General features: G+C 37.4%; 2 protein-coding genes and 1 pseudogene across 2 annotated transcripts; 2 read left to right on the top strand and 1 right to left on the bottom strand.

Moving 5' to 3' along the window:
* Positions 1-10,921: 10,921 nt before the first annotated feature.
* LOC131539617 (uncharacterized) lies at positions 10,922-19,850 on the top strand. The gene is made up of 11 exons (XM_058774256.1): positions 10,922-12,412; positions 13,026-13,158; positions 13,285-13,507; positions 13,731-14,007; positions 14,082-14,259; positions 14,419-14,495; positions 14,601-14,781; positions 15,098-15,346; positions 15,493-15,664; positions 15,752-15,900; positions 16,059-19,850. Exons 1-11 carry the CDS (start codon positions 12,119-12,121, stop codon positions 16,235-16,237), a joined length of 2,112 nt encoding a protein of 703 aa, XP_058630239.1. The 5' UTR covers positions 10,922-12,118; the 3' UTR covers positions 16,238-19,850.
* Positions 19,851-29,204: 9,354 nt separating this feature from the next.
* LOC131538445 (gastrula zinc finger protein XlCGF9.1-like) lies at positions 29,205-31,164 on the top strand. The gene is made up of 2 exons (XM_058772323.1): positions 29,205-29,776; positions 31,125-31,164. Exons 1-2 carry the CDS (start codon positions 29,205-29,207, stop codon positions 31,162-31,164), a joined length of 612 nt encoding a protein of 203 aa, XP_058628306.1.
* Positions 31,165-38,810: 7,646 nt separating this feature from the next.
* On the bottom strand, positions 38,811-58,796 carry LOC131538446 (meprin A subunit beta-like; annotated as a pseudogene).
* Between the last annotated feature and the right edge of the window lie 13,293 nt (positions 58,797-72,089).

Genomic DNA, 72,089 nt, shown 5'->3' on the forward strand with positions numbered 1-72,089 from the left:
CTTGTTCTGGGCCAGTTGGATCCAAAACAGTTTTGATAAAATGAATGTAACCAACTAGAATATAATTCTAGAGTGTAGTGCACTGCAAAAAAATGCTTTTCTTACTTAGATGTTTAGTCTGGTTTCCAGCCAAAATATCTGAAAATTCTTCAATCAAGAAGGATTTTCTAGACAAATAAAAATTAAGTGTTTTTTCTTGAAACAAGCAAAATAATCTGCCAATGGGGTAAGAAAAATAGTCCTGTTTTCTGTTTGAAATAAGATTATTTTTCTTACCCCATTGGCAGATTATTTTGCTTGTTTCAAGTAAAAACTCACTTAATTTTGACATGTTTTTTCTGAAAACAAGACAATAATTTTTACTTGTCTAGAAAATCCTTCTTGATTTAAGAATTTTCAGATATTTTGGCTGGAAACAAGACTAAACATCTAAGTAAGAAAAGCATTTTTTGCAGTGTGGGTTATGTTGTTTCATTTAGTGTTGTTTCGTTTCTTTTCGTCTCTCATGCAAAGCTGAAATTTTAATATGTGTGCTTAGGTGTCTTTAAGAATGCCGTTATCTTATTGTTGTGAAAAACACGCTATTGCTTTACAAGTTAGACTTAAATGCACATAATACTCTTTGGGGAGGTAGGTACACAAATCGTAATGGACAAGTTATGGAGACTCTGTTAGAGCAAAGGGAGCTGGTTTGTTTGAATGATGGGAGGGAAACAAGGATAGATGTTCATACAGGAATGGAATCTGTGTTTGATTTGACACTAGAGAATGGTAGCAATTGATTCAGGTCAAGAAAATTACAACTTAAATGAGTTTGTGTGACTTGAGGCAGCGTTAGAATCAATACCAAAAAGCAAAGGAAAAATGGCAAGGAAAGTTATTTCATGGTGGACAGAAGAGTGTAGTAAAGCTGTGAGACAGAAATAAGGCTATTAATCTTCTTAAGAGAACACATAATTATACCCATTTAATATCATATAAGAAAGCTTAAGCGCTGGTGAGGAGAACTATAAGACGAGTGAAAGCTGGCAAAAGCATTTGTACAGATACATGGGTCAGGGAACCTAAGCGAGGAAGGAAGGAGTAGAGAAATAACAAAGACAACATTTAGAAAAGCTTGAAAGGAGTGGGGTATGGAAGACCAGCCAATTACCTTTCCATTTACACAAGATGAGTTGAAAAGAGCTATTTGTAATTCAAACAATACTCATTCATCTCCAGGAAAGGATCAGACAGGATACATAATGCTGAGACATCTTAAAGATGGAACTGTGAGTGTCAGTCAGTTGTTGGAGTGCCCAGCTTAGCCACCAGAGGGCACTCTCTTTGAGTCATTGTTTGAGTGTTCTGGACTGCGTTTCCCATCATCCTTTGCACTCATTATTGGTTCATTACTGCCAGCTGTTTATCATCGACTCACCTTATATATATACCTTGTTCATTTTGTCTTTAGTTGCGTCAGTATTAGATTCTGTTCCTGTATTGGTGCCTTTGTTTCCTGCTTTGGCTCCTGTGGATTATGCTTTTGGGACTCTAAAAATAAAACTGCAAATGGATCTTTTTGTGTGAGCATCCCTGACAGAATACTGACACCAGTTCAAGATTCAGCAGTTTTTGTTTTTTCCTAGTGATGGCGAAGTGAAGCGTTCGAACCAATGAAGCTTTCAACCCAATTGTATCGGAAAAAGGTTCATTACTCGAAGCTTTTTAAAACTGTTCATGCTGTGGCCATCTTGTGGTCATAAAAATGAATAACACTGTCCAAAGTGCTGTGATTCATTACAGCTGTTGGTTTCACATCTGGTTCTACTACTGATTCCTTGTTTTAATTTATTGTATAAACATAATGGCCATTGTCAAAGTCATTCATTTGTGTCGGTGTACTGCCACTAAAATAATTCAAATAAATCAAACATAAACTCATGAATTAAATCTGTGATCTGTCAATGTTAACTCTGCCTCAGTCCTTAGACTGTTATTTCATGGGCAAAGTTCATTTGACCTTAATATATAAATTAGGATAAAAAGAAAACAATGCTAATGTAATATAATGTAAAGGAAACGGCGATGAGGTTCGCTTCGTTTGAAGCAGATACTGAAGCAGTCACGTGGTTTTCAGGCGAATGACGCTTCGGACGTCATAGATCACGTGCTTTTGGCAAAACGAATCAAGCTCTGAAAGAGCGCTTCAATGTGCGATGTTTCGTTTTTATGATACAAGCTTCGAAGCCTCGGTGTCGAACGTTACATCACTATTTTTTCCTTTTCCTTGTGGCACTATGGATTACCCCGCCTGCCACAAGGAAGGAGAGAATGGGGCACTAAAGGATTTATTTAATTTATCCCTGGATGATCCCCTGTCTGTTTGGGAGATGAAGGGACTTGAAAACCTGGACTTTTGGGATTTCATCAGGTATCTTGTTCGGCGAGGTCAGGGGGTTAAACCAGGTCAACAAGAACCCTTTCACAGGGAATTTACCACTAGAGCCCTGCATTTCGGCCTGGGCCCGACGGGCCCCGACTTTTTTACATCCCTAGGGCCGGGCTTCGGGGCAATTTTCACGTTATAGTTCAGACGCGGGCCGGGCCTCGGGCCTGTTTTAGTTTTCTACTTATTTTTATATTTTAGACATCCATCAATTAGTGATGAAAAAATATTGCCGCGCTGGTGGAAACAACACGAGACTGTGCCATGACTGTGAAGAGCGGCTCGATGGTGTTTAGAGTCCCGCAGCAGCAGCTGAAGAGTTCTGCTTCAAATACACGCAATACGCTGAAGCTTGCTGCAAAGCCCCAGCAAAAGTAATTACCATGAATGTGTCCGGGGGAAATAGTAAGGAGATATTTGAATTATTTACTAATAAGCTAGTGTTTTCTGTGTCAGTGTTGCAAAGATGAAGATGATCCTGACTCACCGTCTCCTCATTAGACGCGCCTTTAGAGAAAATTGCATCTGCACGGATTATGATTATAATGAATGAGTTTTTGATTTTGATTTGATTTATTTTGTTTGTTACGATCGTCTAGGGTCAGCCATAACATAAATGAAATGTGCACTCACTCCCTTGATAGCGTCAAACAAAAAGTGCATTTATTAACAAATTTATAAGAAATACAAAACCAATAATAAAGGGGACAAATTCAGGAGTGGACAAGGCCAAAATAACAAACCCAACAACTAGTTTAAATAAACCCTAAATTCCCTAACCAAAATAAAACACAAAAGAAAAATATACAACACAACTTCCCTAACTCCCTTAACTCAAAACATAGAACAAACAATATATATATATATATATATAAAAGAAATGGCGTCACACTCCCTACTTCCCTTAAACTAAATATTAACAAACATAATTAAAAGGTAACTAGAACAAAAGCAAATTTCTCAAAGCGCCCACATAACATCTGAAAGGAACCCAACCCAAATCAAAGCAAAACAAATAGCCCACATTCGGCCTCCTAGAATGCTTGAGGAGGTCCTTTTCACTGGAACTAGACCAATTAGAAGGCAGCCAATCAGGATCTCCCATATCTCGTGATCTCCAATCAGGACGAATGCAGAGCACACCTTCTCCTGCACAGACACACTCAGAAATATATACACATTTACCGGCAACCCGGAGATGTAACAATTAGTAGTAATTTAAAGCTTTCTATAGATATATTTATCATGTCTGTGAGGCATGTATTCGCTGACTTTCGGTTCATTTTTGTGAAGCGCTCCTGTTCAAGACGAGACGGCAGAAAGCGCATCATTTTTTTCTTTATTTTATAAAAAGAATGTTTTGTTGATATTGTGAGTGCACACAAATAAAAGTAGACCCTTTACAGTTCCGAATGATGTATTACGAATGATGTACCTTTATGAGAAAAAATTACGGCGTAGGCCTATTTTAAGTTGTTTCCATTGCAAAAAAAATGCAATTGATTGGAGATGGGTATAAACGGAGGTCGGAGCCAGCTGCAAATGGGTGGGCCAGCCGCAAGTGGGCTGTACAAACCAACAGAAGATTTTGATTGGTTTGTTTCATGTCATGTGGGTTGTAGTATCGGTTCACGCTCCTGGTGGCGGTAGTGGGCGAATTTTTTGCAATCCGTCAAAAAAAATAAATAAAACAAGACGACAACTTTCAGCGGCGGCACGATGGATGAGTGGAAGAGGTAAGTGTGATATACAATTTTTAGTTTGGTTTGTTTTGTAAAAAGGATTACAAGCTGTGAAAAGTGCATTTTCTTGGTGGCTTTGTACAACGTTTTCTTAGTACCACAGCTTACAATCTGTAATGTGTCTGACAATATCTTTTTTTTCTACAAACAACTAATTTGCTCTCCAGGTTATGGATACAGAAGACCATAAGCAGGTAATGTAATTGCATGGCATTGAAATGTTGTAACACTTTCTATGAAGCCCATATTTATAATACATTATAAGGGTATTTTAAGGCATTATAATGAATGCATAATGCATTATAAAAAACCTTATAATATGTTATATCATCTTATGAATATTCATGAGAACAGTTTTAATGTATTATAATATTTACTTATTAGTGGTTATAGCTTTTAAGAGTATGATGATTTATAACACACAGTGAACACGTTGCATCCACTTAAGTTACAATGGATTATATTTCTCATAGTTATAATGTATTATAATATCTTGCCACCTTTCTTATGCTACTTTACTTAAAGCCATCAATGACCACTTATAAGTATAATAATAATAATAGTAATAATTTTTTCTCTCTCAAACTGCAATAAGATCAGATATCAGATCAGATTGCTTTGAACTATTTTTTATTTTAATATCAGTTTGATTATTTTGATGGTACCCTTTAGACAGCTGTTGTTAAGTAACTCTGCAACTGCATGTCAACTAGCAGTCATTGAAGTATTAGTAGTATGTCTGCTAAATATATGCTAACACTTTATTTTGATGGTTCCCCAACAGACAAACTGACATTAATTTTTTTTTCAACTTAATTTAATAACAAAAACATAATTTGCCTCCTCTGGTGAAGTGACCACTTTGGCCAAATGTTCACCTCACCTACGCCTCCGACATATATAGTGAAGCAGGCCATCTGATATGAAATAGACAAAGGCTAAGGTAATTATTTACTCTACTTGTGCCATTAAAATGGCAATTTTAAGGCTTACCTTTCACTATATACTGAATTTACCCTGTTTGGAACATCCAGGAGGATATGTTCCATGGAGAAGAAAATTCTCCAGCTCTCTGACTTTTACAGGATCCATCTCACAATCAGTTCTTGTCACTCCCTTCACCACTATTCCTGTTCTCACCATCTCTCACTAACTCACAACTATCCACGTTCACTGACTAAACCACCACAACTCGCTACACAAAGTTGTGTGAAAAGGTGAAATATATAGGCTTGTCAATTTACTGATAAATGTTTTGGTAATATGGAGCATCTGTATGGAATTATGTGGACAGGATGAAACTGGTAGCTTAACGGTTTTAATGAGGACACATTTCCGTAATGATTTCCACTTAAACTACTGTGATTATAGAGAGCCGATTTGAACACAAGCAACTTTTCAAGGTTTGCTAGGCCTTTTTGAGTAAACTACCATTTTATTAGGACTGTAACATGTCATTAAAGTTGAATAAAGTAGTTACATTCTCTGTACATCCTGACAGAGGATTTCAACAAATGTGGAAACGCTTCATAATATCCGACCCATATTCGACCAAAAACAAAGTTGGTGTTTTGTACGGCAGCACTGCTGTCACTATTCAGCTCAGCTTCACCCACGTCCCGCCCTTTTGCCTATTTTCGATCATCGAAAATTGTGACGCACAGTGACGCGCTGCCAAGATGGCGGCGGTCAGCTCCGCCCACTTCACCACGCCAGTGAAGTGACGCAACAAACCCCGTGCCCCGTGTGAATGGGGCATAACATCGGCTACGGCAACATGTAACACAGACGATTACACAATAAAACAGTAGACAAAGTTCATGTGTGATTTAAACTTTGCACTCGAGTCACGACTTGACTTCAGACCCAACTGAAATGAAATGGCATCCATCCGGACCGCGAGCCGTAATAGCAGCACCATTTTAAGTGAGCAGCACGTCAAAACAGCGGAGCGGCCCACATAACAATCACTCAAGGTTATGGTAAATATCTTTCAGCACTATACTCTCCAGTATTTTTATCTAAAGCCAAACGCGCTTTATTCAAGGCCTTTCAGCTCCTCTTGCGCTTTCTCTCTCTCTCCGGACGCATGCCGGTGTTATGGATCAACTGGGGATCGTGTTAACTGGGGACATGTGCGCGTACACGCAGATAGTTTTACCTGGATTACAGTGAATTTTCCACAGAGCAACTTTAAAAGCTTTACACATGTCACATTTGGGCTCTGTTGTTTCCACATTCGCTGCTCCATGTACGTTCCAGACGCGATTTAAGGGAAGTTCAGTGCGGTTCAGACCACAACCCCGGTTATTTTGTTACATTCATTTCAATAGAATTCGTATCTTATGACAATTGTAATAAATAATTTACTTTGTGTCTTTGCAATGCGTGTGTATTTGCAGATTATATTTATGTTGCCTAATTTGTGGCTTAATTTGAGCAGCGATTTATTGCTGTAGTTAAAGGGACGCGTCAAGCATTTATTTATTTTATAATTTTTTTTTTGTTAATTTTGCAGAGTAATGAGTTAAACTAAAGGACACTCAACATAAAGGACACTCCATAAATGTTCTTAAAGAGTTGTCAAAAGTGATTAAGCCATAGCTATACAAATAACTTCAGAACTAGTGACATACAGGCAAGATCTAGTGAATTACCCAAAGCATTTATTTAGGGGGTAATGTTCAACAAACATATACTGTACATCAGTTGACAGGTATTGAAGAAATATTACACTTAAACATTTAAATGTTTAAATATAAAAAAAAAATTTGGAATGTGAGGCTCGGGCTCCACATATTTTGCTAAATGATTGGTATTGAATTTCAGTTTTTTCCCTTTTGTTGAAACCACATCAACATTTTTGTCTTCAATTCTAACAATAGTAAATGCACCAAGCATGTCCATTTTTCCACCCTTTCTGTTTTCCTGTCTCACATTCCTCACCAACACTTTATCCCCAACCATGAAGTTGTCCTCTACTCTTTGAGATGTTCTTCTTTACTGCTTCCAAGGTCTTCCTCCTATCTCTCAACCCCTCAGAGACCCGTTCACTTGCAACCAAGGCTTCCACCGTTCCATGACAGATCTAAGTAAGACATTCACAATAATTATTCACATCTTTCAAGATCAATTGTCATTACAAAAACAAAAAGTACACAAATCACTAACCTTAAAATCCTTTGGTGCCTCTCTCCCAAACATTAAATAGTATGGGGAGAATTGTGTTGTTAGTTGTTTTTTTTTGTTCTTAGTGAGAACATTGTTGCATTTAGATGCAGGTGCCATGTAGCAGGGGTTTCCCCAACCATTTTTGTCAGGCTTCTACCAGAATTAAAAAATAAAATCATGAAATGTTCAAAAACTACTGAACATGTGTCTGTTCATATGTAAATGACCTTTGAATTGTGCCATTCATTCGCTCAGCGAGGCCATTTGTCTGGGGATGATAGGGTGAACACAGACTCCTGGTAATGCCCAGTCTCTCACACAGCCCAAAATTGACCTGAAATGCATTTTCATATGGTCTCATCCATTTATTTTGACTTGATTTGTGTTGCACCAACCTTGTTTACAAACTCCCTTCCCTGATCTGTTAAAAGGCGCTTTGGTGCTCCAAATTTGTAAAAAAAAAAAAAAAACACATCTAGGATGCACCCAGTGACCTCATCTGCATTTTTTGATTTGAGAGCATAGGCTTCAGACCACTTCGTAAAATAGTCTACCATGACGCATATACTGTATATCGGTGGCCATTTTCAATTGGAGTTAACCTGTCTATCAAATCCATTCCAATTAGTTCCAGTGGTTCTGTGACCTGAAATGAGAATCAATGTTTTAAACGCTCAGGACTAAGGCTATTACTCCTTAAACGTATTTTACATTTGTCTTTTTATACATACAACTATAGTATTGTATGCCTTCTTCTCCTAGCCTGACACTGAGGACACTGAGCTATCTGAAAGAGAGGTGGGCCATGGTCATTTTAATTGACTTAGTGCAGTGTTAAACGTTCATGAAATATTTACCTTCAGGACCCTATAAGCATAGCTGCTTAGTATCGGGGAAGAAGATACAGCGGTGTCAGAGCTGGTCGTAAAAGCAATCGGAGATAATAAATAAAATCAGCAGAGTAAAATTAACCAAAATATCTCAATGTTATTAATATATCAATTAATAAAATTATATGCAGATCAATAAATACAGCTTGTTGGGGAGAAAAAAACTTAAAAGGACTTTGCGATTCATGTTTGCTTTTGGTAGCCCACTGCTAATTGAAATTAATTTTAATCTAGATCTGCTGTCATATGTGATTAGAACACATGACAGTGCACTAAAGACACAATATGATACACTAATGTTGAGAAGAAAAATCTTACATGTCTTCTTCATTGTGCCAAACAAGTCTGATCAACCACGAAACCGAATGTTAACACATGCGTGGTTTGTGAGCGTCACACTAAAATATGTTAAACTTCTTTGAAATATCGTCAAAAATACAGGAACATACACTGCAAAAACAAAGTGCTTTATTACGCATACCAGTGTATCGTGTAATTATAATTGGGAAAATTGTTGTTAGATGGCTAGGATAGAACTTAAACTTTGAAACGGCTAGTTATCTTTCTGTTTTGATTAGCTATACATTGTTTTTAGTAGATAATGCTTTTAAGTAGAATATTAAAATAGTATAGATTTCAGGAGGAAAACCCTGAACAGAAACAGTATTTTTTTTCTGTCACATGGCCTCGCGTGTATACAATGCATGTAAAAAATGTTTGTTTTTTTGTCCGGACCTCTGCTTGGAAGAAAATATAGAGGCCGCGCCTCTTGGAACTTTAATTGAATACCCCTGACTTATATCATAAAGAAATACTTTATTTGTATGGTTTTGTAATATCTGTGTCACATATGTGTCATGGTAGATATAACTCTTATTATAGAATTTGATTCCAGAAAAACTGTTTTGAACGTGGTAATGGATTAAAACAGCCTATAAATAACAGGCTGGATGTACCTTACATCGTAACACCTCTTTTTTTTAACAAAGCAGAACATAGATCATATATTTTTTCTATATTTTTTATAAAACAGCTTCGTAAATAGGAAGATTTCAATACATGATGATTCTGAATGGGATTTGAGACTCGACTCGGACTCGTGACCAAAGACTCGAGACTTGACTCAGACTCCAAGTTAAAGACTTGTGAACATCTCTGGTGTCCTCACATGTGGTATGCTGGTGTGGTATGGAAGTAGCTCTGCAGCTGACAAAAAGGCCTTGCAGAGAGTTATCGAAACCCCACAGAACATCATCACAAAACAACAACTGCCTGCACTGGACGACATATTTACATCATGCCATTCATATGCAGTTACCAGCACTTTATTTCACTCAGCACAGTGTAATTTTTTTTTCTCTTATGTGCAACATGGTTTTTATAAGAACCCATGGGGTGTCACAAACACTTGTGACTATCTGGAAAGGTCTTTTTAAAGCATTATCCCTCAGGAAGTCCCTAAGTGACATATAATGAACACCCAGGTTCAGTCAAGTGACAATGTGTGAATTTTTTGTTGCCATGGCAACATTTCCAAAATGGTGTCCTGTCTGGTTAGCACATGTTGCAGTGTCAGTAATTTTTAAAAGGCTTGTTTTTGTTACTAAAGGTATGTTTCAACCCATGCGACAATTCTAATGTTTTAATAACATATCCTAGATTACTAGCCTGATTTTAATACATTTATTGAGCAAATTGATATAAAACAAGTTACAAAGGTATTGTGGTGACACGTCACATTGGGCTCTTAACCTTATAAAAGTAGGTGGAATTTTGATGTGACGTATTTGTCACATTAATAAAAATGGTAACAATGGTAATGAGCTGCTCAATTAATTTAGCTGATTCAATTATTTTAGTGTTATATATATATTCTGCTGCTCATTTCAAAGCATATTTTAACAAATCTACATGCATGTTTAACATTTTGACCTCCAGTGTGAGGTAGTTATTTATTTTTATTCAGTTTGCACATTTTCAAACTGTGAAAAAAAAAAAAAAAAAATCTAAAAATTAATTTCTGGTTAAACCATATACCTGAAAAGGTAGAATTTTGATATTTTACAAAAGAGTTGTTGTAAAATGTAATGGTCACAGTTATGTGGTTTTGAAGTATGTTGTGGCAAAGCAAATAAAATGCAAAAACTGTATTACTTCTGGAAAAAAAATTTAATCTTCCCAGAAAAGTAATCATTTTGATATATGTTGTGGAAAAGCAAATAAACATTAAAAAAAAACAAAAAAACAACAACATGTAATTTAGCAAAAAAAGATAACACTTTTTTTTTTTTTCAATTGAGGAATAAACGCCCAATGTGTATAACATTACAGATCTTTCACAAGGAGGGGTTGTATTTTAAAAACAACTGCAGAAACATGTTATAAGTGGTCCATTTGGTGTTTTATATTCCCCATAATTTTCCTATAAGTAGAAATTGGTCCGGGTTCTTATGGGTTAATTTAACTATTTAATTATTCTTCAGCTGGATAAATTGGCAAGTCCATAATTTCGTTGCATGTATGTACAATGACAGTAAAGAAATCTGAAATCATGTCACATTTTTAAGAGCATTATGAATTGTGAACTGTTTACTTGCGGAAATTGCATTGATTGAATTGTGATACATAAAGTATGTACACATTGTGTTATGTTTGCTTCCTTTTCAGACTCTGAATTATTTATTGTTGTAAGTTCATTGATCGCTTTATTGCCTTATGCAGCGTTTACGTGCAAACTAACAAATGTATATTGATTTACATGGAGAGAAAAAAAAAGGACTCTTATTTTGATATTCTGACTGGCGCGTCGCGGCGAACTGACTGCGCATGCGTCCTCAGATCATCAGAGGAGCTGTGAAAGAACGGACGCGACTCTCCGGTTCTTCTCATACTATCCTGCTTTTAAAGAGATTAAAAACAGCGGTTGCATTATTACAGTGTATGGTGAATGTAAAGTGTTAATTGTGATGCAGTTTGAGAACTTATTGTTTGTTATATTCACACTAAAGTGAAGAAAAGTAATTTATATATGCTGCAGTGATCATTATATCTGACAAATTACGTGTTTTCAGGTCACAAAATGTTAATGAGTTAATTGATAGCGTTAAGTGTCTCTGGGAAGCGTTTGATAGTCACGTGACCAGTCAGAAAGCTGCTGGACCTGTAGTGATCCATTATAAATTTATTCCATTTATTCACGGTTTAAAGAAGCAAGAGTAGCTTGAAATACACAATTTTATAATTAATGTGTAATTTTGTTGGATATTTTTAGAGGTACTTTATAGTGACCTTTTAATTTGTAGGAAGAGAAACTGGGGGAGTGACTTTTTTTGCATCAGACATGTCACTTTGCTCACATCTGATTGGTCCAGCTTCAGTTTGAGATCTCTTACCCAGAACACAACCTGCCCCTGAGCAGGTTAGCTGTGGAGTGTAAGTTACTATGGCAACGAACGCAGCTGAAAGCCAAGCCACTTTCATGGTACCTAAAACCCAAAATTATGGTACAGGCCCCAGGTACAGGATTGAATTGGTGCTAATGGTACTGTAAAAAGTCCACTGTTTTTGATCAAATAAATATTGCAGCTACCGACGACTTTAAAGGTCCCATGGCATGAAAATTTCACTTCATGAGGTTTTTTAACATTAATATGAGTTCCCCTAGCCTGCCTATGGTCCTCCAGTGGCTAGAAATGGCGATAGGTGTAAACCGAGCCCTGGGTATCCTGCTTCGTCTTTGAGAAAACGAAAGCTCAGATGCCCAATCTGGAATCTTCCCTTTATGTCGTCATACGGGGAAAGGTTACCTCCCCTTTCTCTGCTTTGCCCGCCCATGAGAAAATGAACTACTTGGCGGGCGCAATTTTTTTTTTTCCTCGAGAGACATCATGGCTTGCAAACGAGCGAAGCATGGCAGTTGCTCAGTGTTTGGATGTACAAATGAACACAGAAGTATTTTTTTAGTTCCTTCATCCGAGCTTAGGAAGAAACAGTGGGTTAATTGTATTTACTCTGGTAATGCGCCGACACAACTTCCCAAAGTTTTGTATGTCTGCGCCAAACATTTCACAGACGACCGTTTCCTCAACTTGGGCCAATACAGAGCTGGCCTTGCTGAACGTCTGAAAATAAAGTCAGGATCAGTACCAACTCTTCTTGGCTCAGCTACAAACCTTGGACAAGTAAGTCAACTAATACTATACAATTTTGTTGCTGTACTGTCATGTATATGGTTACCTAGCTTGTTATCCTTAGAATGTGGCTGTGGCATTAGCTCTACAACTAACAGCTAACAGGCCAGTTACTGTCGCTAATGTAATTAGCATCAAGTATGTGTGTGAATAGAAACACTGTAACCCGAGTGTTGTACATTTTCCTTGTTGTTTGGATAAACACGCCATATCCACATTTCCAGATGGCAGAGCTTGATGTAATTGTAATAATAAAGGTTGTAAAAAATTTGAAGATATGAAATATGTAAACAAATAAATGATCAGAATCAGCTTTATTCGCCAGGTGTGCGCAAACACACGAGGAATTTGTTGTGGTTTTAAGGTGCTCCTGGTACATACATACATACATACATACATACATAAATACACATCTGACATGAGAACAGAAAAAACATTTAAATAGTAAGACTTAACAATGGATGATAATCATAATAATGATGTTATAAGTTTAAGTATTAATGTTATTCAGTAAACATGCTTATCTTCTATGTTATTGCAACTTGCACCTGGAATATATACAAAGTAATAAATTGAGTACTAATTTGACCTTGTCTCTACACAGGCCAGCACTTCAAGTGCTTGCATTCAGCTGCCTCTCTCAAGGGATGTTGCCTGTCAGACAGACCACCTGGAAACACATACTGTAGGCACGCAGCTATCCTTAAAGACTCTGCGGCGCCACTTTATAAGTGAAGGTATGTGCCTGCCACCTTCAGTACATTTACTTTTGATGTATTTAGTAAGTATTCTGGCATTTCTCTTTGCTTTCATTATGTGTTGTTTCATGAGACTTTCCTTAGTAAAGTTAATTTTGGCCACAGGTGTCCAGGCAAAGGTCTCCTGCAAAGATTTTGGTGTTGGGACATCCAATGCAGACCCTTTGTGCCTGTCATCGACACCTTTAAAGAGACCACCCAAAAGACCTCGTCTAGACCTTGATGAACAGCTGGAGGACAGCTCTTTAGTGGAAGCTTCAAAGGGACAGGATTCCACTTATGATCCTGCTTACTCCATCACAGCATCGTTAGACTCTACACTTCAGTCGTAAGTTACTGAGTGTGAAGATATATGTGTGGCTCGCATTCTAACATAAAGGATAAATCTCATCGAGACTGTTGTTGTTTATAGCATTACTTTTAGGATTGTTTATGTGCATAAATATTATTAAACCAGCTGCAAACAGGGTGATGGTTTAAATTATAGTCCAGATGAAAGCTCAATCTGTTTAACTCAAAATAAATTTTCCTTTCTTTGTGGTTTGATATAGAGAACATTCATCCACTCCCACCCACAACAGCAAAAAGTACATAGTGTACGAGAACTGCATCATGGAGTTGTTTAATGTATGTCCAGTCTGCACGCGGGCATGTGATGTGAGGACCCAAAGGCTGGGGACATTCCTGTCTGTGAAGCAGCGGTGCCTACATTGCACATTTAGAAGACACTGGAATAGCCAGCCTATCCTTGGGAGCGTGCCATCTGGAAATCTGCACCTTTCTGCCGCCGTGTACCTGAGTGGTGCATCTTTCATACAAATCGAAAAGGTAAATGATGTGCAACTGTGGTTACTTCGACTTAGATCAAATTACATGTATTTTTTATCCCCCCACAACAACAGGTCTTCAAGGCAATGAAGCTACAGTTGTTTAGGTATGAAACATTTCGACGCCATGCCAGAGCTTTCATTGAACCGGCAGTTCTTCACCACTGGAAAGTCACACAGAATGTGAATCTGCAGTGGCTACGTCAGGCGGAAAAAGTGATAGTTGGTGGTGACATGAGAGCTGACTCTCCAGGTATTGATACTTTACTAAAATAGTGTAGTTTATACAGGGGTTAGATATGTATGTTTTATTAGATGTTTGAAGTTAAAAGGAGTGACTTAAATAAAATGCTAGACATAATACCAAAGTATTGAATATTGATTACTAATGTAACTATTTGAACAAAAACAGGCTACTCTGCAAAGTATGGCAGTTATACAATGATGGATCTCCATACTAACACCGTTGTGGACATTCAGTTGGTTCAGGTGAGTTGTCAAAATTGATTTTGTAAAGGGGTTATTGGTTATAAATTTTAAAAGCAAAGTCTATAATGCATTTTCTGTTAATATATTACTTTTCTGTGTTAACAGAGCAATGAGGTTGGTGGTAGCTGCCACATGGAAAAGGAGGGCCTGGCAAGGAGTCTAGCATTACTGGAGTCGCGTGGCGTCAACCTTGATTGCATTGTCACTGATCGTCATCCACAAGTACAGAAGTTCCTCAGGGAGAGAAACATAACCCATTACTACGATGTCTGGCACATGGCAAAAGGTAGCCAATATGGTTGTATAAAGGTTGTCAGTGCCAATATGCAGCTGATTGACGTCCATAGTCCATTATACCATACAAAATCTATCAGTTTTGCTCCAGCCTTTTCCTTTGAGTTGTTAGTGATATCCTTTTGGTGAGAAGGACCTGATGTTAGATTTTTTTTAAGCTTGCATAAATATCCCATTTTGTGTAAAGACTTGACCTTAACTATGAGTAAATGGTAACAAATGTTTTAAAATTGAAATGCTACAATAGACTAATCACTCAGTTTATAAGTATCTTAACTAAGTGGAATGTATTTTGCTTTTATTGTAAGGAATTTCAAAGAAACTGGAAGCAATCAGTAAGCAGAAAGACTGTGAGAAACTCCAGAAGTGGATGAAAAGCATCAACAACCACATATACTGGACTGCAGCTGGCTCAACCTCCGAGCCAGAGAGAGTTGCAAAGTGGACCGCAATCCTGAACCATGTTCGAGATGTCCATACACATGAGGATCCTCTTTACCCCAAGTGCGAGCATGCGATCCGCAAGACAACTGACAAGAGTAAATGGCTCCAAGCAGGTATTTAATCATTATACAGGCTAAATGTCAAAACCGTAAACGGACAACAACACAGTTATTTAGACACTTTCAGAAATTGACCAGAGATCGTTGTAATATTCTGTACTGTATTGTTTTCTAATATGATATTTTCTTATTGTCTGCAGATACTCTAGCTTTCAACAAGTTGGAGAAGTTGCTGACAAACAAAAGAACGCTGAAGGATGTTGCAAAACTGAGCCCCCACCACCAAACTTCATCATGGGAGGCTTTCCATGCCATCATCCTTCGTTTTGCCCCAAAGAATGTTGTCTTTCCCTTTATTGGAATGCTGTGCAGGTAAAAGAAAGTTTGTTTGTCGATACTTTCGGGAATTGTAGCCTAAAATATCTGTCAATATTAACATGTTTTGTCTTGTACTTACAGACTCTACCTGGCTGCTATGCATTATAATGAAAATGCGAACCGACCACAGGCCGAAACGGAGGAAGGTGTACCTCTCTTCAAAATCTCATTTCCAAAGGCTAGGAAGGGAGAGTGCAGTGTTAAACCTCAAAAGACACAGCCGACCTTTGGTAAGGGTTCAAATCAATTCAAACAACACATATTTTGGAATTCAAAAATGTATTTATCTTGATTAACAATCAATTAAATACAAAAGCACAGTAAAAACAAAACCCAACCAATTAAAAAGAAAAAGAAAAAATGTTTGTGCTTGTGTTTTATGATACAGGTTATGTTGCTGACATGATGGACCTAATTTTTGAGAAAGTCTTTGTCAACCCTACGCCATACACCGATGCGCTGTTGGCCATCCCTGTACCAGAGGACCTATCAGCACAGTATGAGAAGCCAGACAAGGAGGAGGTCATTGCCAGCTTTGTGTCAAGGTTCAAACGGGAGGCAGTTTAAACCCTACGTAGTGGCCTTCCTCATCAGGAAACTCTGAGCGGATGCGCAGGACCACACAAGCTGGAATAATGACCCGGATTCTGCGTCCCAGGAGGCCCCAGCACCAGCTCACAAATGAACGATAGGAGAGATGCCTGTAGCGACTGAACAATTGATTGTAATATTTAGTCTTGCAGAGATTTAACATTGGTTTGTGTTATTGTTATCTAAACAAATAATCCTATGCTCCTATGGATCATCTTCAATGCTTGTTTTGTAACATTTTAAAAAAAAAATTTCTGATGTAAATCAATCTTAAAGGTCCCATGGCATGAAAATGTCACTTTATGAGGTTTTTTTAACATTAATATGAGTTCCCCTAGCCTGCCTATGGTCCTCCAGTGGCTAGAAATGGTGATAGGTGTAAACCGAGCCCTGGGTATCCTGCTTGGCTTTGAGAAAATGAAAGCTCAGATGCCCAATCTGGAATCTTCCCTTTATGTCGTCATACAGGGAAAGGTTACCTCCCCTTTCTCTGCTTCGCCCGCCCATGAGAAGATGAGCTACTATCGTGCGAGGTGAGCGCAATATTTTTTTTTTTTTCCTCGAGAGACATCATGGCTTGCAAACAAGCGAAGCATGACAGTTGCTCAGTGTTTGGATGTACAAATGAACACCGAAGTATTTTTTTAGTTCCTTCATCCGAGCCTATGGCTAGCATTAGCTACATGATAACTGTAACAGCATACATAAACAAACCAACTAAAGTACCGTATCCAGACACAATATTTTAAACTAACCATTCGGAGACGTCCTGCTGTAGCCGCTGAGTTGCAACTTCTTCATCCGGTGCTTCTCCATCCGGATCAGATTCTGGGTCAAACTGAAAAGCTTGAACGACTGCGTGTCTACGAGCCATTGCGATACATCCACTGTCAACATTAAGGCATGGTACCGTGGCCACACACCCACTCTCCACCTTGCCCCGCCTCTCTCCTCCTCATTAGCATTTAAAGCTACAGACACAGAAATGGCACGTCCTAAGGAAAGCTCATTGTGGGACTGGCTCATAGTGGCTGAAATTCTGCACCAAGGCTGAATTTCAGGAAAGAGACTTCAGATACAGTACTAGGGACCACTTAGGCCTATATAAAAGCATCCAAAAATCAGCATGCCATGGGACCTTTAAGGACAATTAATCCAAAACTTGATCCAAAATACTTCAAAAATATACTATAAACCAGTCATGGAGACTGAGTTTCCCCAGTTCAATCTGCTGCTTTGGATCGATTCACAGACAACAACAAATAAAATCGCAGCATTTCTTGGACAAGCCCTCTTTGGTCCAGGTGTTACTGTTGATCTTGCGCAGGTCTTGTCTTTTTTGAAAAGCCCCACACAGTATTACAAACGAGAGGATCGCGAGTGACCACACTGCTGCTGGTTTCCCGTGGTACTTTCCAGTCGAGAAATATTCGGGAAGGCAGTACTCTCTTGTGCCTGGAGGAAAGAGATTTTAAAACAGCATTTTAACTAGATATTCATTATCATGCAAGAAAATATTTGATGCCATTTGATTCAGAACAGTGGGTCCCATTCCACGATGCTTCATGAGAGCTTGAATCGCTCAGAGTCCTGTGTGAACGGCCCTCAACCCATGTTGGTGAGGATTTCACCACAGCCATGTGTCCAGGTTAATCAGACGGTTTTTCAACTTAATATCCCGGTGTAACACTCCATGTAGGCAGCACGTTTGAGCTGTGAACATTCCCTGGTACACTATAACTTGTGCCACGTCATTTTCAATGGTGCCTTTGTAGCACTTTAAATATTCATACAAGGACTGCCAGGGCATGGGCCGCTCTAGGACCAAAATGTAGCAGTCAGGTTCCACCTGCCAGTCCAGAAGCTGGATGATTTCCTGAACCCTGGGCCTTTATTTGCAAGAATTTGCAAAGTGACCTCCAGTGGAAGAGATTCGGAATAACTGTCCTAGAAGAAACACGGTTGTCATGAGGGTTAGATAGAAAAATATAATAATTGAGATACCATCACGACTCCTCACAGGTGGTAGATCTCTCTGGTCCGCATTTTCTTCTTGACATAAGTGTGTGTTGTTGACTTTTTTTCCTCTTTGAATTAAATTACTCAATTACTCCCAGCAACCTAAAGAGTACCATTTGAAATAGTAACTAGTGTTGGCTGGAAGAAATGCAAAGTGAGAAAAACACTAGAATGCAACTAGCAATAAACCAACTAGCGTTGACTGCAAGATGTGTTAAGTGAAAACGATGCAACAAACTGCAAGTGAGCTATCAGATTTATCAAAGCCAGCCTTTTTATACCTGCATGTGACTGTGATGTCATTCCAAAGCTGGTCGCAGAGGGCCGCTGGTGATTGGCCTGTTTTCTGCTGTGGGCTTGGCTTCTTCTTTCTTCTTCCTTGACTGTACTTCAGGAGCAGAATAAAACATTTATTTAGGATATCATCATACCATGCTGTCTGTTTAGTGTTATCAATGCTTTCTTATTAATCTGTGCCAATTTAAGTCGTTTACAAGCAGTGATGGGAATAACGGCGTTATAAATAAATGGCGTTACTAACGGCGTTATTTTTTTCAGTAACAAGTAATCAAACGAATTACTGTTTCCCCCGTTACAACGCCGTTAACGTTACTGACAATAAAATGTGGCGTTACTATATTATATTATTAGAATTTCAGTTCACCTGAATGGATGCGCAGTGTAGCTGTATTTGACGTACTATAAACTCTAGTGTGAAGCCCACACTCGCCGTCGCTTTCTCTCACATACACGCACGCAAAGAAAGATACAAAGCAAGTGAGTCTTTCATAACATGCAGAATTGACGCGCTACATGTAAACGATATTCTTTGTTGTATTTTCCTGTCAAAGTAATGGAGTTCCTTTGGAATTCTTCAGCTTTTAAGAACTGCTGGTTTCTCTGGTAGTGGGCGGAGCTAATGCGCAAACCACAATCTCATTGGCTGGCGCTCACCTACTATCATCCCTGTTTTCATTTCAGCAAATCAATTCGAGCGAATGCAGACAACGTGATTAATATTCATGAACCCAGCAGCTCATTAATCCTTAGTGCGTTTTATATTGATGACAAATATGCATTCATACTTGGTTATTCTAATTACTAAAGTTCTATCATCATATAATATTAAATTATCATAATATTAGATTATAATGCTTGACTGACTGATACTAAGTGTCAGTAGATAAATAGTGTAGATTAATGTACAATGTTTTATAATAATAATTTATTCTTTTTAGTGTCCATTTCATTAATTTAACATATTTAATATTGGGGGCATCCAAAGTTATTTGACATTTGAATTTTTTTTAAAAAGTAACGCAATAGTTACTTTCCCTGGTAATTAGTTACTTTTATAAGGATGTAACTCGGTTACTATTTGTGAAAAGTAACTAGTAACTATAACTAATTACTTTTTTAAAGTAACGTGCCCAACACTGTTTACAAGTAAGAATGGTCTAATATTGGCATACATTTTGCATTGTAAATGATGTATGTGATGTACATTTAAGTTGTTTGGATTCAAGCAGCAATTAAAACAAGCAGTGTGGTGATCGCAAGCTCTTTTAATTGTCATTAAAACACAAGATGTGACCAGTCATTCTTTAAGTTTATTTAGGGCACCCTTTTAATGGTTATTTATATTAAAAGTCTAAATGAACACTATACTATACGGCTGTTGCCAATCAAATGAAATCAAGTATCAACAAAATCCATCTTAGCTTGTATCAGTTTACATTATTACAATTGCATAAATAATGTTATGAAAATTAAATGATTCTCTTATATGTGAAACTAAAACCGCTAGTAGGTGGCGATATGTCTTAAGTGCATTTAGGGCATGTCCGAATCCACTTTTGCTAGTTTAACAATTGGAAAAACGGTCCGCGCGCATGGTCTGAAAGGGTTGTCCCTATTCTCTTAATGAGTAACGGGCGTGTTTTGGGCGTAACATGCAATAAACCAAGCAGAGTCTCATCTCCCATACCCTTTAAAACCAGTTTGCTCGTGCCATGGAGGATTCACTAATTACATGGAAAATTTCTCAGACAAAGTTCACAAGCAAATTTTCTGAAAAATAATGTATTTTACTCATTAATTCATATAAAAAAGCAAATATGATCACTTGTTATCAAGACAAACACAAAATGAGTTTACAGTTTTTTTTAATTTATCCATTTCAATTCCTTTTGACCATTGGGCCATTTGTAATCAGCTAAATTAAATAATTCCATGTAGCTTTTCATTTAAATAATTTGTGAAATTGTAAAAAGGCAGAATTACCTGTATATTAGATTCAATTTGTCTCTGGTCTGAGGTTCACGTTAATTTACAGATGTTTTAAACTTCATTACCCCAAAACTTACCTTTATTTCATCATCTGTTAGTACATCTGCTACTAATCCCCGTCTGATTACTCTTCTGGTTCTACAAATAAATATAAATAAAAAGACAGATGAACATTTCAGCATATTTATTCTGTAAATGCTATTTTTTTCGTGTGGTAACTAACCTCACAAATGGATAGGGAAATTGTATTTTGCACCCACAGTAGAAGCGACAATCGGAGCCAACATTATCAACACCTGCACAGTCAGTATGTAGCCAACCAGCACATGTACTGCACTGAATCCATGCTACATTTTTTAAATGTCCATTTATTTTTCTGTGAAAAGAACATATTTTACAGTGTATTTATACAGTGTATTTGGCTTTTGACAGATGTTAAATACACACTTTATTTTGACTAACCCCTCCCACACTCACATAAATTATTACACATTATTATATGTAAAAGAAGAAGAAAAACAAGAACATCAACAACAACAATAATAATAATAATACTTATTTCTGGTCCTTTGGTAGCAACAAGTATTAATGTCCTGTGCCATGCAGTGTTGTTCTGGTTTGGCATTTGCATGTGTGAAACTGATATATGATGATAGAAAACATTATACAGTACTATCAATTAATAATATGTTTAAAATCTTTGACTAAATAGCTGCCGAATACCCTAACCTTTGTGGTCATGTCCTCAATTTCCTCTTCAGATACACAAATACACTTATTTCTTTTTGATTAAAGTAATGGAAGCGGTTACAGTGCTTACATTTTTTTTTTTTTACAGACAAATTAGTAAACCATATGTATGTAACATCTGGAATAAAACCATTCAGGTGGAGGTGGAATGACTCCAAGGAGGTAGAGCCACGGGGACACCTGCACACCACCTTTCTTCAGTGTCCCCGTCTTCATGTAGAGTGGAAAGTTCTCTGGGTCTTGGATACACTGTACGTGCTTCCGCTGCTCTTTCTATATCTGCTGCATCCACCTGTGGTCCAGCAGAGGAACTCCCAGTACTTCCCATCCGCACTGTTAAACAGATCAATCAGTGATCCAATCAATCCAGTGCAGTGCCAACTCCCTCCAGGGAACGCAAGCACTGACCACCTTTTCTGAGATGTATCCAGTCTTCTTTGCTGTCAACTCACCCTCCTTTGCACAGCAAAGAGAAGCAACATCCTCTGGATCCCACTGAAATATGCATGCGGACAGATGTGCCATGAAGATCCCGTAGAGCGGATGAACCCCTGTCGAGACACCTGCAGCAAATCTAGGGCCTGGACAAGTATTAATAATTATCACGATTATATATAGGAATAACAGTAAAGAAAATGGTACTAGTGTTAAGAAGCAAAGAACACTTTATTGACGTAAGGAATGTGGAATCAATACAGCTCTTTGAGAATGAAAATCAGATAAATGGAGTGATGAGGCGTGATGAATTCAGTATAAGTAATGATGCCCACAGACATGAAGCATGCACACAGATACAGTAAGGAAAAACTTTTCCTCTAATCATTAACAATGAATCTCCACCATCCTGTCTCCTTAGGAGGAGCTAAAGAGTGAGTGACAAGAGCAAGCAATGTGAAAAAGTTATCTATTCGGAAATGCAAATAAATACACTAGCTATGTTTCCTTCCAAAGATGCGAATTTAACTTATGCGCCAAACTGGAATATTGCGTAAAACATTTGCGAATAAAGCACCGTTTCCATCCAACGAGTCAAAGAGAACAAAATCGTCACTTCCTGATAAACTGGCACGAAATACAGTCATTGCTTTCGGAGGTGGATGCTGCTGTTTGGGAACACAGTCATGCAAGACAGTAATTATACAGAAAAAATTTGATGACAGACTTTACTCGGGCATTTCAGAATGACCAAAACAACATATAGATGCTGTGAACGAGATCAGTTCGCTGGTTAGTCAAGTTATCCCGTTTCATAGCGCAAAGTCACGACTTTTTCGATGCACGTGGTGGAATCTATTCGGTAAGATTGTGCTTACTTATCAGTAGCAAAAAGCTGCCTTCTGCTGCTGGAGGAGGTAAAGTTTACTGCAGTTATGGATCTGTATCAGCCATAATGATAAATGAATACATGCAGAACTGCTGTAGGGGAAATTCAATATCCGCACTCCTACTCACAGGGTTTAACAGGTGACATGAGTTTTCTCGCCAGCTGTGAAGGAGACAAATGTTTGCCAACAGCACTTTCACAGTGGCAGTCTGCTGTACACCAGTTTGGATGGCTGCAGGTGGAGGTGCAGAAGCCCGTCTTTTCAGGACATACGTTGGTGTTGGGCCTGGCATCTGCCTTAACCAGGTACCTGATGAGGGCTTGGGCCTCATAAACATCCTTCATGGACCGGCCCTGGAAGAAACCAAACTCCACCATCAAGCAGCCCTGTTCTCCAGTTGCCCGGGCTTCTGCTTGCATTTCCTGATTCCTCTTATACTTCTCCACTTCTTCTGCCATCTCTCTAATATGAGAAGTGTACTGTAGGAACAGTTGTTTATTTTCTGACAGTAGGGTTGTCTGTGCTTTCTCATTGGAAATGCTGAGCACCAAATACACTGCGTACCCCAGACAGTTTTCCAGGAGCCACCTAAATCTATGGTCCTATTACTTCCCAAACCAAAGTTTGCCGTGAAACTGGTCACTGGGGTCTCCACCGTTAGTGCTGAAAAAAGTACTGGTCTCTGCCAGCACCTCCTCCTTAGGTTTGGCCCTTCCAGACTCCACATTTGATGTTGCTGATTGGCAGCGAAAAACACCCTGGACATGAAAATCAGAAAGAGACTTTTACCTTTAGCCATCTGAAAGATACCTGTGTGTAACTATAATTTAACAAGCTACATGTAAACCATATTACTGTGTTAATAAACATGTCCATGACCATAAACTGGCCTGATGATGAGTTTTCTACAGAGGACAGGAATCCCTGATATATCAAATATGTAACATCAAATATAAAGCTTGAAATTTCCTTCTATTTCCAATAGGACTGGTAATGATTCTAGGGGCCCAGAGGAGGTCACTAGTATTATTGCAGCATACGGAACGTTTATGTTATGCGCCTGGTGTAGCCTACCTGTTAAACCATGACTTTGCACACAATACACACATTGTTGACAGCAATATAGCTTAATTAGCAGACGGCCGATGATTTTAACTCACCTGATCAGAAGCGACATATTCTGTATTTATCATGGGAAAAGTTACAAGTTCACAGGTACTGAAGAAAACGTGTGCTATATACATGCAAGCTAGCTACAGCGGGTAAAATAAGGGTAACACTTTATTTTGATAGTCCACTTTAGATTTTAACAGGCCAAATGTTGACTCTGGTCTTTTTGTCTTCTACAAATATAATGTAGCTCACCATCTGAATTAATCAGTGTATTAGTAAATGAGTGTCAGAGTTTCTACAGAAGAGAATGAAGACGCACTCACTTACCCCTTAGAGTAACATTTTCAGCCCTTCTCTTTATATGATACTGTTCCTTGCTTGAGCAGCCTTCAGGATAGAGGTTATGCTGTAGAACATTTACCAATTCCCTTACTTTACCAAATCAGCCAGCAAAAAATATTCACACGATGGATTCTGTTAATGTATAAAAGTCATCAGTTTTATTTATATTTATATATATATAAATAAATAAAAAGGATGCGTTGCGCACGCTCCTGCATCAGTGCTTAAAAAAGGTAAAGAGTGCGCGTGCGTTTGTGTGTGCGTGTTTTAACATTCAGTGTTTCAATCAATTCAAGCCGATAAATGTATTTTTACAAGCGATGCAGAACGAACTATTTGTTACTGAATGTAGCATTGTACATTATTATTCTTGTATTAACGTTTCACATGAGTAAAGCGCATCCACACATGAGAATCAGAAAAGCTGCGTATATCGTGAATCAGTTTATCATGAGCACGAGTTCAGTCACTGGCATGATGGAGAAACAGAGCTTTTCCAAACCGAATCAGTTAACTCGCAAAATGATTCACTTCTTGTGTTCAGAATGGCACACTTGCTTACTGTCCAGTACACAATATATGCTGCCTACTATTTTTTAAGAACAGTGTGTGAAACAGTATACAATAAGATACATGTTTCAGAGTAGGATGTTTTCTTTTTTTATTAAGTCTTCAAATAACAAACAAGCATTGTCATCTTTCCATTGTTAAACACATTAACAATAAATCCAAGCAGCATGTAATAAACACAATAATAATAAAAATAGAATAAAACGAAGATGAAATTATATCAAAAGCAAAATAAATTACCTTTGCATAAAGACACCAAATTTAACAATGTGATAGTCAACGGCAGGCATTACATTTTTTGTCTTCAACCACTCAAACAATGTGTCCCAAAAGGATTTAGCAATAGTACTGTAAAAAAGATTTCCCTGAGATTTAATGTCTTTCAGGCAGAAAGTACATACATTACTAAGAAATTCATTACATGGATAAATGTCATTGATTGTTTTGAAGTGTACTTCTTTCATTTTAGGTAGCAAAGGAAAACAACAGGTAACTTTGATTGTGTCAGCTTTTGAAAACCTTTCATTTTAAGAGGAAGAGGAAAATATTATTTTGTAATTAATGATCCCAAAACCTTGTTATTTCACTTGACATTGAAGAAATTATAATTATCGATAAACAAATCAACCAATGTACGCATTATAGAAGAATATTGTAATATACCGTTAATTAAATTCCTCAAAGCTACAGGAATATCTTTGACAACTGAAGAAAACTGTCTATATGAACATTTCAAATGAAAATGATCATAACTTGATATATTACCATCTTCATCCATTAAATGCATTACAATCCAAACTCCTTTGTCAAACCAGTCTTAATAAAATAAAGATGTCCTCTTATGTAAAGTGCACCTGTTGTTCCAAATGATAACATTAGAGTAAAATCAAACATTTTCCAATATAGTAACACCTGCACATGAAAATTAAATCACTTAAAAAAAGGCAGTTTTAATAGGTCAAAGTCACATCTTAAGAGAAAAGAAATACCTCCAACTTTTTTCCCAGACATTTCTGTTTTGTTTGGGTTTAGGAAATGGAAAATGTGGTGATTTGAAGCAATTTGCGCATTTCAAGAGAGACAGAGCATGCAGTGATTCACTCACGCCGTTTGTGAAATTACGTTTCACATAAATATTTCAAATGATTTTGTAAGCTATTTCATAAATATGAATTGTCCCTCACCTTATGCATACAGCGCTGGAATCCCCTAACATGGAGCGCATTGCATTGTGGGAAACAGTATCCCATGCAGTGTTTTCAGATGCACACATCAGATTTCAGCAAATGTATGCATACAGAAACTTCACAACCTATTCACAGTATACATATTGCATACTGCAGTATAGAAGGAGCTGTATAGTATGCCATTCCAAACACAGCCTCTGCACTGATAAACCATATTTTAAGAAATTTGAAAATGGATAAAAAATAAACATGCTTATACTTTAAATGACAAAGTATTTTTCACAAATAAATATTTAAAAAGGAAGTAAACACTGTCTGTAACCAGCAGGGCACAATCAGTGTTCTGGGAAGTTTGTGTGCATTGGGAATCATATTTTTTTCAAATGAAGCCAATGTAACACTCATTTTACATACAGCACACAGTGAAAATGACTTGAATATGACAGTGGGCAGCATAATTTGAAATCATGAGTTTAAAGTTTGTGGATCACACGTCTCCAGTGAAGCTGAACTCTCCTCCTGCCCGCATTCAATTCACACGGACCGACCGTCGCACAGAGCTAGGGATGGCTCGAAACCACAATTTTGATTTCGGTACAATACTAGGAACTAATACCTCGGTATTGATACTAAATCGATACCACAGGTGACAAATAACCAGCCTCAAAATATAAGTGAATTGAAAACTATTTTATTAAACACACTGCTTGAAACTCTGCATAAACAATTGTGCAAAGAACATGTATAAAATTAAAAAAATAAAATAAAAAAACCTACATGAAACATAGGTCAAATTTTGATTTTGGAAGAAAAAAGAGATGAAATTAAAATAGCATCATCTTTTCAGTCTTTATCAAATGGTGCAAAGAAAATGTCTCAGAATGTACCAAAAAACAAACAAACAAACAAAAAAAACTACAGATTAGAGGGTACAGGTTAAATTTTGATTTTGGGGGGAAAAAAGAAAACTGAATAAAGTGGGTTCACATCTTTTCAGTTTTTATTAGCTCCTTTGTTAGCTGCAGATTTTTGGACAAATGATAGTCTGGACCTTAGTGGGCTATACAGATCAGGCCAGAGGTACTGAAAACTCTCTCAGAGGCTGAGCTTGATGCTGGAATGCAATGGTAATATTTGGTAAATGTTGAAAGAATGGGGAGGTTTGATTCATGCATTTTCCACCAAGAAAGTGGGTTTTCTGTGGCACTGGTCTCTTCCATGGTCTTGTATGTGTGGAGTTCTTTTTTCAGTCTGTCAGCTGGCATCTGTAGATGTTCTCTCCCAGCTTCACATTCATCTCCCTTTCCCACCTCTTTCTTTTTCCCTCAGAAACAATTGTTGACAGGAGGCTACGCAAGTCTTGTTTTTTGGCACCTGTTTGTTCTTCCTGCTCTGCCTGAGTTTACTGAGATCAACTGTGGCAGCCTTTTGCACAAGTACTTCAATCACTTCCTTCTCCTTAGTTACAAATGTGTTCTTAAATCTAGGATCAAAGAAGGTTGCTTCTGTGACGAGTCAGAAGCTTGATGATCCATCTGCAGTTTATTAAACAACAGTAGACAATACAAAACACAAGTCAAATGGCGGGCAGAAGGTCGAAGCTGGCAGCAGGAATCGTAATCAACATAAACAGTCTGAGTAGACCGCAGGCAGCATAAACAGAGGGAAAACGTTCAGTAGAGATCGCCGTGGTAAATCAAGACTTCGCACTGAGGTGCCAGAAACGCAGTCCTTTATGTGAGTGAGTGCGTGTGTGATTGATGACAGGTGCAGGTGATCAGTCCCAGGGATGTGGGCTAAACTATTTTTAGTGTTTGGGTTCATATTAGTTTAATGCACAATGTTAACCTGGCAAACATGTATTAGTGTATTTTTAAAGAATTATTGATTGATCTAAAACTCACATATGCAGCTTTATTGTAAAGTGTTATTCTAACGTGCCCATTAGTAAAATACTTCTCTCTCTCTCTCACACTCACACTCAGCTGCTTCCCTTTAGAGGTCGTCACAGCAGTAATATGCCCTTCATCACTATTACTAATACTAAAAATTATATTACTGATCTCTTTAAAATAAGTCTAAATTAAATCAGCTGAAAGAGACACTCACCTGTCGACCTTTTAACTCCTCGAACAAATCAGGATGAGCAAGTGACAGATGTTTGCTAAGGTTTGATGTGTTGCCTCCCATGGCAGCACATGACTTAATAGCAGCGCTTGCTGACTGGTGCATTAAGGTTGGTTGGTAATGCCATATTTCACTTCTACCACTTTCTTTATTTATTAATTTTGGACGTGTAGAGTGAGTTTCATCTGTTTGATCCATTGTCGTTTCTCAGTTGTCACGCTTGCCGGTTTCGCGACAGTTTGGGTAACACTGCCACATAGTGGTGAACTTCGGAACAGCAGCGAATGAAATACCGAACTGAGCAAAATTATGATATTGTACCGTTTTAAATATAATATATACCGGTATTTTTCCAGTACCGGTATACCGCGCATCCCTACACAGAGCACACGAGATCATCCAGGATGCACATACACACTTAATAAGATCTCAACTAGATTCGACTAAGTTTGCAAGGTTTGTGAAATTAAATATTCATTAGTCATTCAAAGATTTGTTTAAATGACATAAATGCGTATTTGTTGAATGCTGACGGCAAACAAGAAAGTATTATAATGTTTGCCTTTCTATTACGAACAATATAAAAGTAACCGTTATAATACTTTTTTGTACATTTTAATTACTTTGTTTAACAGTTCTATCTATTAGACAGACTTCTGTCCGTATTATACAGAATTGTTAACGACGACGGCGAACTAGAGGGAGAATGTGAGCACCGTGTGCTCACTCAGGCACTGCCGGATGCCTTTCTCAGCGCTGTCAAAATAAAAGTCCCACTACGAACGCATCGGCCAAACAGAAAAACTTATCGACCGATGCCGATATTTGAAAAATGCCAAATATCGGCCGATATATTGGTCAACCACTAAATTCATCCTCTCTTCCTCTTCCGGTGAACTGGGAGAAGAGCAGAGTGAACCTTATAGTTACCTACACTATTTGTATATAATATCTATAAAACATGTCGTCAGATAATATTTGTAAAGATCATTATTTGCCGCTTCCATAGACACCGGTGTATATTTAAATGTCTGGAACCTAAAATAAACATTATATGGTTGAAAAGGCTGAATAGTTGTGTTAAAATGACAAGCGCTCAGCGTGTCCGTCTCTGGGTCAGTGCCAGGAAAGGCGCGAAAGCAGATCTGAATTCAGCAGTTGATCATATGACGCACTACACCAGTGTGATAGAAGAAGCCTCATATCTGCCCACACTGTGGAATGGACTTTGTGTGTAAAGCAACCCTTTACATCCACCTGAGAGTTCACACTGGAGAGAAGCCCTTTGAATGTGGTGAGTGTGGGAAGCGTTTCCCACATAAAGCAACCTTTGATATTCACATGAGAATTCACACTGGAGAGAAACCTTACACCTGCCAACTGTGTGGAAAAACTGTGAATCGGAGAGGAAGTCTTGTAGTTCACATGAGAGTTCACACCAGAGAGAAGCCGTACACCTGTAATCAGTGTGAAAAAGGCTTTTCACGTAAAGAATTCCTTAGTAAGCACATGGAGATTCACTCAAGAGAGAACTGCTTTATATGCCGTCAGTGTGGAAGGAAATTCACAGACAGGGAACAGTTAAAGAAGCACGTAATAACTCATATCGGACAGGAGCCTTTTATGTGTCATCACTGTGGAAAGAGTTGCTCAAAAAAAGCAAACCTCAGGACTCACATGAGAATTCACTCTGGAGAGAAACCCTTTACATGCGAACAGTGTGGAAAGAGTTTCAGACAGAAAACAACTCTTCAGAATCACATGACAGTTCACACCACAGAGAGGCCTTTTCAGTGCGAGTTTCACATATCAAATAGATCTGAAGAGTTATTTGTGACCCTGGACCACAAAACCAGTCATGAGGGTCAATTGTTAGGATCGGACAATGTTTGGTCGAGATTTTAACTATTTGAAAATCTGGAATCTGAGGGTGCAAAACAATCTAAATATTGAGAAAATCGCCTTTTAAAGTTGTCTAAATGAAGTTCTTAGCAATGCATGTTACTAATCAAAAATAAAATTTTGATATATTTACAGTAGGAAATTTACAAAATATCTTCATGGAACATGATCTTTACTTAATATCCTAATGATTTTTGGCATAAAAAAAAAATCTATCATTTATTGCTACAAATATACCCCAGCGACTTAAGACTGGTTTTGTGGTCCAGGGTCACATTTGCAAACTCATTCTGGCAAGAAATTGGCGTGTTCCAATGTTTCCAAGTGTGGTAAGAGGTTTAGAATAAGGAGCGATTTTAAAATTCACCTGTGCACTCAGTCTGGAGAAAGTGTGGGTCTTTGAAAAGCCTGTAATAGCATTAAATTTAGTTTCAACAACTTTTAAGTTCATAAAAAGTCCTGATTGTTTTAAATGGTGGGGGAAAGTCTTAAAAACCTTTGAAATTTTGGAAGCACAAACATAGGAGATGCTTGAAAAGGCAAACCTGTTTTTGATTGGCTGGAGATTTTTATTTATCATTTATCATTTTAAATGCAATAAATATGCAATTAACTCTCTACTTCCCATCAGAATAAAATGTGTGAAAGCACAGTTACCGAACTGAAGTCCACGAACAGGATCCTCACATAAGTCCCTGATCTTGCCAGATATAATGTAAGATATAATGTGGCGTTATAACAAAGAAACATGCATTTTCTGTAAAGCTGCTTTGAAACAACATGTAACTGTGAAAAGCATTATATAAATAAATGTGAACTATACTGAGTTGAATTAAAAGAGCCATTGCATTGTTGGTTACTGTACCATTTTGAAGTCATTGACAGACTGACAGTACAGCAACAGGAGAAACTGCATCATTTGCTGTATTGGAGGCGCTATATCTCAGCTGCCTTTGAGGGCGTTTTAACAGTTCCACTGGGGCCTTATTCTCAATGCATTTGACAGTCACCATACAAATTGTCAGACATTCCTACTGAAGCATTTTTTTAGTTATGCACCCATAACTTTGACAGATGTGACAATACAGTAACAGGAGAAATTGCATTATTGACCCACTTTGAGGTGCTATATCTCAGCTGCCTTTGAGGGTGCGTTAAAAGTTCTTCTGGGGCCTTATTCCAGGGCATTGCACTGTTACCATGCAAATTTTCAGACAGTTTTACTTCTGCATTTTTAAGATATGGACCCATGACTTTGAAGTATATTACAGTAGACTAAAGGGTTTTCTGTCGCTGTCCGTGGTGCTGAATAATATTCGGTTCTGTAGAACTGAAAATAGGATTTACCAAAATAATTCATTTATCTTCAAGGTTTATGAAGCGTTGATTTGATGAACTGAAAGTTACATTTGTTGTCCGGCATGAACCAAAGTAATTAATTTATTTGGAGGCGCTATATCTCAGCTGCCTTAAAAATTCTGCCGCTGTCCATGGTGCTGAAAAATCTACAATTAGTTGATCTGAAGAACTGAAAATACTTTAGTCCAGCATGAACCAGAGTAATTCATTTATTTATTATATGCCAGTTATTTTTTGAATGCATGGAATAATAAGCTCTGATGATCAAGCAATTAGTAAATCAGAAGGTGTACCATTATTAAACTGAAGGGGTGGTCCTAAGATCCACCCTTCATATTTTATTACACTTTTTGGCACGATCATAAATTGATCAAAAATCTACAATTGCTCATTTTATGTCTTTAAGCATTAACTGATGTAACAAGCAATGTGCGTCTTTAATAGAAAGGTAACAGTTATGGCTATACCATAAATGCATTATCAGTGCTAATTTGGCTATTGAAGATATCTTATATTTCTCAATATCAATCAATTCAATCTGTATAAACAACATTCACTTTGTTGTAAAACCCCATGTTATTTTAAAGGGTACATAAACAGTGTATTATCTTGTCATGATGATGGCTGTATGCTCCATTGTGTTTGTAATTCCCATGTTTGTGGGAACAGAAGAAAATTCCAGTCTCTGCTGTTTATTTTTAATCTTCACCTTATGAAGCTATTAATGTAATTAGTGTTACTTTTACGCTTATGTGATGTATATAAAAGTTTTATTTATATTATGCTCAAATGTACTGTACACTGGCTGTGTATTAGTGTACAAGTTGTAATGACATTCTCATAATGATTCACTGTAATAGACAGGAAAACAAATGGCAAGTGATTAGTAATGGCAAAAGCTATCCCTTTAAAACAAATTTTGGTTGTTAGAAGCCAGTACCCAATACATTATGAAAATGGTGTAAACATGCCCTACCAGTCATGAAAATATTATGTATTAGATTTACTTAAAGTAGTCATACCTTTAAAACACATGACTTAAAGAAGCCTTTTCCGCTTGTTATTGGTTAAATCCCTCCAGTTTTCTCAGGATGCACAGGGTTACCTTTAGAATATAAAGGACATAGCATTGACAAAATGCAATAAGATAAGTAAAAAGAGAGAAAAAAAATTCCTCAGGTGTCATCACATCTAAATTAAATGAAAGTTCTTCATATACAGAACAAAAATTATGGTTACGTTTCTCAAAAAAAAAATCTTTTTGGATCCCACTTTATATTAAGTGGCCTTAACTACTATGTTCTTACCTCAAAAAATAAGTACAATGTATTTATTGTATTACAAAACACTTCTGCTGCTATTGAGGTGGGATACGGGTGAGGTTAGGGATAGGTTTGGTGGTCTGGGTAGGTTTAAGAGTGGGTCAACAGTGTAATTATAAATGTAATTAAAGAAATTAGTTACAGATGTATTTACAAGCAGGTATTTTTTTAAAAATATAAGTACAATGTAAAAAAAAAAACAAGTATGTACGCAATAAGTGCATTGTATCAAATAATTAATTTAAATGTTAGTACATAGTAGGCCACCTAAGATAAATATAATATAATATAAATAAATATAATATAAGGCCACCTAATATAAACTTAGACCTTCTTTTGTTATCACTATACTTTAAATTATAATGCATTAATAATAATTATTATTATTATTATTAAATATCAAATTGTATCTGTTTTGTTGAAGATACTGATAATGGCTTCTCTGTTCTGTATAAATTTGAAATTGAAATTGGGGTGACACTTAAGATACATTCGATTTGATCGCAACACCCCACTTCACATTAAAGGGGTGCCCATTTTCCACAGTTTGATATGATTCTTAATGAAATGTCTATAACAGTGATGAGCAAACTTGGCTCTTCCAGGCCACTTTCCTGCAGAGATTTGATCCAACCCTGATAAAACTCACCTGCCTGTAGCCTTCTAGTAGTCTTGAAGACAATGATTAGCTGGTTCAGGTGTGTTTGATTAGGGTTGGAGCTAAACTCTGAAGGAAAGTGGCCTGAAAGGGCCGAGTTTGCCCACCCCTGGTCTATAACATACTTTTGTTAAGATTTCTCACTGGTAGTGTAAAACAACACCCTTTTACCCGGTCAAAAAGAAGCTCTGTTCACAGCAAGCCACTTTGTTGCATGTTCCTTTAAATGCAAATGAATGCAGATGAAAATCTCTGCTCATGTGGGCGGGGCCTGTGCAGAACTAGTCATTCTGCCAAAAAAAAAATCCAGACGCTTTTTACAGGTCCAAGACGAATGTACACGAGACAGTCAAATTATGTATAATATATAGTTTAAATATTACATAAATACTCACCCTAAATGTCACTTTTTGCTAAGGATCAAGTCACAGTACCAAACAACAAGCATTGTTCATATCTGCCATTTAAAATGTTTCCCTCAGAAATTAAGAAAACTTTCAAAATTGTATATTTATAATTAATATTAATTTGTTATAACAGTCATTTAAAATATTTCTAATTAAAAAATAAATATTTACATTTTAAAGTTTCCAAAAAATTAAGGATACAACTGATAGATTCATAAGTTTTTTTTAATGCTATTTGAGCAAAAGAAACAACATTTATGAGACAGCTGTTAGGTTTCATTGGTGATTTCAAATATGAAATTTAATCTTAAGCTTGGCAAACAGTTTTGGAGAATTCATTCAAAGAGATAGGAGCTGCACTTGCATGCCCGAGCTGCATTTCAGAGATGGTCGCTGAGTGACATGATTTGCCTTAAAAAAAAAAAAAAAAAACTTTGGCATGGCCTAAATGGGCTTCGAAGGACATAGCCTCTGAATTGATGGCACTTATGGAACAGTTTCCCCAGATACCCTATAAACAAAGCAGGCTGTGCTAGCGACTGCTTCTGAACAATACTTAAATGTTTCAAACAGTTATTCAGTTTTTTTTGTGTTTGATCACAGCACCAAATACTTTAATGCTTAAAGACTTAAAATAATTGTTTTGAAATTGAAACATTTTTTAATTGTAATATTGACTAAAACATGCAGCAGATATTGAAAATATTCTGATTCTTTATTGTTTGTGAACACTTTACAATAATGTTACTCTAGTAAACAGTTAATTCATTAGCTGTAATGAACTAAAAAAAAACAATAGGACACATGTGTCACAGTCTTGTCTCCAGGTCATGTCTGTATAGAAACATATTATGCACATTTTCAGAGGAAAAACTTCCCTTAAATTTGTGACTTTGGTTTGTGAGCCCAGGTGCCTTACAAAAAAGGAACTGCAAGAATCATTTTTATCGCAATAATGCTATTGATCACTTACTTTTCAATTTCTGACAATGAAGCAGATGAGTCTTTGTCTTCAGTGAGGTCCACTACTGTGCTGCTAGCCCTAAATCAATAATTAAACTTGTGTTTAGCGCATTCTGTTTCTTCATTTTACATTAACACGTACCCTGAACAACTGTTGACATGTCCTTCCAATTTGTGGACAGCTACATGTTTGAGGCACAACCTGCATTTTTCAACAGCTACCTCCTCTTTCAAAATAGGACAAATAACTTTTGCAATTTTAACATTTTTACATCATGAAATGATGTAACATACCTTTGCTTCTGGCTCTATGTAAAGAGCTTGCTGCAGTGGCACAATACAAGCCAAAGCTCTGTTGAGACTACTCTCACAGTGAAGAGATTTCACGCTATAACCAGAATTTGGCACTGGTGGTTGTGTCAGTGCCCGGCTCCTTCCACATCTCATTATTTTAAAGCCTGCATCTCTCAGCAAAGGATAAGCAGTACACAAGTGTTCACAAAAAAAAAAAAAAGTCTCGAGAGATTAGCCTGCACAAAATCAGATCTGGAGGTTGATGGCTGCGGGAAATTAACAGAATTGGGTAACTGATGAGATTCACTCCTTCTCAGCGCTAGCTGGGAGGAAAAAGAGGCCGTTTGGCCCGTGTGCCCGTCACTTGCACGATGCTCAGCTGTTGCTGCAGAGTCAGCAGGGTCGGAGTGTTTAGGTGTTTGGTCATTCAGTAATAGCTGAACAGCTTCTTGGATAAGTCCGGCGGCTTTCAAATTTGTGTCATGTACTTGGGGGAAAAAAAACAAAAAAGATGTGACATTACTTTTATAAATTAGACTGACGGTAAAAATCTTTATATCTTATTCAGGGTAAAGAATATAACAATATGTGAGCCAATAGAATGCAGTTACATGCCCCTAAAATAATGGAGCATAAATGCCCCTGAACAAATTTTAGTATCATCATATTATATGTATATCATATATGAGCAACATCACATCAGAAACAAGTATAATATCACATGAGTAGTGTGCAAATGTGATATTTATTCTATACAAACAGTTCAGTAAATAGTTAATATTGCATTATATTTTAGATACATTATTGTCTGTTTCTACCAATTCATCTTTAAAACAACAGTAGAACACTGAACCAATTATTCAATGATCCATTTATAATAAGAGCTATTTACTTAATTACTGAACGAATCATATATTTAAACAAATCAAATGAATAAATGACTTAAATTATTTAATTTACCACCAAATATTGGCAGTTTTAGTTTCTTATTTAAAGATATTATTTCATTACAACTTCATATTTCAATAATAATAATACATGAAAGGGATAGTTCACTCAAAAAAATAAAATTGTCATCATTTACACACCCAAATGTTGTTTCAGACACACTTTCTTGTACTAAACATAAAAAAAGGTAAACAAACTGTTTTGATCCAAAATGCATTGACAGAGTGCAACTGATAAGTAATTGGAAAAAAGCAACAATACCTAGTTCAACCGCTAGGTGTCAATCCTACATACAGCACCTTTAAGCATATTAGTTATGTCTGTACAAATTAAAATATGCTTGTTTTTAAAAAAGGATTATTGACTCAGTATTGAATCAGTATGTTATTAACATGGCAAATCACAGATGCAGTTTGCCTGATCTTTTTTTTTTTTTTTACAAGAACTGTTTTTTGTGTATTAAGACACCACTGATTAACTTTCTGCATGATGTAGCATCAATAAATCTAAATAAAAATACAGAGAAGGTGTCTAACAGGTACATAGGCTTATGTAGGGCTATGAAATCTGTTATTACAATATAATAATTATATACTAAAATAATGATTATATATTATTATTTTTGTTTAAATTCTATTTAAATTTTTCTGGATTCCATATTAATAGTTCAATTAAATTTTAATAATCAAAAACATGTCTATAACTGAATTCATATAAAACAACTTATTTTATTTTAAGGGAAATAAAAATGATTTTTTTTTCCTGGAATACATTTGAATAGCCTTTTAATGGTTTAATTTAATTGCATTTTTCCTCAGAAATTCAGTTTGCATACTTAAATTTATAAATGAAGGCATAAAACATGAATTTATCGTTTTAAACCTCATACATCCTTCCCGTACCTGCAACAAAAGTGTCCCTCGTGGGTCAAAATGACCAGAAGGGTAAAAAGTACACTTTTTTTTTTCGTATAGAAAGCTTATATTGATCCATTTTTATTTATTTTTTGTGATTTTTATTTTATTTACTTTATATTCTGGATATTTTTAAGAAAATATGAGCACATAAGCAATTGTTTTACAGTATTTTACCAAACAAACAACAACGACACAATTTCGGTACTTTTCTATCAAAAACCTACAAGTGCACTTTGAATTGGGTCAATGACGGGTATTACAAGGAGAAGGTGACTTTTCAGGACATTACTCCATGTCCCCACTTTTCAAAACGCTTATAAATCACACAGAATGGAGTGTATTGAAAATCTGAAATAGCAGAAAGTCTCCTGTAAGGGGCAGGTTTAGGTGTAGGGTTGGTGTAGGACAATAGCACATACAGTAAGTACAGTATAAAAACCATTACGCCTATGGAGAGTCCCCACTTTTCACAAAAACAAACGTGTGTGTGTGTGTGTGTGTGTGTGTGTGTATTCCCAGTATTCAAATGTGACAACAGTAACAAATTCTTGTTACCATAACGATCAACACACAATTTTGAAAAGGTTTAATCACATTAACGTGAGGAGAGCGAGTCGCCAGCTGAGGAGAGTCAGTGGTCCGCTGCGTGAGGAGATGCACCGCTGGCCTATCAGTGGGAAACCCAGTAAGTCATTAGCCCTATTTTTGGACCTTCCGGCCCGCCATACGTGCAGGGCTCTACCGGGAACGCGATCGCGATTTCGAACACAACACCCAATCACACGTTTACATACTAATCTACAGTGAGCCTTAATATACTCCGTACTCAAGCACACTCATTGAGTTTGCCACACAGCACAGGCAGAAGTAGCCTGATAATTATAAAAAAGGCGAAATTGTAATTATTTATTAATAAACAGTTTTTTTTGTCCTCGGCTGCAAGATGAAATTCTCGGTGCTGATTCTCATCTCCACAGTATTGGACGCGCCTTTAGAGAGAAATGCAAACTTCACACAGATTACACAATCAGGGAGTATTTGCTTTCGTTTTGAATTGGTTCGTTTTAAAGTAGACATTTTAAGCTTTCTGTATATATTTCTCATGTATGTGAGGCACCCCAATTTTAAGCTTTAACTTGTGTTTAAAGCGCCACTCAGCACGGTGGCAAAAAGCACATTTTGGTTGTCCACCTACTGTAGCGGAGAGCGGGGTATGTTGTCACACTTTTTGCACTGTCTAACATTTACTGAGCACCATACATCACAATGGTATAAATGTCATACCAAATGAAAGAAGGAAGTCTTGGGCACATGTTGTATTCATTACATTTTCATATCTTATCTCATTACGGAGTTGTAGACTATTGAATAGAGAATGTGCACTTGTGACAATTTGCCCCATCGGCGGGTAAGTTGTCACACTAGATTATTTAAAAATAAGAACACAACTACTTAATTGTGAATATTGATTTTAATTTTTAAATTCGAACCTGAAATATAAACAATCATGCCTAGAGAATTTAGAAAAACAATTATTTCAATCCAAACAATACACATTTCAATCAAAACGCATTAAGTGGCAAGACCACTTTACTTTGAAACGTTCTCTGGCTTATAAGAGCTGCAGATAACTTAACATGTTTAACCTCTGAACAAAACAGATGCCCTGTACCTGACTAATCAGACTCATCTTCAGAGTCATAAATTGCCTGGCCTGAGGTGCAAGCATCATGGGCCCATTTGTCGCATTTTACCCAGGTCTCTTTTGGACAACTGTTTGAGGCAGAAGCACTCTTCATCATCTGACATGACTCTTGTATGATTTTTCTTCTTTTAGCTGCCTTGTTTTTTGTAGGTCCAGATATGGATTACTGAATTTTTTATTATGAAATGAAAATGTCAGCAGTGTAAATGCAATCCATTTTTTTAATCAGTGCAATCCAACATATGTTTTCTTTCTTTGTTTCAAAGACATGTTTCACACACTTGAACATTTTAGTCAGATTTATAAAACTGATTACTTTCATGATTTACTCTATCAATAGTGTTCAGGCAGTGATTGATCACATTGAAAAGACACAAATATTGAAAATATTTACCTTAACCTCTACAGAGATTGTGTGAATTATTCATAAAAATTATAATAAGAGCTAAACATTACAATATGGTGATAACTGTTATGATTAAAGCTAAAATTAACATTGACTACAAATAAATGAATAAAGATAGGCCCATAATCCATGTAAAAATCTCTGAAATCTTGTGCAGTCGGACACAGAGCAGTGATAATAGAGATCGGTCAAGATTAACTGACCAGCAGAAGAAAGCAAAGCACCGAGACGATCAGAGAGGAAGCAGTCGAGACACTGGAGCTGCAAAATATGTCCAGACACTCACTGAAAGAGAAGTACAATAGGAAGATAAACATTATTAATGCAATAGAAAAACACTCATTTAACTGCATATGTTTTAATAATGTACATTTTTAAGGTGCGCGCAATAAATAATTTCACAAAAGACTCAGTTGACAAGCCTGATTGTTTTGAGGCAGTTCTATTAAAGACTCGTGAGCTCTGATTTATTTGAGTCAAAAACCAGCCAGTCTCTGGAACTGGATCTTTTTCAGAAATTGTTTTTAAATGATCTGGCATTATTACACAGTGACAGCAGGTGTGTGAGTGTGAGAAAGAGAGCAAGCGCAGGTTTATGCAGATGTATTTGAAGGTTGTAAATGACTGCAAAATGGTTGTGTCACTTTAAATTTGTTCTGAGCATGTTACGTGCTTTACGCAGTAGAGGTGAGGTAACGCAAAGTATTCAGATCAGCAGAGAGAAGAGCGAAGATTCATGTTCCTCCGCAGTGCATGAAGATAAAATTGAGTTTTATGGTGAACGGTGCCTTGATTCTGCTTAATTTAAACCCAGGACCCTTTGGTAAAGCGGAGCGAGGTATGTGAAGTTGACATGTTACGTTTTGTAGTTTATTTCAAAGTTATATAAGCTCGTTTGTATGTATATGCTAATCCTGAGCTCTGCTTAGTTAGTTGTTTCAAACTGTCTTTATTCATTTCATCATTTATTTTTTCATCTGTAAACTCTGTTTATTGTATTTTTCTGTATATGAGTTGTATTTATTGGTTTTGTTGTTTCTTTGTGTATTTTAACAGTGCTACGCAAACTAATGCTTAATGGTATTGAAGCCCATTTCCGCCACTGAATAAAAAATAAAGAAAGGTTATTGCAACTTTTTGTCACGATTCTGACTTTTTTTTCCACAGAACTGTGAGATATAAACTCGCAATTGTGAATTATAAAGTCAGAATTGCGAGATATAAAGTTAAAATTGTGTGATATAAACTCGCAATTGCGAGTTAAAGTCCAGTTATGAGGGGGAACAAAAGACTGATATGTTCTCAGAATTGCGAGTTTATATCACGCAATTATGAGAAAAAAAAGTCAGAATTGTGAGAAAGTCACAACCTTTTTTATTCAGTGTCGGAAACGGGCTTCCATATAATGGCGCTCTTCACGAGCGAATTAAAGAAAGAAGCACCCGTCAGACACTCCCTGTGTCCCGTTTATGGATGCTAAAGGGAAGCTATAAAGGTTATATTCTGCTTTTGGTCCTCTACATATATATTTTTCACCAATCAGCCTTCTTTAGATCGAAATCACTCTCATTGATTGGTGCGGTAACACTTTAGTATATGGAAAACATATTCACTATAACTACAACATTTCTCCTAATTTACTGCTTATCAATAGTTAGTAAGGTAGTAGTAGGGCTGGATGATATGGCCAAAATGTAAACAAGAAATGTGAAATCACTGTCAAATAAACATCTCAAACTCACCTTATTAATATTAATATCTTTAACTTCAAACTATAGGCTAACATACACTACCAGTCAAAGGTTTTTGAACAGTAAGATTTTAGGTTAAGGTTTTCTCTTCTGCTCACCAAGCCTGCATTTATTTGATCCAAAATACAGCAAAAACAGTGACATTTTGAAATATTTACCATTTAAAATAACTGTTTTCTATTTGAAATTTGAAAGTTATTCCTGTGATTTCAAAGCTGAATTTTTAGCATCATTACTCCAGTCACATGATCCTTCAGAAATCATTCTGATATTCTGATTTGCGGCTCAAAAAACATTTATTATTATGTTGAAACCAGCGGAGTAGAATCTGATTCTCTGCCAGTAGGAGGCGCTCTGAGAGCGGCAGAACTAGCTGTTTCCACGGTAACGGCTGTAATCTAAGCAGCTCCGCTCATGAACGCTACTTTATCAGATAAAATGAAAATGCCATCAAAACTATTCTGAAGACAGTATGTTCCCTTCAGAGATACATTCATATTAATCACCCGCTTTTTGAAACGTGCAGTGCTCATGTTTATTCAACGAAGTCAAATGCCACAAATAAATCAACGTATGGGAAACACTGGTGATGTATATCGAAATATCTGAAATGCGTTTAAAAATCATATCACCGTTATTGAAAAAAAATGTATCGTGATACATATTGATATTGAATTACTGTCCAGCCCTAGGTAGTAGTAGCGATTAAGTTTAGGCATGGGGTAGATTAAAGGATGTACAATATCGTCATGCAGAATAAGACATTAATATGTGCTTTATTAGTACTAATAAACAGTCAATATGGCAGTAATATGCATGCTAAATGAAAAGTCAAGCATATTTTCATTTTTCAAATCTGCGAGTAAATCTGATGTGTTTCTGATCAAAAGAGATCCTGAGAAGATGGGACTGCTAACACTAATCAGGATAGTGGGAGAAACCAGCAACGAGAGTTAAATCAGTCAGAATCACAAACCGATGTGATGGAAGAGACAACGACGTCAAAGGAGATAGAATATCACTGATCCACTGAATGATATTTGGTCTCGATGTAGCTGTATATATATATATATATATATATATATATATATATATATATATATATATATATATGTGATAGAATAACACATCAGGCTGTAGTTCGGGCCGTGCAGAAACTGATGAATGAAACATATGTACTGTATGTTCTGGGAAATCTGAATTTGTGCCTTATAATTGCTGCTTTAGATCTTTTGAATCACTCAAAGGAGACTAATCCATCACTAATTCAACTCCAAATCTTTCAGAGACCGCTTTCTAGACATTTTTTGGATGTCCTCATTTGTTGTAAAATTCGGTCCTGGAGGGCCGGTGTCCTGTAGAGTTCAGCTCCAACCCCAGTTAAACACACCTGTATCAGCTAATCAAGGCCTTATAGACATACTAGAAACTTCCAGACCTGTGTGCCCTCCAAGACCGAGTTTGGACACCCCTGTTGTAAAACCAATTTATAAGTAAAGCAAATGGGGATTGTAACTGAAATGCATCCAAATGAATCATAATCAAATCAAAGTTGCTCAAAGCTTATGAGTTGGAGTTTAATTGAATTGGGAGATGTGTATGAATACCCAGCCCTATTTACGGTTATTAAACGGCCGACTGCTGTTCTAATTGTGTAGCAATGTTCTTTGATGTTGGGATGCCACTTAATGACTCTGTTTAGAGTAACGCTGTAGTCTTACCCATAAGTGGGCTCTGCTGCAGGTGTAGTTGTAGTTGTTGAGGTCGGCTGAGGTGTGAGAACAACTCTATGGAACAAACAAAAATACTGTTAGGTTTTCATCATCAAACTGAAGAACCCATTATCTAAAAGCAACATAGCCTAATTAAAATGTACATTCAGTTTAATTTAAAATAAAATAAGTGCAAACATCTTATTCTGCAAGGCCGTTAACACTGGTTCACTAGAGCTTCCAGTTCCTGCCTACCATGCTGCTGAGTGGTTTGTGATTGTAGCTATGCTTTTCTGTTGAATCTGTATCTTACTGTCACTTTGCTGTTTAAAGTGATAAAATATAGCTCAATTCCCACCATGTTTCTGATATTATCTATCAACCTAATCTGACCATTCGCTTTTAATCTAAAACTGTGCGTGCAGCGTGTTAGCATTCGTTAGCCAGTTAGCTTGTCATTTGCGTCTATTACAGTTTTCTTTTTTTTTCCTCGCTCTGTTTTTCACGAGTTCATCAAACAACAGTGGTAAGTCAGAATCATTCATCAATTGCGGTGAGTAATGGCTTCTTCTCCTGCTATTGTTGTTTGCACTGTTTGCCACATGTACAGTTTATATGTCTCTGTCAGCAGCGAGGGATTCACATGTGATAAATGCAGGGAAATAGTTAGGCTGACAGAGAAGGTTTTAGAACTAGAGACACGCATCCAAACTTTAGTTGAGGATAGTAAGAATGTGAGGGCTGTAGATACTGCTTTGGATGCGACTAGCTCAGGGAGTCCTGTACATTGTTCGGTTTCGGTTGAGCCCGTGCAGCAGGGCAACTGGGTGACTGTGAGGCGGCCTAGTCGTGGGTCAAAACACCGCTCTTCCGTTCCAATCAAAACATCAAACAGGTTCTCCCCACTCAGTGAAGCACCCACTGAGAAACCTGATGAAAGTGCTCTAGTTATTGGCGATTCTATTGTACGGAACGTGAAAATAGAGACACCAGCCACCATAGTCCATTGTTTACCAGGAGCCAGAGCGCCTGACATCTTGGCAAATTTAAAAGTGATGGCCAATGCTAAACGTAAATTCAGTAAGATTGTTATCCACGTCGGCACTAATGATGTTCGACTTCCCAACTATCGTGGGAGCAGCCTGAGCAGCTACGTCATTCTGACAGGAATCTCAGAACAGCCTGATTTGAGAAGGGGATTTAAAAATAGGGATTTAAAAAAAAACACTGGGTGGATTTTTATCATTACAGGGTGGATGTGTACAGACACTTCGAACACACATTTATGTTCAAAAAACATGTAAAGTGAATTTTGGATCCGATGACCCCTTTAACAGTCGAAATTCTGCAGCAGAGCGATGATATCTCAGATCATTATCTAGTCTCGTGTAAACTCCATATAGCTAAAGCGGTAAATTCTACTCCTTGCTAGAAGTATGATAGAACTATCTAAATGATATCTAAATTCCTCAGCATATCCTATAGCTCAGAACAACTTGATGATGTAACAGAAACTATGGACTCTCTCTTTTCTAGCACTTTAGATGTGGCTGCTCCTTTACGCTTAAGGAAGATTAAGGAAAACATTTTGTGCAAACAAGTGTGCGGGGGGCAGGGCATGACCGAAATGGAAATAATGAAAATATCTGAAGACTGTTATGAAAATGAATGTTACAAATAAAAATGCCATGAAAACGTCTATGAAAACATGAACACATGATTAGAGCAATGTTATTAAAAGAGAATCCTATAAAGTTCTCATTATAATGCTTTGTTTATGAAATTCCAGTGAACTTTACGTTACACTCTATAGCGAGAGAGATCTCCCGACGTGATGCGCTTTAACATGGGCAAGGAGCGGGTTTACTATAAATTTCACAATCTATAAAGTTCTCATTATAATGCTTATGTCATTAATGTTTATGGCAGATTTGTGCTATATTGTCATCTACGTTATCAAGTGATTCCTAAAATCGCCTGCGTGTTTTCGAAGCCATACGAAGTATGAAAACAATTTTAACTGAAGTAGGCTATGCTTACTGTTGAACAAATATGAGAAAAAAATAAAATAAAATAAAATCACTGCTGCATTATTATTGTCACGCCATAGAATATTCTGTGTTTTGATCGTGTTTTCCCATGCCCATATATGGTCTTCCTGTTCCCTGATTGTGTTCTATTTGATTTCAGGTGTGTCTCGTCTTCCCCTTATTGAGTTGTGTATTTAAGGAGTGTTCTGTTCGGAGTTCTTCGTCTGCTGTTAAACGTCATTATATGTCATCCCTGCGTTTTTGTTTATTAAAGTCTATGTTCAGTATCCCCAGCGACTCCTCGTCTCCTCCCAGAGTGAATCGTGACAATTATAGGATCAGTATTTTTTAAAAAGAAACATCTAAAAGCAATATGACCGTCTCAAATAACTCAATATCGGGCATTGCATTTGAGCATGAAACTAAACATTGGTAATATGCAGCGCATTCAGCATGTTAATAAATGTTTATCCCAATGCATCCTATATTAGATTAATCAGATATGTACAGTCATGCTCAAAATTATTCATACCCTTGGTAAATATGATCAAAGGCGGCTGTGAAAATAAATCTGTATCATTAGTTTACAAAAATATAACCTTTCATTGGAGAATGAGAATCTAAAATGGGAGAGAAATCGCATTATGAAATAAATGTTTTTCTCTAATACACATTGGCCACCTCCTTTTGCCAAGATCACAGCTCTGAATCTTCACCTATAATGCCTGATAAGTTTGGAGAACATCTGACAAGAGATCAGAGACTATTCCTTCATCCAGAATCACTCCAGACCCTTTAGATCCCCAGCTCCATGATGGTGCTTCTTCTCTTCAGTTCACCCACTCATTTTCTATAGGGTTCAGGTCAGAGGACTGGAATGGCCAGCAGAAGCTTGGTTTTGTTCTCAGTGACCCATTTTTGTTTTGGTTTTGATGTTTGTTTGTGGATCATTGTCCTGTTGGAAGATCCAACCATGGCCCATTATAATATTTCTAGCATGGACAGTCAGTTTTTAATATGTTGGTATTTAATTGAATCCATGATGCCATGTATCTAAACTAGATGTCCAGGACCTCCAGCAGAAATATAAGCCCACAACATCAAAAATACAGGAGTATATTTCATTGTACACGTGGGGTACTTTTTATCCCTGTGTTCACCAAACCCATCTTGAGCGTTTGCTGCTAAAAAGCTCATTTTTTAGTTTCATCTGACCATAGAAGCCAGTGCTATTTGAAGTTCCAATCGTGTCTGATAACTGAATATGCTGGAGTTTGTTTTTAGATGAGCGAGGAGCATCCCTCTCCCCCCCCGGAAAAACATGTGGTGATGTAGAGGCTGTTTTTTTATTTTTTATTTTTGAAGGCTTTCTGACCCCAAGATTCAACTAATCTCTGCAATTCTCCAGCTGTGATCCTTGGAGAGTCTTTGGCCACTCAAACTCTCCTCCTCACTGTGCACTAGGGCGATATAGACACGCGTCCCCTTCCAGGCAAATTTGTAATATCTTCAGTTGATTGGAACCTCTTAATTATTGCCCTGATGGGGGAAATTTTTAATGCTGTAGCTCTTTTCTTACAGCCACTTTCTAAATTTGTGAAGTTCAACAATCTTTTAATGCATAGCAGAAATATATTCTTTGGTTTTACTCCTTGTGATCAGTGATTAAGGGAATTTGGCCTTTGTGTTCCTCATATTCAGGGGCACATTAATGCACAGGCTTCAAGGGGCTGAAGCCTAGGGTACACTGGAAAGGGGGCCCACTGGCTACAGGGAAATTATCATTTTTTAATAATTACTTATATGGTAGTTTGCAGCAGCGACAACAGCATTCTGTAAACAAACTCACACACTCATTTTCAGCGACAACCTGGTTGTAGTATACTATATGTAACCGAGTGGTAAAAAGTATAAAAGTTTGTTTCTCCTTTTGCATCATTAAACGTATTTTATTTGTATTTGCTGTTTTCTGTAGATTTGTAAGTAAAAAAAAAAAAAAGAAACAGTGAATACCTGCATTTTCCTGGAGTCGTCAGTAGGTGGTGGTGTGTGCATTACGCATGAGAAATGCGCTGTCTTCCTCAGACATTTTGAGTGATGCGCAGCGAGCAGCGCGAGGGAGACACGCACTCTCTGTAATCGGTGACAGATTTAAGACCATCAAATGGTAAATATAGTATTTCCTGCTAATCTTTCTGTTAAATATCATTCTTGGATATATTTTGTTGTGCCATTTCTAAGAGATGTCATATTTATAAAGTTATATCGTGCACGAGGCACGATGGTATGACGTCACACCATGCGGTGTAGGCCTGTTCAACTGTGGTTTTACAAAATGTATTACACTTTTACATTTTGCAGATGTTTCATGTGATTGATACTTTATCTGATTATTTACACAGTGGTACGGCATTATGTTGAGGATTTCAGCCCTCATGAAGTGAATGTGAGGTGTGAAATAGGAGCTCATCGTTGAGTGAGTGTTATTTCCTTCTATTTTTCACAAGTGAAATGTAAGTGGGTAATATCACCATGTACTTATGATGTTTTGTTTCTTTTGTATAGTATTCCCACTGCCGTATTGTCATATTTTGCTGTATAGTACCATGTAATTCAGCATGCATTTTTCTGGGGTAGTTTCTTTTTAGTGTATCACAACATTCTTTTTGTGTTTTTGTTTGACGGCTGTATTTTTGTAGTGTCGCGTTTTGTTTTGCATACACGCTACCGGACTGTGAAACTAAAGCGTGTAGTACTTCAGGAATAATTATACACTGAAAAATATAGAGCTGTGAGATTTAAATTGCATCCCCAGCTCTGTGTATTCTTCCCTGTTCTGTTTTGTTTTGTTTCTGAACTGTTCTTGTACATTCTTGGAAAACTTTTCAGAACAAATCATTCTTTTGAAAATATTAAGTGAATAAACTACAAAGTAGGTGAACCCGCTAAATGTGTTCCTGGTGGTAAATCAAAATCCCCGGTCACATATATAGTGAATGGTTCAGTTTAGGTTCCCCCCCACACAGTTTGTCCATGCCAAGTCAAGTCTGTTCATGTCCAATCTCTTCAAGTCAATTCTCGGATTATGTTTGTATTTTGGATCACTTTGTAAATAAACTGCACTTGGGTTCTCACTACACTTGCCTCCAGTGGACTAATTGTTACAACTAGAAAACTTTGTTGGGATTAGGGGAAGTGTGTTAGCATGATTCAAATTGTACTTATCTGACCGCCATTAACCCTCTGGGGTCTGAGGTCATTTTGGGGCCCTTGAGATGTTTTGACATGCCCTGATATTTGTGCTTATTTCAGCAACTTAAAACATACTATTGACCAACATGTAATTTTTTTTGTATTCAGCACAAACTGTGCTACAATAATATGTGACCAAGATGGATGTACATGTTTGCATTTTTTAGAAAAAAAATATTATGCGTGGTTTGTAAGTTTTGGGGAAAAAAATGTAGCTGAAATAAGGCCATAAAACCCACACTAAATAGTCCTGACCAAGACTTTTGAGTAATCAGTCTTGTAACCTAGAATATTTACTTCAAAATTATGTGAAAATCATTCTGCTTACTCATTCACAGAAAACAATATATTGATTTAAAATTTTCAAGACATGTTTTGTGATCGAGGGTCTATATGCGAGGGAGTGGCAATGGCCATGAATATTAAGTGAGTCTCACCTGAGAGACAAAGGGCCCTCCCCTAATGGCCCCTAATGGCCCATCAGTGTGTCTGTGACTGTGAGGCAGGTAAGAGAGAATGTGAGGAGATTGAAAAAAAGGGTTTTTTAAATTATTTGTATTTTATTTACAACACAGTATAATCAAAACATACATAATGAAGGTCAAAGACACATTATTGTGCACACTGATCTAACCACAGAGATGTGAACAGACTTTGAGTCATTCCTGCAACAGATTCTGTTCAACAAGTGAAACAAGTAAATCATACCTGATATTTACGTGTGTTATTTAAGTGTTTCTACTTCTTTCCATGGATTCAAGAAGAAAAAAAAAACAATCGGTAGAAAAGGAGCTTGTTTTGACATAGAATATCGGTGTAGTTGAACATCTGATGTTGGTGCAGCGCTCTCAGAGGAAACCAGTTTGAAGAGACATCAGGATACATCTGGTGCTGGTATCTGATTCAATAAAATACAAACAAAAAAAACATTTGTGAGCATGTTAATATCAGGAACATCTGTATATATATATCATATATATCACTATCATAAAAAAGAGAAAGAAATCTTATATCTGAGAAACTAATTATTATTGTTTAGCACGTTATTCAAATCTATTTCTGAACAGAGTAGGCTATTAATAATAAACATGTACTAAACATACTTAGACTCGTAGCATTCATCATGTTACAGTGTACACTCATATTACTTTTATTGTTTTATATAGAGCATGAAAACATCATCGCGCTGTAAGAAATTTAAATACAATGAATTGCCTATCATATTCAAAATGTTTTACACGATTTCAAACATTGTAGTCAGGAATTATAGTTTGGGAAAAACCCAACTATGATTTTGCAGTCATATAGTCTAGTATGTATGATTTTATAGTAGCCTATGATATGATTATGTAGCCACAGACTCAAGCATGCTTTGTACAATAAAAGGATGTACTTTGTACTATAAAAATTATATTTTATATCTGAGAAACTAATTATTATTGTTTAGCACGCTATTAAAATCTATTTGTGAACAGAGTATTAATAATAAACATGGTCTAAACATTCTTAGACGCGTAGCATTCATCATGTTGTCGTTTGGGGGAAAACCCAGCTAAATGTTAGTAGATCTGTTCAAGTTTATGTCACAATAACACGGTAACTAATGTAAAAAATAAACATTACTTACTCATCTCCTCTGCTGGATGAAATCGTGTTCTTCTTTCGAGGGAAATCCTGCCTTTACTCAGCGCATCTTCTTCCAGAAACGAACAGTAGCCGCGATGAAGGACCTCCTCTTTGTTTGTGTTGTTGGGCGTTTGCACGCGCGCACTTACCACGTGGCTATTTACATATGAACAGCACGAGACGCGTGAGGGCGGGGTCACATTAGAGATTATGAGTCAGACGGGACAGACTGAACATCGTGTTGGTTTTATACGGATTACTTCATCACAGAATGTTTGTTTTCGATAAGACTTGCTTGTAATTCAAGCTCATTTCGGCCTTATCAGGAAAATCTGCCTCAAAACGCATATATGAGTTTGTCGACCCCAGGGGGTTAATTCGTAGCAGTGAATGAAGAGGTATCATATCCATCACAAGTGCAGTATGGAGTACCTCAAGGCTCAGTACTAGGGCCATTACTTTTCACCCTTGGGAGATATCATCAGGAGACATGGTGTTAGCTTTCACTGTTATGCTGATGATACTCAGCTCTATATTTCTTTGTGGCCCGGCGAAACATACCAATTTGAAAAAATAACAGAATGCATTGTCGATATAAAAACTGGATGAGTAATTTCTTACTGTTAAATTCTGAAAAAACAGATGTGTTAATTATCAGACCTAAAACCTCCGCGTGTAATAACCCAGGCCACTGTCTAACACTTGATGGCTGCTCTGTAAATTCTTCGTCATCAGTTAGGAACCTAGGCATGCAATAGCAATCTTTCCTTTGAAAAACATGTTTCTAGCATTTGTAAAACTGCATTTTTCCATCTTAAAAATATCTAAATTATGACCTATGCTCTCAATGTCAAATGCAGAAACGTTAATTAATGCCTTCATGACCTCAAGGTTAGATTATTGTAATGCTTTATTGGGTGGTTGTTCTGCACGCTTAATAAACAAACTTCAGCTGGTCCAAAATGCAGCAGCTAGAGTCCTTACTAGAACCAGGAAGTATGACCACATTAGCCCAGTTCTGTCAACACTGCACTGGCTCCCTGTTAAACATCAGATAGATTTTAAAATCTTGCCAATTACATACAAATTACATATAAAGCCCTGAATGGTTTAGCACCTCAGTACTTGAGTGAGCTCTTATCGCATTATAGTCCTCTACGTCCACTGTGCTCTCAAAACTTTGATAATACCTAGAATATCCAAATTAAAGCAGATCCTTTTCCTATTTAGCGCCCAAACTCTGGAACAGTCTACCTAACACTGTTCGAGAGGCAGACACACTCTGTCAGTTTAAATCTAGATTAAAGACCCATCTCTTTAATCTGGTTTACACATAACACACTTACACATTTCTTTTATTACAAATACGTTAAAGGATTGTTGGGCTGCATTAATTAGGTCAACCAGAACCAGGAACACTTCCAATAACACATGATGTACTTGTTACATCGTAAGAAGAATGGCATCTATGCTAATATTAGTCTGTTTGTTTCTTATTCCGAGGTCACCGTAGCCACCGGATCCAGTCTGTATCCAACCCAGATGGTGGATCAGCACCTAGAGACAACCTCTACAGCCCTGAATTTCAGCGGAGACCAGGACAACTAGATGAGCCCCAGAGACAGATCCCCAGTGAAGACCTTGTCTCCTAGACAGCCATCGGGACAAGACCACGGGAACCAGACGAGTCCTCTGCACAATCTAACTTTGCTGCAGCATGGAACAATGTGCTGGTTCATCTGGTCAGAGGAGAACTGACCCCCGACTGAGCCTGGTTTCTCCTAAGGTTTTTTCTCCATTCTGTCACCGATGGAGATTTTGTTCCTTGCCGCTTGCTTAGTTGGGGACACTTAATTTTCAGCAATATCGTCGACTTGATTGCACAGATACTATTTAAACTGAACTAAGCAGGATGATGACATCACTGAATTCAATGATGAACTGCCATTAACTAAAAATTGAGTGTTTACTATTTTCCTATTTGATACTGCAAAGTTGCTTTGACACAATCTGTATTGTTAAAAGCGCTATATACCGTAAATAAAGGTGACTTGAACAAACAGATTGACTAAACAGACTGCATGAATGAAACAAAAAATACATCAAAGACGACCACAAACTCTTCAGCAGCTGGAAACCTATATCAGACAAGAATGGAACCAAATTCCAAGACCAAAACTCCAGAAACTCATAACCTCGATGCCCAGGGGCCTGTACCATGATGGCAGATGAACAAATTCAGAGTTATAGGATAAGTTTTGACTTGACAAATGCAAACCACTCCAATCTGGCTTTGTTGGTACCATGAAGCTGATCATCAACTTTCTCTGTCAACTCAGGCTTGATCCTGAGTTAATGGAGCACGTTCACATGAATGTGTGACATCAGCGAACAGCCAATCACAACACAGATCAAGTGTGATTCACTTCTCGCGAGAGAGTCGGCAAGATACAAAACTATTTTGTTAAAGGTTAAGAGATTAAAGAATATGAGGAATTTAAACGCATTTCCACTGAATTACTTGTCCATGAAAGAGGACAAATAAAGGAAATTATCTTGCTCTATCAGTGCAGTCACAAGTGAAACTTGTAAAGTTAGTTTATATAGTTGATAATATATAACGATAGAGACTCAAACATGTAAGGTCACATGTAGCCATTTTAAAGTGTTATCTATTGATTCTACCACTTATTTATATTACATATGATCTGTATATATTAATATTCATTTAAAATAAATGCTTTATAATAATTGTTAAACTAAAAGTGCTTGTGTAATGGAGTAATAATAATATAAATCATATTAAAATTATATAAATCATATGTAAATTGTAATTATCATATAAAGCCAGACAATTTTGTTGTTGTTGTTGTTTTTTAAGGTACTTCGTAGTGACCTTTAATTTGTAGGAAGAGAAACTGGGGAGTGACTTTTGTTTGTGTCAGGCGTGTGTCATTTTGCTCACATCCGATTGGTCCAATTTCAGTTTGCGATCTCTAACTCAGAACATAACCTGCCCCGGAGCAGGTTAGCTGTGCAGTGTAAGTTACTATGGTAATGAACGCATCTAAAAGCCAAGCCACTTTCATGGTACCTAAAACCCAGGATTGGTGCAAACTAAACTGAAACTTACCTGGCTAGCCAGCTAATCCGGCTTCATGGTACAGGCCCCAGATGTCTTCAAACTGTTTTGAAAAGAAGAGGAGATGCTACACCATGGTAAACATGCCCCCATCCCAACTATTTTGAGACCTGTAGCAGGCATCAAACTTGAAATAAGCTCATTTAGAGGATAAAAGTGTACAATTTCTTTAAACTGTTAAAATAGCAGGATTTTCTGCTATTTATACTACTTGTTGCAAATAGTGGCAATTATCTGCACTTCAGTATTGTAGTACATTATAAAACATTATGTGATAACGTATTGACTGACTGTAAATTATCATTTTAATTCAAATTATTAAATGGATGCCACCTTACTGGTACAATAAAGCCCGCCCTACACCTACCCGATACTTTATTTTCAACTTTTTGGTTATTTCCTTCATTTTTATTGAAAATAAATGCCTTTACGATGTGATATGAGTTTTGAAAAGGGAGAAAAAAAGTTCGGCAAAAGGCGGGTTCGATCGCGTCAAAAAGACCACGGCACGCGCTCTATCATCTGCGCCACTGGAGCTGATTATTTAAAGTCGTTTTTTATAATCTTCACTATCCCAAGAGTTAGTGCAAATAGCCCACCTTGTTGGCAGAGGCTAAGTCTGTTAATATATTTAGTACATTATTAATATAATAAAATTCACTTTGAAAATTAAACTTATTTAATTGTCTTATCTAAGCATATGATTTAAAAACATTTTATATAAAATTATTAGTGGAACAGTTTATACATCTTTATTTGACCTCAAAGCATATCAGCTCCCACACCCTCCTCTGTGAACTCTGGTGCCCCCCAGGTTGAAAAATTATTTAATTATGCATGTCATCCTTTACCTGCTTTTTGTTATGATTATCAGTTCAAAACAGTAACATAAGTTTCCAGCCTAACATATGTGACTATATTCACACAATACAGCATGTTCTCTCCTACATTAAAAATAAACACTATATTTAAGAAATAAAGTCCTTTTTTTTTAGATTTGTATATTTTGAAAAAGAGTGTAACAGATGTCAAAAGGACACTTGCCTTGTAGCACATGGTTCCTGCTGGGCGCTTGTGTCAGTAGAAACATTGAAGTTCTTCACGGTTACTTTAGGGCAGGGTAGAGAGTCATTCTGAAGCAGCGCTGAGATATCTGGATCCATAAACAACATTTATAGAGATGATCTCAGAAACATCAGTCTAATAATGCTCAGTTTGCTCTGGTTCTCTGAGGTTTCTTCGCAAATCCTACCTTGCATGGTGAAGAGCAATATAAGGTCTCCACCCTTGATAAACTCTCTTCTAGTAAGATCTTCTTTTGTTAAGAGCGTAAAAAAGGCAAGTCCACCCACAAACACAGACTCGTTGCTGATGCTGATTGGACCATTTTGAGGTTTGTCCCAGTAATACCTGCCATCTTTTAGAACAAAAGCCACAGATAATAGCTAATAGATAACTAATAGATAATATCTAATCTAAGTGAAATGTTGCAAAGAAACACATGAAACATGAGAGAAAAATAATCAGATTGCTTTAAATGTCTAACCATTAAGAGCCAAACCAGGGTCAGTGGTGATGCTTTGCTCAAAGGACATGCGCTTCTGTATGTGTGGATTCTGGTCGAGGATCTGGACGGTGATTTGTCTCCATGGACAAGGCCACTGTAGCTGCTCATCACATGCACCAGATACCAAAGAAACATATATTTCAATTTGATTCCTGAACACCTGTAACAGAGCCACAAAGCGATACCCATCACTGGAGTAAAACAGTGGACTCCAAATCTCTGGCCCACTGTTCAGCTCCTTCTCAAAGTCTCTTATCTGCCATGTGAAGGGACACTCGGTCTCTGAAATATTGATATCGTCCAGTGAGAAGCCTCCGCTGGAGTTTCCAGCTCCTTTACGCGCTTCAAACACAACTTGGAAAGATTTCTGTGCGTTCAGCGGCACATGATGCAGCTTCCAGTAATGACCAGGGGTTTCTGCAAGAAACTGAAGGTCAGTAAGACTGAAACACGGGTCTATATGTTGAGTAATGTGTTCAGTTCTGGACCTGTGATCTGATCCATGAGTCTGAGAGCTCCTCTGCTGTCTGCTTCGTTCTGCTGCTCTCGGATCCAGATGTTGAGCTGGTCGGTCTCGTTTCCGCTGTGATAGTAGAAGAACTGCAGGCACTGGACTTTACAGTCTCTCGTAGGGGTCACAGTCTTGCTCTCCAATCTGGCTGCGTCCCCTCGTTTCTGCCCTCAGTGCTGAAGTGCATGAAGAAAGACGTCCCTGTAGGCATCAAAACAGCTGCAACTGTGATGAAAGTGAAGCATTTCTTTCTGCCAATTAAAACAAGTCTCTTCCTGAGACTTCAAAACAGACACTTTCTGATGGATCTCACCGTTCTGTTCTTTGCCCAAGTAAGTGTGATCGGTCACATCGATGCCCCTCACGGACTTCACTCTCTCCCAGCCGTAATCAGCAGCAGAACCGACGCTCATCTCACACAGAGATTCATCAAAACTACAGTGATCGAGGAAAGAGACGGAGGAATCTGGAACGCAAACAAACAATTCATTACAGTTTACATTCATCACAGTGGTCCTTGGTCTCAAATACTGGTCCAGCTGTGACTGCAAGTTGCTTAGAGTCCACAGATTAAGAAAACAACACATTAAATGAAAGCTGTCAAATACTCACTGCATTTGTAGAGTTTGTTGAACTCAATCGTATCATATTCACTCATTTCCATTAGTTGTCCGATCACGTCTTGGAGCTCAGGACTCTTGGTAATGATCGTGGGTCCGTTACCGTTGCTGAAGGCGTTTTTATCAAAATGCATCACAGAAGAATAATCATATGGGGTTTCTTGGGCAGTGGATGCAATCTCACTGTATTTACTGAAATAACTTTCATACTCTAAAAATAAAGAATTGCAGAAATGCAGTTATTAAGGTGATTGTTTATAAGGCATGGCTTAATTTGTGTAAGTTCTCTTTAGTAATACTGACACTCAGAATGGAAAGCAAATCAGCATCCTTAAAAACAATTATAAAAATGAATAATAAAATATGGCAACCTGTCCTGATGTTTTGATGGTTGATTGTGACGTGATCATCTCTGTCGTATCTGGTCTGCTCGTGGTAGAGTCCCAGTGCATGGAGAAACTCGTGCTCAACAATGCCTTTCCTTCCACAGTCCTTGCCAATAGAAAGAGTCTGTCCTCCAGCAGATGAGCGTCCGATATACGACCAACACCTGCAGAATAACTCAGTCACACAACACATAGCTGGACAAAGGTAATGTGACAACTCTACCAGTCAAATTATATTGCCTACAGAGGTCTTTAACCCTGTTCCTGGGGACCCACTGTCCTGCAGATTTGAGCTACAACCCTAATCAAACTCCTCAAGATTACTTGAAAATACAAAGGCAGGTGTGCTGAAGCAGGTTGGAAATAAACTTTGCAGGACAGTGGGTCCCCAGGAACAGGGTTGAATTATAACAACAAACATAATAAAAACATTATTATGCATTTTATTTTACCTTCATGTTAATTTAAAAAAAATGAAATGATGTTTAAATACCTTATTTGACAAAAGCCCTTAAGAGGAAAAGTAAAGTGTCTGAACTTTTGACTTAACTCAAATATTTTCCTCTACACATTCAATACAGCACCTGCCATATCAGAATAGTCTGGATTTTATTCACTTGAAGCGTACCGTACCCTTCACGACGCTCCACAGAGATGTAAAACTCTTCTGCTGCTCTGGGCTTAAAGTCAACACATGATTTCAGTCTGAACTGCTCAAAGGCTCTCAGAATGACTCCTCTGTCGTTCAAACCTGTAACAACAAACAAAACTGAGTAGAAAACAATAGAAAACTTCTAGTCAATATTGAAAAGTCGAGAAATCTGAAATCTTACTGAGATTTACACTCAGCTCATAGCGGACGGGAAGATCCCACAAGGACTGATTCACTAGAATGATGCTCCCTTGCCTAAGCTTTAAAGCAGATCAATTTTTAGGCATTATATATTTTAGGGCTGTCAATCGATTACATTTTTTTCAATCGTGATTAATCGCATGATTGTCATGGAGTTAACTCATGATTAATCGCAACTTAATTGCACATTTTTGTTTGTTCTAAATGTACCTTAAATTAATACTTTTCAAGTTTTTAATACTCTAATCAACATGGGCATGGACGAATATGGATGCTTTATGCAAATGTATGTTTATTATTATTGAAACCATAGTCAACAGAGCATGAATACTAGACATGTTTCAAAGGTCATAGATGTTTTTCAAAGAACTTGTTCACGTCTATTAGACACATAAAAAAATAAATTCCAGGTTCCCATTACTTCTCTTTCTTTGCACCGAGCAATTTACTGACACAAACCTGTTTATATTTTTGCACAACAGGGCAGCTCACTTCTTCTAAAATTGCAAAATGTACATTCATTATTAGATATGTTTGCCTCTCTGTGCCCACACACTGTATTTTGATGCAGCTTAATTCTCAATAAAACTGTTTTCATTTATATATTTTACTGTTTCTGTTGTCAGACAACGGAATGAATATGAAATAGTGACTGAAACGCAACCCATTAAGACTAGGCTACATAACTAGCTCTCCCTTCCAAGATGTTAATCTGCTGATTATCAAAATCCTGATAATCGAGCCGTCGACTGATGAAATCAAATACACATAAGATAATAATAGCTGTGCTGTGCTGTCAGCTATACCGAAATAATCGTGCGTTAATAAAATTAGTGCCGTTAAAATGAATTTGCGTTAACACGTTATTAACTTTGACAGCACTAAATATATATATATATATATATATATATATATATATATATATATATATATATAATTAACGTGTTATTGCCACATTAACGCATTAAATTATTAATTTAACGACAATTATTTTATCACACGTTAACGCAGTTTTTTATTATTATGAAAGGCCGTTGCTCACTGGCTCTGAATACACATACAGACATGGGATGTTGATCAGTACTGGCTTGGGATGAAGCACTCACGACTTCACAAGTGGGAAATAGGAAATTTCCTATAGCACGTGAAGATAGCGCTCTCGCTCAGCACAGTGGAGGGCACCGTTTTGTTAACTTTGTGGTTTATTATTTTGAGTCATTTGGGACGCGGTAACACATGGCCCTCTCAGAATATATTGCTTGACAGATCTATAACTTTTGCTGCTCAGAAATGTTCACGCAATCATGCTGCACATATCATAAGTTCCGCGCTCACACTCACTGATCTATATATAACTGAACCGGAGTGACCACACTAGTCAAACGACCTGGGCTTTGGGGGTCAAACTTTATTTGTTTAAAGTGTTTGCAAACCGAATGTTATTGCACTTTTGTTCATATAGCAGTACTTTTAAATGAAAAAAGGGCATAATACACTACTTTTGGATTCATTATTGAATTTTGTGCATAAAGCGATTAATCGCAGAAAATCATGCGATTAATTGCGATTAAATTTTTAGCTTTGCCCAGCACTAATATAAATACACATATACAGGCATGTACTCACACACACACACACACTCACATACCTCCATGATGTCTCTTTCTGTGAGATTTAAACCTAATACCACAAGAGTGTTCAGTTCACAGTAAATATGCTTCAGTAAAAAAGGTTTTCAGTAAATATGGTTATATAAGTGTATTTCAGTTCTTGTGATAGTATAATAAATTTACCTTTGTTTATATCCGGAATGCTCTTCCATTTCTCAAAAATGGCTTTGAGAAAATTAAAATGAAGTCACCAAAAGACAAAGAGAGGGAATGAGTATTGTGTGCATTGCTAGAGAAAATGTAACTTTAGTCAAACAGTATGAAAGTAAAATGATAAATGAGCAATCACATCATCAGGCAGTAACGAGCAGTTCATCCTGCACACTGGAAACATATCACAATAACTTTACAACAGATCAATGTGACTGTGATGAACTTACCAACTTGATCAAGTGAGACCTGAGAACATGAGAAATCAATACAATAGTTAGATAAAGAAAACTAGATTTAGTCTAAAAAAAATCAACAGCTGTATATCGCTTAAACAATGACTCTCCACTGTCTAACTTACCAAAACTGATGCACGACCAAGAGCCAAAGCCAAGCTCAGCAGAAGAAAAGCACATAAATGCATCGTCACTGGAAATCAGAATGACCACATTTAATTGGTAAACTTTCAACTTATCACTCATAAACCTGCAAGCAATGTTTAAATCAAATGTAACTATACTGTATATATTAGAAGACCATTAATTCAGGAAACTAAAAGAGGGGATACATACCAGTTTCCAGTCACTAATGAGGCTATATGTGTTAAAACGTGAAGAGAGTCTTTCAAGCTTCACCAGCCACACAGCACTCCACTAAAACCCACCCTGAAACTGGAAAAACTGGCTTTATTGCAAAATGAACATAACAGAAGTGGCTGTTTGTTTGCTCATTTTGGTCTTTACTTACTCACCTGTCTATCTTGTACTAGCCTGAAACTCGTCGCCGAGTCTGCTTACAGACAAGAGGTTGAGCAGCTGGCTGTCTGGTGCAGTCACAACAACCTGGAGCTGAACATGCTCAAAACTGTGGAGATGATAGTGGACTTCAGGAGAAACCCCCCTCCTCTCCCCCCACTCACCATCATGAACAGCACTGTGCCTGCAGTGGAGTCATTCAGGTTCCTGGGCACCACCATCTCTCAGGACCTGAAGTGGGACAATCACATTGACTCCATCGTGAAAAAGGCCCAGCAGAGGTTGTACTTCCTTCATCAGCTGAAAAAGTTCAACCTGCCACAGGAGCTGCTGAAACAGTTTTATTCAGCTGTTATTGAGTCGGTTCTGTGCTCCTCTATAACTGTCTGGTTTGGGTCATCCAGCAAATCAGATCTAAGAAGACTTCAACGGACTGTTAGGACAGCAGAAAAGATCATTGGTGTCCAACTGCCCAGCCTTCAGGACTTGTACAACTCCAGAGTGAAGAAACGGGCAGGTAACATCATCAAAGACCCCTCTCACCCCGGACACAACTTGTTTGCACTTCTCCCTTCAGCCAGACGCTACAGATCTCTGTGCACTAGAACATCTAGGCATAAAAACAATTTTTTCCCCCATGCCATCTCCAGCCTAAACAGCTAAGTCAAGTCAAGTCAAGTCACCTTTATTTATATAGCGCTTTTACAATACTGATTGTGTCAAAGCACTTAACAGTATCAAATTGGAGGATAGAGTGTCAGTAATGTATAATGATAAGATTAAACACTCAATTTTCAGTTAAAGGCATTTCATTATTGAATTCAGAGATGTCATTGTCTAGCTCAGTTTAGTTTAAATAGTATCTGTGCAATCAAATCGGCGATAATCGCTAGAAATTAAGTGTCCCCAACTGAGCAAGCCAGAGGCGACAGCGGCACGGAACCAAAACTCCCTCTGTGACAGAATGGAGAAAAAACCTTGGGAGAAACCAGGCTCAGTCGGGGCCAGTTCTCCTCTGACCAGACGAAACCCGCAGTTCAAAAGTTTATATTTCTATTTTAATTTTGTTGCAATTTCTAACAATAGTAGTATTATGTAGTTGGGTATTTTATTATATTTTAGTTATTTTGTTATTTTTGGTTGATATATCTGGGGATATATCTCTGGGGGTCATCTGGGTGTCCTGGTCTCCGCTGACGATCAGGGCTGTAGACATCATCTCTTGGTGCTGATCCACCATCTGATCGGATACGGACTGAGAAACAGACTAGGAAAGAAACAGACAAATATTAGCGTAGATGCCATTCAACTTACGATGTAACGAGTACATTGTGTGTTATGGGGAGTGTTCCCGGTTCCGGTTGATCTAATTAATGCAGCCTAACAATCCTTTAACGGATTTGAATAATAGAAGCGTATTAATGTGTTATGTGTAAGCCAGGCTAAAGAGATGGGTCTTTAATCTAGATTTAAACTGACAGAGTGTGTCTGCCTCCCGAACAGTGTTAGGTAGACTGTTCCAGAGTTTGGGTGCTAAATAGGAATAGGATCTGCCGCCCGCAGTCGATTTTGATATTCTAGGTATTATCAAACGGCCAGAGTTTTGAGAACGCAGCGGACGTGGAGGACTATAATGTGATAAGAGCTCGCTCAAGTACTGAGGAGCTAAACCATTCAGGGCTTTATAAGTAATTAACAAGATTTTAAAATCTATCCGATGCTTGATAGGGAGCCAGTGCAGTGTTGACAGAACCGGGCTAATATGGTCATATTTCCTGGTTCTAGTAAGGACTCTAGCTGCTGCATTTTGGACTAACTGTAGTTTGTTGATCAAGCGTGCAGAACAACCACCCAATAAAGCATTACAATAGTCTAACCTTGAGGTCATAAACGCATGAATTAACATTTCTGCATTTGACGTTGAGAGCATTGGTCAATTTAGATATGCTTTTGAGATGAAAAATGCAGTTTTACAGATGCTAGAAACATGGCTTTCAAATGACAGATTGCTATCGAACAGCACACCTAGGTTCCTGACTGATGAAGAAGAATTGACAGAGCAGCCGTCAAGTGTTAGATAATGTTCTAGGTTAATACATGTGGGGTTTTAGGTCCGATAATTAACACCTCTGTTTTTCAGAATTTAGCAGTAAAACTTACTCGTCATCCAGTTTTTTATATCGACTATGCATTCCGTTAGTTTCTCAATTTGGTGTGTTTCACCGGGCCGCGAAGAAATATAGAGCTGAGTATCATCAGCATAACAGTGAAAGCTAACACCATGTCTCCTGATAATATCTCCCAAGGGTAACATATAGAGCGTGAAAAGTAACGGCCCTAGTACTGAGCCTTGAGGTACCCCATACTGCACTTGTGATCGATATGATACCTCTTCATTCACTGCTACGAACTGATGGCGGTCAGATAAGTACGATTTGAACCATGCTAAGGCACTTCCACTAATGCCAACAAAGTTTTCTAGTTGTAACAATTAGTCCACTGGAGGCAAGCGTAGTGAGAACCCAAGTGCAGTTTATTTACAAAGTGATCCAAAATACAAACATAATCCGAGAATTGACTTGAAGAGATTGGACATGAACAGACTTGACTTGGCATGGACAAACTGTGTGGGGGGGAACCTAAACTTTTGAAACCTAAATTCAAAAGAATGTTGTGGTCGATAGTGTCGAACGCAGCGCTAAGATCCAGTAGAACTAATAAAGAGATAGAAGCAGGTCATTTGTAACTCTAATGAGAGCAGTCTCAGTACATATGATATGGTACTATAAATCCTGACTGGAATTCCTCACAGATATCATTTTTCTCTAGGAAGGAATATAATTGTGAGGATACTACCTTTTCTAGTATCTTTGACAGAAAAGGGAGATTTGAGATCGGTCTGTAATTAACTAGATCTTTGGGGTCAAGTTGTGGTTTTTTAATGAGAGGCTTAATAACAGCCAATTTGAAGGTTTTGGGGACATATCCTAATGACAATGATGAATTAATAATAGCCAAAAGAGGATCTATGACTTCTGGAAGCAGCTCTTTTAGTAGTTTAGATGGAATCGGGTCTAACATACATGTTGTTGGTTTAGATGATTTAACAAGTTTATACAATTCTTCCTCTCCCACAGTAGAGAATGAGTGGAATTGTTCCTCAGGGGGTCTATAGTGCGCTATCTGATGCGATACTGTAGCTGACGGCTGCAGGGATACAATTTTATCTCTGATAGTATCGATCTTGGAAGTGAAGTAGTTCATAAAGTCATTACTGCTATGCTCTTGGGAAATGCCAACACCTATTGATGCTTGATTTTTCGTTAATTTAGTTACTGTATTGAATAAATACCGGGGGTTATGTTTGTTTTCTTCTAGAAGAGACGAAAAGTAATCAGATCTAGCAGTTTTAATGCTTTTCTGTAGGATAGGTACTTTCCCACCAAGCTAAACGAAATACCTCTAATTTAGTTTTCCTCCAGCTGCGCTCCATTTTCCGGGCTGCTCTCTTTAGGCGCGAGTGTGCTCATTATACCACGGTGTTGGACTCTTATCCTTAATCTTCCTTAAGCGTAAAGGAGCAACCGCATCTAAAGTGCTAGAAAAGAGAGAGTCCATAGTTCCTGTTACATCATCAAGTTGTTCTGAGCTGTTGGATATGCTGAGGAACTGAGATAAGTCAGGAAGATTATTTATAAAGCAGTCTTTTGTGGTAGAGGTAATGGTTCTACCATATTTGTAACATGAAGTTGGCTTTACAGCTTTAGCTATATGGAATATACAGGAGACTAGATAATGATCTGAGATATCATCGCTCTGCTGCAAAATTTCAACGCCACTGACATCAATTCCATGTGACAGTATTAAATCTAGAGTATCATTTCGACAATGAGTAGGTCCTGACACGTGTTGTTTAACACCAATTGAGTTTAGAATGTCTATAAATGCTGATCCCAACGAATCTCTTTCATTATCAACATGGATATTAAAATCACCAACGATTAGGACTTTATCTGCAGTCAGCACTAACTCCGATAGAAGAAAAGAAAATTCTTTAATAAAGTCTGTATGGTGCCCTGGTGGCCTGTATACAGTAGCCAGTACAAACATCACAGGGGATTTATCATTAACACTTGTTTCTTTGGATAACGTTATATGAAGCACCATTACTTCGAACGAATTATACTTGAAACCCGACCTCTGAGAGATGCTACAATTTATAGAAATATTTTCAGTAACACCTACCCCTTTACCTTTTGGACGCGGTTCATGTTTGTAACAGTAATCTTGGGGTGTAGACTCGTTTAAAGTAATGTAATCATCTTGTTTTAGCCAGGTTTCTGTCAGACAAAGCACATCTAGTTTATGGTCAGTGAACATATCATTTACAAAAAGTGCTTTTGAAGAAAGGGATCTAATATTTAATAAGCCAAGCTTTATCATGTGTTTATCTGTATTATATCGTTTTTTTATTTGTTGAACATCAATTAAATTGTTACTATTACTTTGGTTTGGATGTTTTCTGTATTTTCTAGTTCGGGGAACAGACACAGTCTCTATAGCGTGATATCTAGGCTAACACATGAATCATTACCGGTGTTCTGTAATTCATTCTGTAATTCATTCTCCATCTTTAATTATTGCCTCTTTCTCAAGTATTATGTAAATACACATACATATCTGTTTATTTATACAGCTGTATATAGAGTAAATAATGCACAAATCTGTACATTAATCTACTGTTCCAGATTCATACTTATTATTATGATTATTATCCATTGTTAAGTCTTACTATTTAAATGTTTTTTTCTGTTCTCATGTCAGATGTGTTTGTATGTATGTATGTACCAGGAGCACCTTAAAACCACAACAAATTCCTCGTGTGTTTGCGCACACCTGGCGAATAAAGCTAATTCTGATTCTGATTCTGATATTAAGAGCACTTCCTGTGTTTATTTCTCTCTTTATGATGAATCGCTTGTATTCCTCAACTGTAAGTCACTTTGGATAAAAGCATCTGCTAAATGAATAAATGTAAATGTAAATTCAGATTCGCACATCGATATTTAATATTTTAGCTGTTGTAAAATAGGTGTAAACCACAGCTTCACAGAGCTTGTTTTCTGTATCGGCGTATACGACAGCGTGTTCCAGTTCCTGCCAATATCCAGCAACTTCACACAGCCACCAACATTCACAGGCCACAATCAACAACCTGATCAACTCTATGCGAAGGAGATGTGTTGCACTGCGTGAGGCAAATGGTGGTCACACAAGATACTGACTGGTTTTCGGACACCTGTGAGGTGGATGGAGTACCTCAGCAAAGGAGAAGTGCTCACTAACACAGATTTAGACAGATTTGTGAACAATATTTGAGAAAAATAGGCCTTTTGTGTACATAGAAAAAGTCTTAGATCTTTGAGTTCAGCTCATGAAAAATGGGGGCAAAAACAAAAGTGTTGCGTTTATAATTTTGTTCGGTGTAATTCGGGGCAGTGACATCACTTTCCACCCCATGCCGTCCAAATATCTTTAAACTGGTGCAGTTATTTGTGCTTGATTTGTGCCATTGAAAGAAACCCTGTAACTATGATAAATACAAGGGGGAAAATAATATTTTTAGGAAGTTGTCACTCTCCACCCCATGCAATCTAAATTGTTCCAAAACAGTGCCATTCGTTTGTGCTTGATTTGTGCCTTTCAAATGAACATCATATCTATTTCCTGTCCTCAGAAATAACAAAAACAATTCGGTGCAGTGACGTCACTCTCCACCCATGCCGTCCAAATCTCTACAAACCGGTGCCGTTCGTTTGTGCATGATTTGTGCTGGTTTGTGCCGTTAAAAGAAACAATGTAACTATGACCTCTTGTCAATTACACTTATTTAATTGCCTTATCTTGGCATTGTAAGCATATGATTTAAAAACATTTTATATAAAATTATTAGTGGAACAGTTTATACATCTTTATTTGACCTCAAAGCATATCAGCTCCCAGCTGGAGTTGCGTACAGAGCAACCACCCAAATGAAGAATTGCAGTAATGTAACCTTAAGGTCATGAACGCATGAATGAACATTTCTGCATTTGACATTGAGAGCACAGGTCGTAATTTAGAGATATTTTTAAGATGGAACAATGCAGTTTTACAAATGCTAGAAACTTGGTTTTCAAAGGACAGATTGCTATGAAATCATGTGCTTTTAACCTCCCTCCAGAACAAGATGGTGGTTACAATGAGAAGATGAATGTGGGGCATTTAAAGCATGCTGCAGTTATTACGAAACAGGTGACACACCGCACTTTATTGCTTTTCCTCAAGTGTTAAATGTGTACTTTGACAGTAGTCTGACTCCAAGCTCATTTTGCCAATTGTTTTTATTTTAAGCCATTCTCTCAGTTTTTCTCATGGTGCATAACAGAAAAGTTCTCCAAGCTTTCAAAATGGTCCCATAAAATAGACCTTGGTCTTTTTACTTCACTCATCTTAAAGATGTCAAGTATGTCAAAATGGGAAATTATAGGGCTGTCAAATGATTAAAAATGTTTAAAATCACACTGTGGCAATTATTTAATTTATGCCAATTGCAAAATAGTCACACACAGGCATCATTAGACCCTTCTTACTGGGGCATATGAGCCCCCCAAAAATTCCACTGTGCCTGACACATAGAAGCAGAAGCAGACTGTTCCAGTGAATATTGTGGAATAAGGTGGGCATTATTGCTGAATGTTATGGGAAGTATAAGAACCATTGCTTTGCACACTGTGGTGTGAACCCAGAGTATTTATTTGCTTGTGAATCGTGAATAAACTCTGAAGACTTTGTACACAGCACTGTGTTTTATTCTCCTCCCATGATCATGTATGAGACTCTTTGTTTAGTGAAAGCCATTATATTATCAGAAGGTTTTTCAAATAGAGATAACTACAGAATAGCGTTGTTTTATCAACTGTTGGGGAAACAGGCTTCCATATTTGGGACAGATTTTTATAGAAATAATTATGTACATTTCAAATAGTCGTCATCTGTACTTTTTATGCAAATTTGTTTCTAATGCAGAACTTAGGTTGTTGTGCAGTTATGACTACTTATTAATCAGTTTAATTGTTACTCTGCTCACTTGATCTTTTTGTGTACAACTTTTTGTTTGTTGATCTGAAAGGTGGACGTGTGAAAGCGTACATAAGGTTGCAAGCTTAAATTAAATTTGCATGTGCAAAAGATTTATAAAAAGGTGTAAATTGCGTTTCAAGAGTAAAAAAAAAAAAAAATGCAGCCTTTTATTGTTTTTGTAAGTGTAATTCATGTATTGTGAAACTGCAGCCTAATACTAGCACAAAATAAACGCTCCGGTTACGTATGTAACCTCGGTTCCCTGAGATAAGGGAACGAGTGTTGCGTAAAACGCTATAGGGAAACTCCTGTTTACTCTGATAATGAAGCCTGATTTGATAACATTTGTATAGCTGCACAAACCAATGGTGCTTCAACCTGCCAAAAGGGTAGAGCCGACTGCTATATTAGGCCATATATCAGACCGAACGCGTGTTTTAGCTCTAAAATGCCTTTGTTTGGTGACTTTAAAAAAAAGAGCAGTGCGCTGTTTTTTTTTTTATGTTGCTAGACAACGACCAAATCAGCTGTCCTGTCAGTCTAATCAAAATCGTTGTTTTTTGCTGTTAATTATACTGTCATATTACCAAAAACTTTAAGAAATACAGCTCCGAGTTACCTGCGACAGACACCAAAAGTTTCTCCTCCATAATCGCAGTCTCCGGACTTTCTAAGCAACGGTAAACTTTCGTCACCACAACTGAAGGCCCGCCTCTCCATTCATTCGATTGGACAATGGAAAAAAACGATTTTCTGCGAACTTCAGGTGCTCAGAGCATTCCTCCAAAAACGCGAGGCGCAGCAGGCAGCTAAAACGCGAGGTGCCAATAGAAAACAATTTAAAAAAGGCGCCTCTCACTGCAAAAAACGCGTTCTGTCTGATCGAGGCCTAAGTTGGCTCTGATCTCCATTTCATCAGAACCTTTCGACTGAAGCAACAGTCAAAAACTTGCATGCAGCCTTATAGCACGGCAGCCTACGCAAGGTAACGTTTCGGTTACATACGTAACCCTTGTTCCCTGATGGAGGGAACGGAGACGTTATGTCGTGACTAGGGATGTAACGGTATGAAAATTTCTTATCACGATTATAGTGACCAAAATGATCACGGTTATCAGTATTATTAAAATGTGCTGGAGATGTTCAAAAAGTACAGACACATACATCCCTTCACCAAGTTTCATATTTAAAAATCAACAAATAAAATGACTTTTTGTTTGCATAATCACTAAAACAATAACCTCACCAATGATGTTCGGATTTTAAATGACAACTTGACTGACAACAGTTTAACAGCATGTCCAAATATTTAATGTAAATGTTCAAATAAAGCTTTCAAAAAGTTTCATATAAAAGTAAACCTCACATTTTAGCCTTTAAATAAAGAAAAGGGTTAAGTCAAAATGATAATTGATTGATAAATGGTTATGCTGTATGTGTTTTATCTGCTCCATAAATAATTCTCCATAACTTATCAGAATTGTTTAAATGTGTAGAATCCACATAAGCTTGTTTTTCCTCAATCGGTCAAAGTTTACAGCAGGGCATGCAAATTCAGTCCATTTTTGTCCAGGCAGAAACTGCACACAGGCTGAATGTAAATATAAGTCTCTGTAAATGCACTCTCTGACAGCAGGTGGCGCTTTATATGGAAACTCCCCGTGCACACGGGTATAAATAGGTGACTGTGCATCTACTCATAATAGATGAGCTCTTTGCATGCTGTATACGATAATATATTCAGATTTTAAATAAAACTTGTTTTTCATGCTTGACAAGCGGCCACGTACAACACAGAGATAGGTACTACACTATATAGATCAAGATAATAATTTCAGAAGCACAAATGTGATTCTGCAACCGAGCCTGGTCCAAACACAGGATTTAGGTAAGGAAACGGTTATTAAGTATTTGTATTGGCTGCCATGCCAAATTATGCACCCACTTGCTTTTGTTTAATTTAAGTGTTAGTGAATTATTGTAAAATGTAACTACATGGAAGTTACCAATGTTTAACTGAAATGATTTCATTTGGAAGAAAATCCTATGGAAGTCATTGGGGACCAGTAACTGTTTTGAAACGATTCTTTTGTGTTTGGCAGAGGAAAGTCATCCATACAGGTTTGGAACAACTTGAGGCAGAGTAAATGAGGACAGAAATTTCAATTTTGGTTAAACTATCCCTTTAACACAGTTTCATCTTTGGTTTTTCCTCCCGTTTCTCTCCAGTAGCAATAGGAATAACAATACTTTGCAACTAAAGTGTGGTATGCCTGAGCTATTTATAGGCCAACTGATGAGTGTAATGGAGTTCAGGTGTCCTAAGACCCATAAGTCAATAGTAAGTGTATGGCTTCCTCCAGCGGAGAGTGAGTGGTGCTTCAGACGGAGGTACAGGATTCGGTACTTACTACAGTTCTACACAAATCAATGTACTATGGTCACTCAATGCTGTGTGAATACATACAGTTGGTACTGGTGTCCAAACCGAAACCACAAGTTCATCTTTTAAGTGAGCATCAGTAAACGTATCATAACTACAAGCATAACAGGGAATAGGGAACATCTACTCGAGCCCCTGCCCCTTTGAGGTCCGACGGTAAAGTGCCCTTGCGGTCTGGTGCCCCCGGTCTGGGATTTCTGCCGAGGGTAGAGGTGTTCGATATGACGATTTTTGATCATGGACTATAAAAAATGTCTCCACGATTTGCTTTTTTGAAGAAATATCGTAGTATCGTACTTCAGCGCGCATTCTATCAGCTGCAGTTCTGGCGCCGCCGTCTCTGTGTGCTACAACGCCACATACATTCACATCAGTGTTAACTCAGCGGTAGAGTTACTCTCACGGGACACTGCACTTATTCGCAGTCACCAAAAGTACATTATCTGCATCTACTTCAAAGACTTACTGGTTAAACGTTTCACTCAGTGTTCTGTTCTGATGAGCGCCTTTTCTGAGCACATACACCCAAAGCGCATGCTCTAAAAAGCCCGTCAAACAGCGCCTGATTACTGAACTAAGTTATGTTTTGTGCTAATACTGTCAAAACACACCAGGTTTATGTATAGACTCAGTTGGTTATGTCTAAAATGAAGGTAAACAGCTGAGAGAAATGCATGCGTGCCTCTATATTAGATGCGTGCAGGTCTTAAAGGGACAGTACTAAACATGCAGCCGACTGTAATTAAAGGAATAGTTCACCCTAAAATTGTAATTCTGTCATTATTTACTCACTCACATGTTGTCCCAAACCTGTATTAATTTCTTTCTTGTGCTGAACACAAAAGAAGATATTTTGAAGAATGTGGATAACCAAACAGTTGCTGGTCCACATTGACTTTAACAGTAGGAAAAGAAAATACTATGGAAGTCACTGTAGACCAGCAACTGTTTGGTTTTCCACATTCTTCAAAATAGCATTTATTTTCAGCAGAAGAAACTCGTTCAGGTTTAAAACAACTTTTGAGTGAGTAAATGAAGGTATAAAAATCAAACACTAGCCTATTTTAATTTTGGGGTGAATTATTCCTTTAATGTTAATAAAACACCAAACACAAAGAGAAAAATCACTCACTACTCTTGACTGAAAAACTTTAATACAGTTGCTTTAATAGGAATCAATCTATATAGTGTTTTATTTTTATATTTGTTCATTCAATTTCTTGAACGCTCCTGCTAAATACACCTATTGTAGACTACCTGAAAATAAAACACGTTTCATTAACATGTTTATTTTATTTGTATATTATGTGTATTTGTAATGTGTATCTTTGCTCTAATTTTTTAATAACAAAGATAAAATAATGACAACGATTTTTATCTTCACCCACTTTGGCCTAAATATCCGCCATACTTTTGAATATTTTGTTACCTTGAAAGGCTTTGTCTTTATAATAGGGAAATTAGTTTGGCTGTACTGCTCAAACAGCTTGCAAAATACAAAATCCAACGTGACAAAGAATTGTGATAATATTGTGAATCGTGATATTTCAAAAAAAAAAAAATCGTGATATTTTTGCCATATCGCCCACCCTAGCTGAGGGGGACCAAACCCATACAACCCTGCCCCTCCGGAGGTCTGTGCACGCCACTGGTCACTGGCTTGTGGGGCTGAGAAAGACAAGGTTACTACTGCAAACTCATCATAGATAGAGATATTTATAACACAAAACAGCACAGTTGTTGGCTACTAACCTTGAATTGCTTGTCCTCAGTCAGACAGGATGATATTTTTAATACCATGAGGTCTGTGAGCATGTTACAGCTGTACTTCCAGAAGCTTCTGGTTTGTGGACGTGCTCGTGTGATGAATGATGCTGTGCATCATGAGGATGTGTTGAAGGTGCCATGTTGTTGAGGAAATTGTTGTGTTTTTTTGGCAAGCTTGCAAAAAAGGGCTCTGCAATTTGACTATTCAGCCAAGCTTGTATCTCTGGGACCAGGCTGATTCATCGGAGTACATCCCGGGGGCATTTTATGTTCAATTCATGAAGTTTATCATATAAATGATGATAAATTATCATAGATGATCTAGTGATAGACAAACTGAATTCCAAAGGACATCGGTCTTCTCAAACAACCACCTTCAATTTGCCCTGCTTTGCTGAGCTGATGTTGGCTCTGTTAGTCGTGTGGTTGAAATGGAATAGCTATAAGTAGGGGTGGCTCAATACCACTTTTCCATGTCTGATACCGATACCATCTTTTTCTCCCTCTTTAACAATTAAGCTGCTAACAACTCATTTGTCAGGAGGATGCACTGTGTTTAACCTAGCCATCTAAAAAGCATCATGCAGTGCAACAAATGTTCTACTCCCCTAAAGCCCGAAACACACTGCACGATTATCGGCTGTCCCAGATGAAAGACTGGCATCGTGAAGCAATCGCGGCGATTTCTGATTGGCCATGATTGTTTGACGGTGCCAATCTTTCGTCTGGGACAGCCGATAATCATGCAGTGTGTTTCAGGCTTAAAGGAAGAAATACATAGCCCACAACATGACTCAGTAGTGCAAAAGTGCTGCTTAATTTTTATTTACAGTTTTCAGACAGAACTTGTAGCAGCATTTTTAACTAGTCAGCACCATTCAAACATTCAAATGAAATTTAAAGTGCAATTTTGTGCAAATTTAAATAATTATAAAATTCCAGGTGTAACTCAACACTCAATGTAGTCATATCTCTATTGTGAGCCATAATTTAACATTAAAATAATTTCCATTATAAAATGTACAACACAGTACAATAAGAAACTCAAATTAAACTCAAGGCCATTACACCTGATATTAAGGTAACTGCACTGAGAAAACAAAACAAAAAAAAACAAAATCAAGGGTAGAAAGTTTTTTTTTCACATGTAACCTCTGGGGTTGAACTGTAAAACACCTGTATAAAACGAATCAGCAGTAGCTGCCTGACCTTTTAGGTTTAACTGGCCTTACATAAACTCTTACTTTTACGTTCAGTGATATTCCACCATTACTGTTAAATGGTAATTCATGTAGTTTTAATAAGTTTCAGTCATATTACTAATGAGATTGTTCTTTTGTGTGTGTGTGTGTGCTTGTTTGTGTGTGTGTGTGTGTGTGTGTGTGTGTGTGTTCTTGTTTATGCTACATTGTGAGGACCAAACACAAGGATAAAAAACCTGAAATTTTTGACATTGTGGGGACTGGCCTGTGCTCCCCACGAGGGAAGACAATTATTAAAAAATAGTAAATGATGTTTATCTAAAAGTGTAACAATGCAAACAGGTTTTCTGTAAGGGGTAGGTTTAGGGTTTGGGGATAGAAAATATCATTTGGTCAGTATAAAAGTAATAGAAGTCTATGGAAAGTCTCCACAATTCACAGAAACAAATGTGTGTGTGTGTGTGTGTGTGTGTGTGTGTATGTGTGTGTGTGGTTAGTTCTGGAAGATCATGGCAACCCATGGCCACATATTTAATCTTTTTTTTCCACTCCAAGGATCCATTTTCTACAAAAACTATGCAAACTGAACAGCATTTATGACATGAAATCACACTCAAATCTGGAGAGCACCCTAAAAACAACTGCCCTGAGTTGAAGTGCCACGTC

The sequence above is a fragment of the Onychostoma macrolepis genome, chromosome 04 (genome assembly GCF_012432095.1).
Source record: "Onychostoma macrolepis isolate SWU-2019 chromosome 04, ASM1243209v1, whole genome shotgun sequence".
Taxonomy (NCBI): domain Eukaryota; kingdom Metazoa; phylum Chordata; class Actinopteri; order Cypriniformes; family Cyprinidae; genus Onychostoma; species Onychostoma macrolepis.

Bases quoted from the DNA above. Each gene is read 5' to 3' on its own strand.
- LOC131539617 (XM_058774256.1), top strand. From the start codon at position 12,119: ATGGCTTGCAAACGAGCGAAGCATGGCAGTTGCTCAGTGTTTGGATGT. The intron at 15,665-15,751 runs GTAAAAGAAAGT...TTGTACTTACAG, and splicing joins TTTATTGGAATGCTGTGCAG to ACTCTACCTGGCTGCTATGC. The intron at 15,901-16,058 runs GTAAGGGTTCAA...TTTATGATACAG, and splicing joins AAAGACACAGCCGACCTTTG to GTTATGTTGCTGACATGATG.
- LOC131538445 (XM_058772323.1), top strand. From the start codon at position 29,205: ATGGACTTTGTGTGTAAAGCAACCCTTTACATCCACCTGAGAGTTCAC. The intron at 29,777-31,124 runs GTGCGAGTTTCA...TGCATTTTTAAG, and splicing joins ACCACAGAGAGGCCTTTTCA to ATATGGACCCATGACTTTGA.